At 34.3% G+C, this 72,089-nt stretch overlaps 2 protein-coding genes across 4 annotated transcripts in view; both read left to right on the top strand.

The window, feature by feature from the left end:
- The window catches only part of LOC126762184 (fatty acyl-CoA reductase wat), a 20,759-nt gene extending 6,378 nt beyond the window's left edge, over positions 1–14,381 (top strand). The window contains exons 6-11 of one of the 2 annotated variants that reach the window (XM_050478740.1): positions 466–622; positions 5,239–5,428; positions 8,473–8,616; positions 10,865–10,984; positions 13,344–13,604; positions 14,051–14,381. In XM_050478740.1, coding sequence (XP_050334697.1) covers positions 466–622; positions 5,239–5,428; positions 8,473–8,616; positions 10,865–10,984; positions 13,344–13,604; positions 14,051–14,162 — 984 coding nt within the window. In that variant the 3' untranslated portion in view covers positions 14,163–14,381. The remainder of the gene's footprint in view (positions 1–465; positions 623–5,238; positions 5,429–8,472; positions 8,617–10,864; positions 10,985–13,343; positions 13,605–14,050) is intronic. The other variant, XM_050478741.1, reaches the window with a different exon arrangement.
- Positions 14,382–23,563: 9,182 nt separating this feature from the next.
- LOC126762187 (lachesin) lies at positions 23,564–61,110 on the top strand. 2 transcript variants are annotated; one of them, XM_050478747.1, is made up of 12 exons: positions 23,564–24,304; positions 45,169–45,914; positions 47,677–47,783; positions 47,941–48,148; positions 48,501–48,662; positions 48,764–48,892; positions 49,745–49,835; positions 51,300–51,383; positions 52,156–52,265; positions 53,309–53,371; positions 53,511–53,774; positions 54,088–61,110. In XM_050478747.1, exons 2-12 carry the CDS (start codon positions 45,800–45,802, stop codon positions 54,168–54,170), a joined length of 1,416 nt encoding a protein of 471 aa, XP_050334704.1. In that variant the 5' UTR covers positions 23,564–24,304; positions 45,169–45,799; the 3' UTR covers positions 54,171–61,110. The 2 variants fall into 2 exon arrangements, with proteins under 2 accessions (XP_050334704.1, XP_050334703.1); XM_050478746.1 differs by having other exon boundaries at positions 45,055–45,914.
- The last annotated feature ends 10,979 nt before the right edge of the window (positions 61,111–72,089 follow it).

Here is a 72,089-nt window from a genome sequence, read left to right as displayed (position 1 = left end):
AAAATAGAAAACGAATAAAAATTCAATAAATTGGGGAATTGAATAATTTTAATTGAATTTGTGTAAATCGAATCACTTTTCATCACAAATTCTGCAAAACACTTGAATTCGAAAAAACATGATGAAAAAGTATGCGACACGTGACTAATTTTAATTGAAATATTTCAAGTGTTATTGGTATAACAGAGATTTGTAGTTTTGTATGAAGGAATACAGTTGTATTCTAACATTTCATAACTTTATTTTGTAACACTATTCACGTACTTCATTAAATGATATTTATGATTAATTTCGCGGGCACAACTAAGTATTAACTCTTTTTTTTAATATCTATGGCACAAAAATATATTAATGATTTAATTTCGAGCTTACTTACACTTAAAAGAATATTACATATTATTTTATTTAAAAATATTACTGCAGTTGAAAATATTTTAATTTTATTCTATGAAATATCTTCTATAGATCTTTCGCATCTTCGACGATGAGACGCTGGAAAAATTTCGTCATTGCCTGATCGGTGACATGCCCAACACATACACTATGACCAAAAAATGCGCTGAGAATTTAGTTAATCATCGAGCTTTTTATATGCCTGCGGGTATTTTTCGTCCACCCATCGGTGAGTTTAATGGCATAGCCATTCTAAAAGGGCTGGAAATTTGTATAAAATACGGTGATATTTAAACCGACACTTATTAAAATTAGTACGCTTCCGTTTGTTAGACTTTATGCTCTTCATTATTTATTCAGCCAATTTTCGTTTTGTGTCATAAATTGTGAATCATCCATTTGTGGCCGTACTTTCTTAACTACTTTATTTTGGTACCGAAAAAGTTAATCTAGTCCTGCCTCCAAACATCCTATTTGAGTATACTTCATTGATAAGAAGGGATAGTTGTTCCATAGTCGTTTAAGTCTTGTTCTTGTTCAAAATTCAACCTGGTATCTTCTGATGTCGTAAACCCAATTGCGTCTTTGGTGATATGCTCCTAGATGCTATTGTTGAACCATCTGATCAAATTTGACCCGGACTGATCTTTTTAATCTGCACGCGCAAGCCGAATAGTTAAAAAGAAATTTTCTTAGATTGGCATACATTTCTTTTTTAAATTGGATAAAAATTTCGGATTAAAAGTTGGCACGCTTGTATTGGCTCAGCAGCATATTTTGAATCCAGTTTATACGAGTATTAAAATAATATTTGTTTGTCAGTCGCGGCCGAATTTGGTCAAATGGCAACAGAGATATTGAGAGTATATAGGTATGTCGTAAAAAGGTATTAGGACCCTGTGGCTCAAATATATAAGATGTAGTATATTTCTTTCCTTCAACTAAGTCTTTGAGGCTATTTTGTTCTTTTCATTTAAGGGTGTTTTTTTTACCTGTCGGGTCCCAAACCTAGCCAGGAGCCCAGGGGAGGGTTTTCACTTTAGCTTCGCTACCCAAAGGATACTTGGTCTAAGACAGAAGAATATGTAAAAGAATCGTTTCTGTCCACTCCCAAGTGTATGGTGCTCAGAGAACTTTCCTCACTTTCGTGAACTTTAACACATGGTTTCATCCTCCAAAACAATTCGAGCTGCAGAATCTCTTACATGAGTACACAATTACTGGCTTATGCCGATGACATCGGTAATAACCGTGTCGTTAGTTCTACTTTCTCAAGGTGGGACAAAGCAGCGAAGCAAATGGGTCGGATAGTGAACGAGAGCAAGCCGAAATATCTCTTGTCATCGAAGAAACAGTGACTCTCACGTCGCTGTTGGCAGTCATAACTTCGAATTCGTAGATAATTTCGTCTGTCTTGAAACCAGCATTAACACCAAGAACAACGTCAGCCTCGAAATCCAACGAAGAATAACTCTTGCCAACAAGTGCTACTTCGGACTGGGTAGGCAATTGAGAAGTAAAGTCCTCTCTCGACGAACAATGACTAAATTCTACAAGTCACTCATCATTCTCGTCCTGCTATATGGTGCAGAGGTTTGGACGTTGACAACATCTGATGAGTCGGCTATGCTGGCTAGGTCATGTATTCAGAGTGTATGGAAACGCTTCAGTTCTAAAAGAATTCGGCGCAGTACTCGTCGGGAGAAGCAGAGGAAGAGGAAGAGCTCGACTTCGTTGGGAAGACCAGGTGGAGAATGACCTGGCTACACTTGGCATCTTCAATTAGTGTCAAACAGCGAAAAAGAAGAAAGATTGGGACGCTGTTGTTAACTCGGCTATAACCGCATAAGCGGTGTCTACGCCAATAAATAATAAGATTTAATAAGTCCCCAGTTCTTGTGTTATCATATTTTGGCTATATCTGCTTCGCTGTCTTGTATTTGGTCATGGATTTTGATCTGTTCTGAGCTATTTGTTCAAATTATGCACTGAGTTCCATCTGGATCGTTCCTAGTGGGCATGTTATTATTTCTGCCTCGCATTCGTCTAGATTAGTTGCTAAGTTGTCCACTCGTCTGCTTTTTTGTTGCCGAAAATACTTTTGTGACCGGGGACTCAAATTACTGATAACTAGAGTTGAACCGCCAGTGAGTTTAAAGCCTTCATGCATTTGTTGACTACGCTTTGGCGGCGAAAAGGCTAGTAATGCCACATTTTGGCCCCGTCGGTTTGTGGTAGATTGAGCAGTATCTCTCTCCACTACTAAAAATTAATTCAATTCATATCTAAAAGGTATTCTCACCTGAAAATATCCATTGAAATACAACATGGAGGTTATAGAATGCTTTGAACTGGTTCAACATATAGCTATGCCTTTGACTCTTCCTGTTCCAACCACCTACAACCTTCTTAATTATTATGGCATAGCAGAGAACATGCTACTTGCGGTATGAAACGTCTATGAGCAGTTGATGTAGAAGCATAGACTGCCCTTTGTATTCCAGCAAACTTTGAAAGATCTCTTCTTGATACAGTCGTCTTTCTAAAAACTTGTCGCTTTTGTATGCTTTTTAGCCATCAATACGAAAACAATATGATGAATATGTTGCATAGAACAGAATAACAGTAGAGCTCTAGGATATAGAATTGATAAAAATTTGAACATCTGTTATAGTTTTTAAACTGTGGCACAAATTTTAAAGAAAATATTTAATATTTAGCCCTCCTGACTGTGATCACAACAAATTCTTTGTTGCACTTAATAAACATACGAACCTAAAATCTTCTCGAAAAAGCTCTTGCATTTACACTTCAATGACAAAAATGTCCCAGAGGACACATTTGTTAGAGATACGAAATCGCAAAGTGCACAAATGCGCAAATGCAAAACTGCACAAAAGGCAAGCACAGTAGCTTGAGTACACGGATATTTGCCGCAATAAGGACAGAGTTTGGCTTTATCTGTAAATAGTTGTAGCTACACACCAAATCGACAAGGTAATGCACAACAAACTTCCTCAAACATAAACAGAGATAAACATATTCAAAGTTGCAACATTCCAAACAGACGAATAAAGCGCCAAATTTTGAGTACCGAGGAAGCTAAGTGAAGGCGGCAGAGGTGCAAAATGCAGTTTATAAATGTGTGCATTTGTAGTAACAAAAATCACTGATGCTTAAATAACGGAGCAGAGGGCAAGCGGTGCAGCCGAGAGCGTGCAATGACCGCCATTTTGCTGCTGCAGCCCGCCTCACATTGCCACAAGTTGCTTCCCCAGAGCGTTGTTAAACTATTTTATACTACTAAATGACAAAGAATATCAATAGATAAAGCAAGAAAATATTTGAATAGCAAAAAAGTAGAGAGTGGAAAGGAGAGAGCAAAGCTGTGGACTACGGAGAAAAAATAAACGATCAACTGAACTGTGCTTGAGCTGGCAAAGTCTGGTTTTGACTATCGCTATTGTTTACTACACTCTTGTTGTTAGCTGAAACTTTTTTAGAAAACGGAGACAAATATGTATGAACTCGCATATATGTTTGCATTAGGGTGTACGCTTCAAATGTTGAGTGTATTTTATAAAAGTTAAAACACTAGGGTCAGTTCAAGACATATATTAAAAGTAAAAGTGAGTAGAGTATTATTTACTTATCTTCCATGATTACAGTCGTATACTTCTAGAACTCTTATTTTGGAAGGCAACTGTTGAACAATTTACTACTATATCAGTTTTTTGTATTACGTATCGCCACTGATCTCAGTATTCTTCAAAAAGCAGGCAACATCCATGATTTTTTATTTTTGAATAAGGCTGTTCGAAGTATTTGGCATCATTGCTCAAAATTTTGGTGCAAGACTCATAATCACTCACTATATATGTATAATTGTACATGAATGTGTATAAATGCTGGCGCCAGTTTAGGTCTTTTCTATATTACCATATTTTTTTGTAACTACTAAACTTTTGTAGTCTTTCCACAAGAAGTACAAAATTTTCACATTCCTCGTCTCCTCTCTAAGTAGTAGAATACTAACTCTGTGAAATATCTCTGGATTATCCAAGATAAAAATAGAGATTACATTGAGTATAGGGCTTCAAACATAGAAGTATCATTCGCCCCTTGCTAACATATGGTGCGGTGATATGGTGGATCGCTTTTCGAAAAAAAAACCGGTTGGACCCCTGGAACAGGTGAAAGTTACATCAACAAAGGCTCAGGAGGTTATCCTCGACATCTGGCCAGTACATATGCAATGCTTACTGCTATCCGGTTCATGATTTAGGCTACTGGAGCCAGACTCGACGCCGAGATCCATGCAGAGATTGACCAAATCCACTGAGTTGCAGGATAAGGCTGAATTTGGTTACCACCCGAGAGCACAATAAACCTAATGAAGGCCTAAGTGCGGCCGCCTGAGTTCTGTCGTACCTGTGCCTCCCTTTTCCAACAAAGAATCAACAAAACTTTTCTAAGCTTGGTACTTACAAGAAATTTGAAAAATTACATGTTAGAACACTGCTCAGGACTCAAAGCCAAAAATAACACTCATCAGTAGTTCAAGATAAATTGATTTCTCAGACTCTTAAGAAACATGTAATATTCAAGAGCTTAAAAAACTGGGAAGCCAAAATAAGCTCACAACAACTTCTGTTATGAACAAATGGAGCACCCTTGCAATGCTTGCATGGACTCCATATATAAATATCACTTTAATTTTGAACACATACACGCACACACATACATACATACATACATACATACATACATACATACATACATATGTGTGATACATACAAGTATTTGCAAACTCTTAGCAACACATTAATTCTCATTTATTTTCAGTTATGTCAACCTACAAGGATCCATTTCCCGGCTGGACTGATAATTTGTATGGGCCATCAGGTTTGTGCACTTGGTCGGCGCGCGGTCTAGTGCGCTGCATCTACGGTCGGGCTAACTGCAAGGCCAATATGGTGCCGGCAGATTACTGTGTCAATGCAATGATTGCCAGTGCATGGGACATAGCCAGAAGGTGAGTGGAGTGGGCGCGAAGAGCCAAGTTTCTGCTAAAGAGTTCGGTGCTTGCGAGTTGAAGAGCAAATAGTGGATTGTGGGTAGTAGTATGCCACATACATATACACACCCACACACGTTTGCATATATGTATATTTTACATTCGTAAGCTGCTGTATGTGTATGTGCATGTGTGTGTGTGTGCCAACAAATTGGCTTCAGATTCTTGATTGCCTGTGTCGAAGTTTTGTAAGAAAATAAGAAAAAATAGCAGAAAAAGACCAACGAGTGAAATGAAGATACGATGTAGTTAAATAACAAAAACTCTGCAAAAACTGATAAGAAGTTTTAGTCAAAAGTGTTTGTGAACTAGTGGGCATTTTCCGTTGCATTAACTGTAAATAATAGTGTGAGCGCAACGTGGCTTACATGCACACATTTGAGACTCATTTGTATTCATTAGTTTATTAAAGTGTAATCTTTTGGGTAAACGTAGACGAAACAGAGACGGCTTTACTTTTGTATTAGAAAGACGGCTTTACTTCCATAGTAGAAAGCGTTGCTTTTACAGAGAGTTTGCTTTTATTTGGTTTAATTTTGAAAGTCGCCTTATGTTTGGTGGGTTCAATAAAAAAATGTTATTTTGCATTTAAATCAGAGAAATCTTAAAAGCGAGCTATGGTACAAAACAAAAACTTCCAATGGAAAATCTTAAGGGTGTTTTAATAGATATAATAGAAGAAGGGGTGTCTAAAGAAGGGTATTGCGCTCAAAGCGGTTTTCAATCTACTCTCTTAACAAATAATTTATTATTGGCATCATAAGACATAAAGTTCTGTATAGTAAGATATTCAACAAGCCTTCATAATTAAAATGTTCATTTGTAATATTAAAAATATGCTCTGAACGCTCCAGATTTCTATACTGAGCAAAAGTTTTTAAACTTCTTCGCCACTAAATTCAAACAGCATTTTCTAAGTGGAAGTTTAAGACACAAGAAACATCTCAAGAAATATGAAGAGACAATTGTGCGACTGAAAATACACAGGAGAACCCAAAAGTTGACAGCTGCAGCCGATTTATGTCTTAAATATTCCCAAGCTAGTAATTTCATTATCAAAAAAATCATGAAGAGACAGCTTCTAAGATTTCACTTTTTAAAGAGAGCGAGCGATGAAGAGATAGATAGAGAGCGCGAATCATCGGCAGAGGTAAAAACCAAACTCTTTTGGCACCCTCCTCCATTTTTTACGAAGAGCAGAATAACTAATAGTTTTTTAATTAATAATGGTATTGTGATCTCGACATCAACTTCTTTTTTATTGGCGTAGACAACGGTTATATACATATATATCTGATATCAACTAATCCTAATAATAATGCATAACTTGAAAAGTCTCAGAAGCAGCGATGTCGGATATTCACTATGTAGTATTTTATTTCAGCTAAGACTGGACTACTTACTAATTTTAGAAGAGAGATCAGAGATCGTTTAAATTCCCACATAAAAGAGAGAAGTTTATGCATAATGTCCCTTTGTTTCGAATCATTTTTGTCTTGTTTTATATCATACTATATATTTAAGCTTGAAATAAGTCTCCAATAAGGTATCTTCAAACTGCCCTTTATCCAGTTTCGATAGTAAGTATAATTTTGAAAAACCGGCGAATCGAACAAACAACTCGCTAAGATAATTAAAGATAGAATAGCAAACAATTACACAAATATATGTATTATAGATATTACGGAGGGTTAAAAAAAAAAAGGTTCGCATGGTACTCTGAAAAATAGGTACGTAGACACCTCTAAGAAAGTCTATCCAAGTATGAGCTTTTAATTGTAATGTGAAGGTCGTCCGCCTTACAATTTTTTTTATTATTAGCTAGAAAAAATTATAATCTCGTTCACAACTTCTTGAAAAAATATCTTGATTCATGGATTTTGTGGGAAATTTAATGGTTTACAAAATGTTTTCCTCTATGTTTTTGTAAACTTAACCGTTGAAGGGGTATTAAGTGGTTACATGTGTTGAGGAGTTTTAAAAAATAATTTTTTTTATTGACTTATTAAATTCTACAACACCTCTAGAATATTTTCCTTAATTTCCAAGTTGATCCGAGTAATAGTTTCGAAAATACAGCCATAAGAACTTATGCTCTCGAAGCTAGTTAGGCTAAGGGAGCTGTCTTTAACGGTTAAAATTTGATTATTTTTCGGCAAATTTTTTTATTATGAAAGGATTTTAAAACTCAAAGAAAAAAATAACTATAAATCCGTAAGTTCATGCCTTTGTAGTAAATTTCTGCTATTCAAAAATGTTCTCTTATTTCTTTTGAAAAACAACGTACCGTGTTGCGAATCGAACATGTCTTATGAGACTGTATCAGAATATACCGCGCTCTGGCGTTTGAGAGCGATATGTGATGATTTTCCTCTGTACTTCTCTTCCAAAAAGGTTAAACTTCGAAAATATGTCTCAAAATCTAGTTCTACTTACAACATATGAGGCTCATTTTGGCTCAATTTCCGAAAATCACTTTCTAATAAGATCTTTTAATCTGATATAAACTCGGCTAATCTTCCAGTAATCACTGAAAATTCAGTATTTTTTCTGTTTTAGGTTTTTAAGTTAAATACCATAAAGTCGCACCGTCTGCTTCACACGAATTCAGCTCAGTAGTAGGATGCTATTGCTGAGTTCATATACCATATACACTATACTATACCATATGCACAAAATAAGCTTGGATACCAGTTGCTTACGAACACATCTTCATGCATACATATGAACACAAACAAATTGTCTTGTGCGCGCTTACAGCATGTAACATGCAACAAATTAAGCTGCAACGTCTGCTATCAGTTAGTGAAATTTATTGCTACAACTGCCAAGTTGGTCCACACACACACCAATACACTAACCTTAACATATGCACACATTTACTTACGACAATTGGACATTTACCCTCGAGTAATTTCGCAACGCCATTGTCAGTGTTTAACCTTTGCAACATTTCTCTACTTTACTTCACTATTTACTCTATCTTCTCGTTGCTCGGACAGATTTTTATTGCGCAAAAGTGATACACAATCCAAGGAGGAATTACCTGTCTACAATTACATTTTCGATCGGAACAATTTAACATGGGGCCAATATATGCGCATGTCGCGTGAGGGATTTCACGAGCCATTTGACAAGGCATTGTGGTGAGTTTGATTGCACACAATAAGAAGCACACGAACCCAAAAGCAGTAAAAGAACAAAAACAAAAACAAAAACAGAAACAAAGTGTATGCATAGTTTGTAGTTGTAAATACAGTTATATATGTGTATGTGCATGTATGTGTGTGTAAGTAGTATTACTTGTGCATTGGCGGTGCATTTCTTGTTTGAGCAGTGACATGTTGGCCATCTCTGTATTAGTGGTAGCGCTTAACAACAGTTTCTTTTTCACTGTCCATTGTGAGCTGTCTGCCAAGTCAACTGCAAGTATGTAAGCCGGCAGGACAAATGGCGCTGATATTTTTCTGCTGAGAACTCTAATAGTGGTGTGAAGATTTCTGGTTGGAATAAAGCATTTTTGTTTTTCTACGTTTCGTTTAGCTGGGGGGAAAAGTGTTGATATTTAATGCTGGCGAGATGCTTTAGTGCAAATTATGTTTTTGTGCTAAAATTTCAGAAATAAAATTGCTATATAATTACGGGATGATAATAGTATATGAAATCTACACTTGAGAATAATATTAAATTTTTGAAATATTTATTCATAATGTTAATAACAAAAAATTACAAATTATTCGAGAAAAAATTGAAAAATTCTTACTTTTAACAAATAAAAATACACATTTGTTTTCTTTTTTTACATACAAAAATAAAATTTTTGAAGAATTAAATTTTTAGAAATTTTGAAAATTTTTAAAAATTAATATTTGTAAGTTTATGATTATATTCGGTTATGTTGCGAATTTTTCCTAAGAATCTGTCAATAAATATACGATATCGATCTGAAATTTTGCGTGTGCGCTTTTCTCTTTGAAGCTCAGTGTTAGGAATCGCAAAAATCGAACTACTATAGCATATAGCTGCCATACAAACTGACCGTTGGAAACAAGTTCTTGTATGGAAAATTTTTTTATTTGACAACACATCTTCATGAAACTTTGCGCAGAAAATTTTCCAAAGTATCTCTATTAACTCCGTATATATTATTCAGATCGAGCCATCATAGCATATAGCTGCCATACAAACTGACCCATCGAAATCATGTTTTTGTGTGGAAAAATTTTTTATTGGACAATAAATCTTTATGATATTTAACAAGAATTGTTTTCGGAAGTATCACTATTATCTCCGAATATATTGTTCAGATCGTATCACTATACCATATAGCTGCCTTATAAAATGACCGGTAAAAATTTCCATAAAAAAGTTTTTATGCCATTTTATGCTGTAAGAAATGCATTTTTGAAGGGTGTGATAACCTGTAAGAGATTATTCTACGCCAATTAAGAAGAAGAAGAAGATTATTCTACTAAAAAAATATCCACAAAATAAAATATGTTCAGTTCCGAACCCATTATGAACAGTTTTGACTTGAGGAGCAGTAAATAATATACACTGATTTTTTAAAATAAATGTAAATTTCACAGTTCTTAAAAATATCACTGCACTTAGCTTAGGTCATATTTAGTTAATACCAATACTATTCATATATTCAAGCACAAACTTTTAGTCACACACTCATATATGTATATATAGATGCAGACCTTACAATTCAGCGTTGAAATCCAAAACAATTTTTTACAAACACTTATTTATGCATTTCATTCCTAACACTCTTAAACAAAAGCCCATATTTAATACAATTTTAATACCTCAAATATTTTTCATGCATTCCCGTTTGGACGCTGCTGCATTTATGGCTTTGTTTAACTGCTGCTAAAAATAACCTAAATAACGGTATATGCATTTTATCTGCAATGCTGCTGTCGGTGAAAAAACACAACGAAAATCGCAAAAATGACTCAAAAACAATGCCGAAACAACGACACATTACAAATACAAATACTAAAACTAAAACAAAAACAAAAACAAAAACAAAAACAAAAACAAAAACAAAAACAAAAACAAAAACAAAAACAAAAACAAAAACAAAAACAATTCAACAAATACCACTTTTATGCGGTGGCCATGGCGTATGAGCAACATTTAACCCACACACCGCATTGCCATCTATCTTCTATGCACTTACCTATGCGACCACGCCAAAATTATATATATGTGGCTGTGTGCGCGTGTGTGTGTGTGTATGCACTTGTGTTTACAACGATTGTGCGGGTATTTCGGCCATTTAAATTGACTTGACCGCATTCGAACCGTTCAACTGGCATCCATATGGTCACTACGTGCAATGGCCGTACATTTGGCTTTGTTCAAATTTTATTGTTGTCACAGGTGTTTCTCTTACGTTATAATTCCATCAAAGCCACTACATTATGCCGTTGCATTTTTCCTACACAATATACCGGCTTATATTTTAGATTTCATTGCCTTGGTAACGGGACGAAAGCGCATGTAAGTATGAAGCCGGTGTGTGTGGAAGTGTGGTCTGAGGCCTGTTGTTTCTAATGTGTTTGCATTTACTTTTATTTATTTGTTTTTATGTTTGCGTAAAATTTGGGTTTATATTTATTATACTTCTTCATCTGTTTTCAAATATTTACTCATTTTGTGGTAGCAAATGTGAATATAATATTTTCCGATTTAGCTATTTTTGATAATGGTTAGTATTGCTTATTATGTAGACGTCTTATTGCATGTATATATGTATTTATAAGTTGATGGTTAAGTTCATAAATCTATGAAGCATTAACTTAATAGACAAAGAGCGGATTAATTTGCATACCAAATTTCATACATTAAGGACGAGAATATCAAATTTCATTATGTCATTTGTAAGGCAGAGTAGTTAAGTTGAAATATTACCAGATAATATTATCGGATAATTCCCAAATAGTTACCAGATAATTACCAGATAACATATCTGATAATTTCCAGATAATATTATCTAATCCACTGAAGGGTTCTCAACTGAGGAATCAAAAAAATCATGATATTCTCAACTTCTTTCTTGTATAAAATGTAGAAAATATTTTTGATATGCCGATAACAAACAAGTAATGCTAAATAATCATTCGAAGTTTAGTTTTCAAGTTAAGTCTAGTCCACAGGGTTCATATACCCCTTATTCCGTAATCGACTCTTTATAGAGAACAGTAGAGATCTAGCTGCTAACTCATACATCATTTGTTGCCTGAGGAATACCTTGATTGGTGCAGAGTAATGTACACGCTTTCATAATATTCTTTTGGGTGTTGGTTGATGGCAAGAAGTTTTGTTCAAACACTAGTGTGGCAAGCCTGTAACAAACTCATATACATTAACATTTAATGAGGGTCATGGATTAAGAAACAGAAATGCCTATTTATTTACTTATAAGTCTCTATATTAAAGTCTCAATGAAGGTAATCTGTCATAACTCTTAAAGTAATGCGATAGTTATCAGTGAACATCTGCTTAGCTATAGGCGATTGATTGCCTAAGATGGCAGCAGATCACACATATTCTTCAGTATTGAGTCACAAGCTAGGCAAGAACTCCGGTATTTAGATATGAACTTTCGAAAAAGCTCCAACTATTTCCGTTATTTTGCTTAGATGACTGAAGATGTGACAGAAATCTTGAGCTGATTCTATTCATGCTTTTTCAAGTAACTTATGCAAATGGCAGATAGAAAAAATTTCAATCGTACGCGATGAACCCCAAGTGCGCTCATATAACTATTGAGATTCGAATTTTGCCTCGTACGAGTTTCCCTGTCCAGAAGAACCTGGCGAATGCATAATATCTCGCCAGAGACCCAACTATCCAGTAGTGAACAGAGAAAAGACGGTGGAGCTCCTACCCGTTTCCATTCTTCAGCTTGTGAGACGGAAGTACCTGGTCCAGCGAGCTTTTCAGTCTTACAAGTACAGTTTCCTAAACTTCCGATATGGCCAGTTATCTAAACCCCTATAATTATGAAGTAAATAAAGTCGAGACATTCTTTAACTGGTCGCTCGTCACTTCTGTGTGAACGGCACTGCAATGGTCAGGAAGACTGATACCTTTTTCTATTATTTAAGAAGAAATGGGTATGAGAGCTTGTTGACCACACAGTTTTTTCCTCAGACTCGTATTCTAGGTAACCTGATTTATCTTAAATTGAAGTGTTATATTTAAGTAAAACCTATTTCGAAATCTTTGCATAAGTATAAGTATAAGTACAAGAATAAATATAAGTATAAGTATAAGTATAAGTATAAGTATAAGTATAAATATAAGTATAAGTATAAGTATAAGTATAAGTATAAGTATAAGTATAAGTATAAGTATAAGTATAAGTATAAGTATAAGTATAAGTATAAGTATAAGTATAAGTATAAGTATAAGTATAAGTATAAGTATAAGTATAAGTATAAGTATAAGTATAAGTATAAGTATAAGTATAAGTATATAAGTATAAGTATAAGTATAAGTATAAGTATAAGTATAAGTATAAGTATAAGTATAAGTATAAGTATAAGTATAAGTATAAGTATAAGTATAAGTATAAGTATAAGTATAAGTATAAGTATAAGAATAAGTATAAGTATATATTTATGTCCAGACAAATAAATCAGAAAGATCATTCATATTTGTAAGCGCAACACATAAAAATCGTTTCCCTCACAACCACTTAAAATTTCATAAATATGTACATATACCACACATAATCACATATTTCATATCTATAAGCATCGTAATTACTTTCAAACATTACAACTCAACTACTTCACATTCTATTGTCTCCGCGCGATTATTTACTGCTACCGCTGTGTGCGCTATTACTCAGCTATATAAAAGCTTATCGTAAAATCTCGCGTGTCATTTATATGATGTCTTGGTTTGGTCTGAAAGACTGGCGTTTCGCCCACAATAATATTGATGAATTGGATGCGATGCTTTGCAAGACACAAGAAAGGAATTTATTGCAATTCAATATGGCCACGATTAATTGGAGGGAATATTTTCGCTCATATCTAAGTGGTATACGGCGCTATTTCTTCAAGGATAATGATAATAAATTGCAGAAGCGGCGTGCATTTTATCGCAGGTACGACCAGCACTCTGACCATAATTTTGCTCCTTTTAGTGTAGGTGTGTTTGTGTGCATGAGTGTGTAAGCATATAAAAATGTATGATAGTAATGAACTGCGGTTTTGTTTGTGTGAGAAAGAGATTTTATTTTTCTTTATCTTAAGTAGTTTTTAATTACTTTATGAGCATTCCTACTCACATTGGCTTTTGATCCGAAGTAAAGCAAGATGTGGCAATGCAATAAATATTATTGTGGTATTTTATTTTAAATTTGAGTAATATTTTTTGAATTACTGGTATTTATGAACAGATTTTATAGTTTGTTGAGGAGTAGCTTCATGAAAAAAATTTGAAGCATTCGCTGATTAAACTTGCATAAATACCACACTTACTTAGTTTAAGCAGGAAAGTACTTGAAAATAATCTCATTTGTACTTATTACTCTTATTTCTCCTTTCATAGGCTACAAATCTTGCATCAGCTACTCAAAACTACGTTCGGACTTGCCCTAATTGCATGCCTTTTGAAGATGTACTTCAAAATTTTTAAGATTATACCGAAAATTGCATTTTAACTGGCGAGATGCTGAGTAGAATGTACTTTCACTTAAATTATAAGAAAGCACGAGCTGAGATATTAATTTCAATTTCATTTTATACTTTGAGTAATATGAGCGAAGTGAAAGTTTTGTAGTCAACAAGCATTAATTTCTTCAGTAGATCATAAGCAGATGAATGTGCGGTTATGTGTGAGACCAATGAAATAAATAAGAAGTTTTTAAAATGGAATTGAAGTTGAGAGTTTTATTTCTGGAGTAATCTAAAGAGACACCTACAAATTGATCGCCATTCAGTTGGGAGTGACCAGAAACCATTCTTTTACATATGGTCTACGAATTCCGGTCTTAAACAAAGTATTCTCTGGGTAGCCAAAAAGCCGCCGTTTGAAGGCGAGCTAAAGTGAGAAGGCGAAACACGCCTTCCCAGGCTTATGGTCTGGGCTTGGGACTTGCCACGTAAAAAGTGCCTCCAATAAAAAATGGGCAACAGTTTCGGACGAGAGACCTCCTTCTGATGACGACCATAGCAAACGGAATTTTTTGTCTATTAATTTTGAAGGTGCCGCTGACCAGCTGGTTGATGTGCTCGTAAGAGTAAAGGCCCAAGAAGTGCAATGGACGGAACAAGGTCTATAGTGGCCATATAAAGAAGCCCAAATTCGGTGTATGATTCGTGGTGGGAGAGGGACTCGGTCGCCTAATGCTGGCATTTACCCCGGTGGATGAACATCTAGCCACAATCCACATCAAAGCGAAGTTCTCCAGCATGTCGCTGATTTGCGCCCACGCCTCGAGGAAAGAGAAGGATGATGTTACCACAGATATCTTCTATGAGCGCTTGGAGCGCACCTATGAGAGCTGTCTCCGCACCAATGTCGAAATCGTGATTAGCGACTTTAACGGCAAAGAAGGTATATTTGGCATTAAAGTTGGTAAATTCAGCCTCCAAGATTAAACATTCCCAAATGGGTTGAGGCTGATCGACTTCGCCGGGACCCGAAATATGGTTATCTGGAGCACTAGATTTCAGCATAAGAAAATTCGTCAAGCCATCTGGCTGTTTCCAGATCGAAAAACCACCAACCAAATTGATCATGTTGTGATAGACGGAAGATACGTCTCCAGTGTTTTGAACGTGCGTACTCTCCGAGTTCCTATCATTGACTCGGACCACTATCTTATTGCTGTCAAGATGTGCACGCACCTCTCTGCACCAAAACACGCACGTCAGCAAACAGAAGGAAGATTCGATGTCGTGAAGCTGCAATCACAACAGACAGCGGAACGATTCTCGACCCGCCTTGCACTCATGTTCTCTGAGAGCAATGGCCAACTACTTGGTATAAGGGAACTGTGGGACGGTATTTCAAGTTCCTTACGTACAGCTGCAAAAGAAACCATTGATCTTCGAGGAAAGGTGAAATATCTACTGACATCAAACAAACAGCCGTCGCACTCGCGTTTTGGCTCCCACCTCACTGCTGACAAGCATAAATCTGAAGTCTCGACAGTTTCGTCTATCATGGAACGATGACAAAATCTGATGAGTTGACGTTACGAGTTTTCTAGAGAAAGAGGAAGACCTCCGTTGGAAAGATCAGGTGGGGAAGGACCTGTATACACTTGAAATTTCCATTTGGCTTCAAACAGAAAAAGCCGTGCCTACGCCAATAAAGAAGAAAAAAATCGAAAATGAGAGTAAAAATGTCCGAACACGTAGGATTTTTTGTGTTTAAGGCACGGTGTAGAAGTCAAACCACAACCTATCACTAAAATGATACAAGTAGCTGTACGTGATGGAACATTTTTGAAGTCAAATACGTAAACAGGAGATCTCAAATACCCCACAGATCTCTTAGCGCATCAGTCGCAAAATTGTTTTTCCAGATTTATTGATTAGTATTACAGGTACAAACAAAATCTTTCTATTTAAAAACTTTTTTGATTTTGCGAATAAGTATATTGATTCGTTATATTGAACCACCACTGTATTTATATTTATATTTAAATGTTTACTTGACTTAAGAAGGTCGTATGAGTAACATGAGTTCAAAAGTAAAGTATTTCCTAAAAATTCATTGTGTAGTTAAAGCGTTTATTAGTCAACTAATGGCATATGTATGTTTGTCATATGAGTAACATTTTGTTATCTGAAATATGGCCTAAATTTTTCCAAAAAAAAACCGTTATACTTATATTGGCATTTAGTTTGTCAATCTGGAGTATTTTACACATTGTTTCATTTAAGTTAACTTTAAAAAAGTTAAGTAGTGCAATAACCTTGAAGTAAGTGTGCAGTACATGACGTATGAGTAACATTTTTATAACGCTTCTTGCTGAAGATCCATTATACGTTATTTGGCTTCAATGAAATTGAAGTTTGTATAATTTTAAAGCTAAAAGCAAATCTGTACATTTATTTTCTCTTTTAAAAAGAGCACAATTAAAAAAGTGTTGTTGTATTAAAGAAATGAACATCTTTTACATAATAAGCTAATGAACAGCAGTCTTAAGAGGGTATTCTCATGTAATCACTTCGAAAAATCGATTTTTTTTTTATATTTTGACAGTAAAACCTATTGAAAACATGTTGGGAAAAATTCAGACCGAAATTCATAGTATTTGATAAGTTGCAGCTCATAGTCGCCGACGTGTCGTAAGCGACTGTCTACCAGGCGCCATGACAAGTCTGCAGCTCTTGAAACTTTAAACGCATTTTTCTCGAATCATCATTTCCTGAAACTGTCATGGTCCTAAAAAAAAAGTATTCAACTGATTGCTTTAAAATGTACATATGTTCTTCTACCCATTTATAGTTATCGTCCCTACCAGAATTGTTTATTTTCGAAAATATTTTCATTTTTTTTAAACGATTTTTAACGAAAAAAAAACAAGATTTTCGTGCCAATTTTGTGAAGTTCGACAGTTTTTTTTTTCAATGAAATTGATAATATTTGGTAGGGACGATAGCCGCTACTGAATAATAATCCATTCAATTTTATAATTTCAGACAACATGAACAGCCGTTATCACCATGACCAGTGAACTACTTTTTTTTTGTTGGGGACTAATTTGATTAAAAAAAATATATATTAAAAATGTTAAAAACGAAAAAAAAATTTTTTTTGTAGATTTCAAAATACAAATAAAAATATATTAAAAAATTAAAATGATTGAATTTTGTTGTCGCATAAAAAAAAATTTCCTAAAAAGTGGTAAAATGTATGCGTTCATATGAGAGTACCCCCATAAATAATTACGTAACACTTAGTAAATTTTAAAAGTAATCAAATTGAGTTTCATATGTAACAACGTTTCCTGCTGCATTTAGCAGAATTCACATTAATCACTTCCTACTTCACAAGTGATTTTTTACTCTTGCTGTACTGGAAGACTAAAGTAATTAATGGAATTTAAAGATATGGAAAAAGTCGTTTATGTTTATGAAAATCTTGAGTGCAATACGACAAAACCTTTCAGACTAATTATAAAGGTATATTTATATGTCTGATTAGAGTAAAGATTTTCTTGTGAAACTTTGCATCAAGTTGTTTTTGCGCTCTTTTGAATTTTTGTAGCAAAACTTTTATCAACTCTTACTTTTTTTTAGTTAAAAAATTGTATTTTAAAGTATATGCGTTGCGTTTGAGTTTTATCAAAATTTCTTTCAGTTTTGTGCTTATTGCATGCTATTCGGCTTAAGTGAAACTTGTAGTTGTAGTAGAATATCAAAATTGAATTTTTATAGTCTCAGACTTAACAAATATAGAAGCCTAATATTTTGATTATTATTTTAAAATTAATATTAGCCATTTTACGGCGCTAATCTACCGTTTCATCTACACATTATGCCATAATCAGTTTACTAAGTAGCATGCATTAATATTTTACAATGATTTTTCACTTCAAAATTAGGTCCACTCGCCACATTTGTTAGTGGTTTGCATTACAGAGAAAGTCACTAATTGTTTATAAATACCATTTCCGCTGAATAAAATGGCCAAAATTTAATTATGCAATTTACCGCATCAAATCAATACAAATGACAGGAAATTACTGTAAAAACAAGTTAAATTTTAACTGGTTTTTGTTATGGGTGCATTATGTTGTTATACAGGAGCGGATGCACTGCGATGGCGGGATTCACTCCATTCCCACAATTTTGTTAAAAGTGTAAATTTTTTAAATAAATTATAACAATGCGTTATTATTATTTTGTAAAAATTTATATTTTAGTAAGCTTTGCTTTCATTTTTTCATGCTAATTAAATATTTTATAATTTTATATACATTAAAAAAGGCTTAAAATGTGTTGAAAAAATATTAAAAATTTTAGAAAAAATTATTGTTAAAAAAAGTGTTTTGATTTCTATAAAGTCCTAATACTAAATTATAATAAATCGGTAATTAATATATCCTTGCTCACAGCGCCCCTGCTTTACTGCCATATACGAGAATTAAATGCGTGGCAATCGGCAAATAAATATATGCGCGTGAGTTTATATTTGCACAAAAAACTGGAAATTCACTCTATTTTATTTACAAATGCCATATTTCATTATCGCTCTTTTCACCGGCATTCATTAATTTTAAATAATAATAATAATGCATTTTGTGGTGGAGCAGGTTAACGCGTTGGCAAATTGGGCCAATAACTATAATTAATCATGGCATAGTTTGCGGCGTGCGAACGCGCACACATACACACGCACGAGCACACACCATAAATAACAACAAATAATGAATCGTACGTGCTTGGCAATTGTTCGCAATTCCAGCAATTAAGTGTTAGCAATTAAGCGGTAACTTAAACAAAAACACAATTTGTATGAATTCACTTTTTTTTTGCTGCCGCAGTTATTTATACAGTTATTTATTTACATATACTTATGCATTGCAAGAGATTGATAAATTCAACTTTCCTTAAACACACGAATCAATCGGCATTTTTGGTGTCTCACCCAGTTCCAGGAAGCCATTGGAGTTTAATATTAATTTGACTAGGTTTTTAAGCGTTTAAGGGGGGAGCCTGCTTTAGAAGCTTCAAAAAATCGATTTTTTTTGTGCATAATTCTCTTTAAAAATTATCTAAGAATATGTTCCCAAAGTTATAGACTGGAATTCGAAATATTTTCGAAGCTAGAAGGAAAATAGTGACCGAGCGTCTAGCAGATATATGAGCGATTGGGCAGAAAGCGAAAACTTTGACGCGCGATTTCTCGGTTTTCCTTTTTTACGATTTTTCTTAATTGGCGGGCAGGATAGAAAAAAGTCTAAAAGTCGTATGGAATTGGGGAAGAGCTTATTATCTTTGACATTAAATTATTTTCTATATAAACTAAAAAAAACTCAGAAAAGTCAAGTTTGAACATATTTTAAACGACGTAAAGTAATATTTTTTTGGTCAAAAACCAATATTTTTCAATTTTTAAAAAATTGTACACAGAATTTTAATTTTCTTTTTTGGAATTTTTTTAAGTTTAACTAGAAGATCAGTTATTAAAAAATATGAATCTCTTTGAATTTTTTGTTTCCGATAGAAATTGCGACCTGTATCCTGCCCGCCGTCCAACAATTGCGCATGCCAGATGCATCGGGCCATTGCTTCCCAAAGGCAGATTATCAAAGATTTCGCAACCAAAAAGTTTTCGGAGGATATTTAAACATATAGCTATAAGCCCTGGATATTTCGCTTTAATCAATTATTTCTTTCCCTCCCAAAAAAAAATTAGCAAAAAAGGTCGATTTTTTAAGGGGGTATTCTGGTCTAACATTTTGAAAAAATAGTTGTTGTTTTGCATATTTTGAAAGTTTAGACTTTGGAAGGATTTTTCAAAATTCGACTTATTTTCGGAGATATAGCCGATTTTGCGATGTGGCGTCCATGTTCACTAGAATTGTCTCCTAAACTTTAAACGCGTTTTTCTCGAAACTACTTTTTTTGAGGTGCTTGACATGATATCTTAAGTTCTACCGAACCGATTATTTTAAGATTTGGTATATATCTTCCTTATACAATGTTCTATCGTCTCTGCCTTGGATTACCAAAAATTTTGATTTGAAGTAGTTTTAAAAAATTCGAAAATGTCGACAAAATCGGGCCATAAAAAATATTGTTTTTCAAGTCGACGCCATTTTGTTATTTGTTTTTTTTGTTTTTGAAAATAGTCAACCCGATAACGACATCCTTACTATCCTTCGGCAGATGATAAATAAGAGCTTTGAAGAGGAACTGAACAAACTTGCCTTGAAATATTTTGGGAACATTGTCCAAAATTTTGAAGGAAACCATAGACCGGAAAATTACGAAGGCTGAATAATTGATCCTATAATGTAAAATAATGTTATAAAGCTTTAGGGTGTCGTTTGTCCTCAAAAATGCAAATGGTGGAGTTTTATCAGTATTTCTTAATGGCAAATTTGGTTGCTCTGTGCGACGAACCAGACATGAAGTATTTTCAGGACTTTCCTTGTTGTTGTAGAAGCGCTAACAAGGGAAATGGGTAGCAGCAATGCTAGGAAATTATTGTTGGAGACTCCAAAAATATCCTTGGAGAAGCCAAATTTTTCTTCAAAACTACTATTTTCAAATTGGCTGCAGTGATTACTTAGAAGTAAGTGATCCAATCACTATCAAATTTTCACTGCCTGTTCTGTAAAAACAATATTTTTCCGACCGTGAGTTATTGTAAAGACAATATCTTGAGGAGAGAATTTTTTTGAATTTTCTGTACCCTTATACCCTTAGAATTAATGTAGAAACCCACTTTAGCATTGGAAGGCTTCGAAAAAGGAACGCTCGGAGTGCACACCTCAAATTTCAAACGCGTTTTTCTCAAAACACACTTTTCTAAACTGGCGGACATGATTCCGGTAGAACTACTCAACCGATTTGCTTAATTTTTATTTTAAGTGTTCACAAAACGCCTAGTTATCGTCCCTATATGTTTTATAATTTATTGATAATGTTATGACAAAATTTATGTAAAAAAACTTTGGGAAAATTAAATAAAACGTTAGTTATTATTTTATTTATCAATATTTTTTCATGATTCCAGTAGAGACAACGGTTTTTGTGTTTCAGATGATCCAAACATGAGAAATCGTGTCCGCCCGTGAAAAAACGCATCTCATTCACCCAGCCATTTCTCCGACAAACGTCATCAAAAAATTTGTTTTAAAATTCCACGATATACCTCATGATATTTGAAAAAAATTCTATTGTCGAATAAAAATTTCTATGAAAAAAAATGTAAAAAAAAATGTCAAAAAAAAAACAGCCCAGATTATCCTACCGACCCCTTAAACATTAATTTAGAGAGTTATTATACTTGCAATTATATAGAACATAACCAGGCTATAAACATTACCTAAATTCCCAGTTCAGCATCATAGTGTGAGTTGGTAGAACACATTGTTTCCAACAAAGTTCATTAGTGGGATATCCAATAAAAAAAAAATAATTATAAATATTGCAATAACAAGCAAAGTAAGTACTGATGTGAGTATATTTTGGTTTTTAGGGGAGAACGCATATTATTGCAATGAGTTTTATCTAGTGATATTATCTAATTGAAAATGCTAAGATGAATAACACCTAAAAAAATATCATACCCTATTGGAAACCGTATTTGTGTTTCTATTAGTATTCGTATTTGTTTGATGCTTAAAGTAACTCATTTTACCGCTTTGAATATCCTACAAAGAGTTATCAGTTTCCTTTTCACGTGGCATCCATTGTTGACACTTGTCTTACCTAGAAACAGTGCATATGTACTTGTATATATGTATGTGCATGAAATTTGTTTATACCAAGTATGTATACATTACAAATTGTTTACCTGTGAGATCTGTTTTTGCTTATTGAACGCCAATGCCAGTGGCAAAGCACGTGCCGTTTAACTAAAAATGCATTTTCGATGTCGAAACAGTGCGCAGGCGCAAAAAGTGAAGAGCATAATTGAGTATTTGAGATGACTTCCATGCAAGAGAGAGAGCAGTTTGGTTGAGGTTTTTACGAGAGTTTAGCACCAATTTATGGCTATAATTTATCTTTAATAGTAAAGAAGAAACTTCGTGCGAGTGTTAGTTTTAAGGTAATGACTTAAAATTTATTCGGGCTATATATGAAATTACATTGAAGATTAGCGAAAGTTTTCTAGTTTGTTGCACAAAAAATAGAATATTTATATCTATAATATCAAGATAAATTGCCTAGCTTCTATGAATAATAAGCCGAATGATGCTTTAAGATCGCTGTGCACATTTAGGTGCTAACGATACAAAGACTGTAAAAGAGTATATACAAAATTTGTGAAAAGGAAAAAAATTTAAATCCACAAAGATGGTTTTTGAGATTAGGTGGAATAATAGTTGGGAAAATATGACCATGGTGACGCTTATAAATCTATTTGTACTGAAATGTTGTAAAACTGAAAGTGGGTACATTTGTAAAGAGTGGAATATTCTATCGGAAGAAATACAAGGACAGACGGCTAATTAGAATATATGATAATTAACCTGGTTGCAAGAGGAAGTAGGCGAAAGAAGTACCAACCTAGCACCACAAAAGCTGCATAGTAAAATTCAACTCCTTATCATTATCTCCTGACTTCGAAATTCTTTTTCGCACAAGCCCTTTGCTATAGACAGAAATGGAACAATAGCCAGTCAGAACCTTTACAGTGAAATTGATTTTGATAAGCGCAAGAAGCTCCTTAGGCAATCTAAGATCAGTATTATTGATAGCAGCCTACCTTCCTTGCAAGTACAGCAGTCTGACAGATTCAAGCTACTCCACTAATACTTAGAACCTTTATGAATCTTATTTATCTCTCTGTATTGATAAAATCGTTTACTCCTTAAATCAAAAATGCAAATAAAAACTAAGAAAAAGCAATAAAATTTCTACCGATTTATTCCTTGAACAGCAGCAAAACCTATGTGATCGTCTTAATTTAGATTTTACAACAAATACTTTACTATAATTTTTTCCTACCAAATTCCATACCAAAAATAGGACAACAGTACGAGCAAAACAATCCCAAACGCTCTTCAAGCCGAAAAGTGTTGAATAGAGCAATCAAAATGTCATTCTCGAAGACAGAAAGTAATAAATTGCATTATCGAAATGTGATTTTCGAAAAGAGATTTTCGAAAAGAGCAATTGCATATATTAACTACCGTTACAATGAAGTTCTCAGCGCTCACTGCTGCTCAGTAGTACTATACACCGAGTACTGCCGTGCACAGGAGCATATTCAATTTACTCCCATCTACGAAATGACGAAGTTTAAACTCTCACAACGAATTAAACCAATTGGAGCACGAGAACTACTCCTTGACGGCCTCGTGCCAGTAGCAACAGTCGCATTGGTGCACAACGTGTAAACGATGCTACAGCTTCGTGGCTCGGCAAAAGCCAAATTCAGTTCAAATTCAACTGGCGCCGGAAGTGGACGTGTAAGTTAACGAAGTGCTCAAGTGCTCAAGTGCCGTTGTATTACGGTATTACGGTGTTGCGGTGCGGTGCGTGACATTCCGTTGCTGATACGGGCTTTATTGCTATCGCGTACACGGATTTGAAAAGCGATGCGACGCGTCGGTTGTGTGTGTGCTTGTTGGTGTTTTTGCAATATCTAGCGCTACGTCCTGGCTATATGTGATAAAATTGTAAAAATTAAAACATAAAAGTCATATGAAATCGCATTAATGTGTTGCTGATGTGCAGCTGTGGCGAAAGTGCATAACGCTGCGACTGCAAAAGCCGAACGGCAATCAAATAAAGACGAGTTTACTGCTTCGAAATGCACAGCTGCCCCAGTAATGGTGGTGCTCGCCGAATAGCCAGCTTTTATGTGCGAGCAGCGCGTTGCAATGTGAAGCAGTAAAGTGCAGTTAGTCGGTCTAACGGTGCACTTAATTTTATGCACCAGCTGCCAACTCGCCAGCTCGCACGCTGCCGGCAGTGTAACGCTTTATGAGCAAAGAAGCAGTGAGTTTAGTGCGAAGGAAAATGAAAACCGCATAACTACGGTTATGGACCTGTGCCAACGGTGATGTTCGAAATGTTCTCACATGATGACACATAGAGACAACTATTTATATATACATACTTATGTATAGTATATGCTGCCGAAAAGTGAAAGCACTTACATGTAAGGGAAGCGCTGTAGCGTGTGTGTGCAAAAATAATGATAACTTATTGCCTGCAATTGAAGCAACATGCCTGGCATGTCACAACATTTGTTGTTCCCACTTTTGCTTTTCTTCTTTGTTTTTGTTGTTGTGTTGTGAAAAGTAGCTCATGTTTATTTAATTGCGACATAAATTACACTTAAATGCACACACCAGACCAACAAATGGCAACAAAGGTGGCAGCATAGGTGGCAAGCAGCCTATTGAGCCTTCGCATGTTGCCGTCAACCTTTTTTATATGTACAAGTATATACACCAACAATAACAACACCTCAGCTCTTAGCACTCAGATTCTCGTTCACTTTCTTCCTGTGGCCAACAGGAGTTTGTCATAAAAGGAAGCGAATACTCGCAGCATAATTTTAAATAAAAACCTCGATTGCGCCACAAGCGAACAAGCAACCAAGCAACTATCGCTTGCAGGTTGACACGACAAGCTGGCGGGAATAACAAAGACATAAAACAGGCAAACGTTAGGGTGAGGGGAAAAGGCAGGCAAACATAAATGTGGAATAACAGCAGCCGGCAGTAAATAACAACATTTCCTGGCAGCACAAAGAAAGAACAGAAAACGAAGATAAAGCAAAAAAAAAAAAAAAAAAAGATTTACAATTTGATGTTGCTTTTAAAGCAGGAAGTCATAGCAAGCAACGCAAAAACATGTGAAATAAGAACACTTATCAGGTTATGCTTGTACAGCAAATATTTATGTATGAGAAGTAGTAGATATACGGATATGTAGGTGTGTGTTTCAAAGTCGCATAAGTCATTAGTATGTAAGTTAATTTCATTTAGGCTCAGAGCAGATAAGCAATTCAAAGAGAAGTCTTAATACTGATAATATTGCTTAGAATTGCTTATAGAGATTAGAAATAGATGCTAAGTGACCAAGCTGTCAATTTTTTAGTAAATCATATTTTGTAACCAACTTCCTCAGAAGTCATATCTCTAAAGGAGTTACACATATTCTCTGAAAAAAAAAATATTTTTTGAATATGATGATATTTTTTGAAAATTTTTTTTTATTGTTTGAAATTTTTTTTCTAGTTTTTTATAATGATCAACCGCTGCGAAAAAATTTATATATAGTATGCTTGAAGTTGTTGAGTATAACTGCTGAGTGAAAAATGTGTAAACTTTTGAACTGATATCCGTTTTTAACAGGCTTTGCGGTGTGATAAGTGGATAACGGTTCACCTGTAAACCAAAAAAACAACATTTACTTTAGAAAATTTGTTTAGAAAACTGCTGATGCTTTTACTTGAAAGTTCGATTTTTGAAGTTATCTGAATTCAATTTTTCATACAAAAAAACTTATATTTTAAAAATTTTAAATTTTTTCAACGAAAACGAGCATATACTTATATAATCCCTTAACTGTGATAATTTTTTTTGAATATCTAAAATGGTTGTACTCGTCAACAATTTTCAAAAAAATCTAAATTTATTTTTTGGCTTCAAGTATACTTACTTCAGGGTTCCAGAGTCATTATACAATTAGTAGAACAGTGAAAGAATGACTTCTGTGTGCAATTTAGTGTAGTATTTTTGTTGTTGTAGTAGCAGAAAACAGGCCTGTAGTAATTTGACGGAATGTTGCCGAGTTAACAGTCCTTAGCCAGTTGAAAAATCCGGTCCGTTCCGGTTAAGGGGTTACATGGGTTTCTTCGGGTAAAAAAGAGCCTTTTTTCAACAATTTTTTTCTAATAGAGTTTATTAAAATTTTTTATTGTTACAAACTTACACTAATAAAAACGAAATTCTGAAATTTTTGGAAATAAATATTTTATTCTCACACAATGCGATAACATTTCCGGTGACCCTTCGAAAACAAGATGCGCCCGCCTTGGCAGAAAAACCAAAAAGAGAAAAAAAAAATACGTGGTTTAGTTAAAACCTTAACTTACAACTTGGAAGAAGGAAAAAAATACTGAAAATTTGATTTTTGACAGACATTTTTACAAAATATGAAAATTCTGCGACATTTGTTTTTTCAAAATGTTGTAATCGAAAAAAAATCCTTCATCCAAGTCTCTAAGAATTGTATCCCAAAGATCTGTGTAAAATTTTATGAAGATCGGTTGAGTAGTCTTCGAGAAATCTTGCCAAACGTTTTCGAAATCACAGTTTCACGAGAAAAACGCATTAAAGCCCGCCCACTTAGCCTAGCTAGACTCAAGAAGTGTTATAGAATTTAATTAGACAATAAAAAAAATCGATGTTTTGAAACCCCTAAGCCCATGTAATCACTGAAGTTGACTCGACTATCGTATTAACACGGCCAATTATAGTATCCAAGCTTTTTTTCGGTCAGCCTCAGCACGCAAAAATTTCTAACGCGGTTTCCTCGAAACCGCAGTTTTTAAGTCAAGTGATGATAGTACTGAGAGAATGCAGCAGCTATCCACTTGAAAGTTTATAAAAAAATGTAATGCGCTTTTTTTAAGAAAATAAGAATTTAGAACTTAAACTAATTTGTTAAAAACGGTTTATGAAACTGATGTCATAAATATATTTTTTATAGGACAAAGAAGACCTTATAGAGATACTTAATAGTAAAAATGGGGCCAGCTCACTACTAGGGTGTTTCTCAGAGAGTACACCGTGAATAATCAGTGAAATAGTGCTTGTATTATGTGCATTGCTGTACACTACATAGATGTTTGTGAGAATAGTAGTTTTTCATGTCGGTACAAAATTTACTTTAAATATGATAGAGAACGGAAAGAAATGGCTGGGCATAACGATCGCAATCATGCTAATCATATTTGCATAAGTTTTGAATATAAGTTAAATGGGTGGAAGATAAACGAACCACAACACCACCTGTTGAGTAAAACTTCCATCAGTCGAGAAAAATCGGCTGAATGCATTATATTAGTTTAGTAATTGAAAATAATCCGACTACATTGGCTTATTTACATTGTGACTTAAAAGAAATCTTCAATTATTCATCAATATTCACTTTTTCGCTTTCAAAGTAATCCCCACCAGATGTAATATACTTATGCCAACAATTTTTCCAGTTCTCGAAACACTTTTATAAGTACTTTTTGGGAAGGCCTTCAACTCATTCAGCGAATTTTGTTTTATCTCTTTCATCGACGTTCCATTCCGATGATTGTAGACTTATATGTATGCCAAACTTATAAACCCATGTCTTGAAAAAGATTCTCGGGACGAGTCGGGCAAGAACGCGTTTCATACCCAAAATATCCAGCAAAACTATTCGAACGGTATCGCGAGAGATATCGAGCCCTCTTGCCATCTCTCTTCATCCTTCACTTTTTTAATTTTTTTATCTGGATCACCTTTTCCAACACTCGCAACGATTTCGCACACGATTGGGTAGAAATACAGAAGACAAATTCTTTGCGCGAAATTTTTATTCACTGATGAAAGCACAATGCGCTACTGTGGTGTACCGACTTAAGCAGCTGCTGTAAAGAAACTGGTTGACAGCTCGCCCTCATATTAGCATAGTAATTAAAGACAGTCTTACTGACTTAGGAATTCACATTCTTTTGAAATATCCTCTTCTTCGTCACAATGTATACTATATAGGATCTCTGAAGTTGCTTTTTGGATATAAATTACTTCGTGGAGGACTCCTCTGCAACGTATATTAAGGTATAATATTAGTTGAAGAATAGATATTTCTGTCAAATCAGCTGTTAAAGCAGACATGAAAGTAAGTTATTTCAGTGTCAGCACAACGTTGCAACGTTTGATTTATCATCTAAATATTAATGTCTAGGTGTGAAATGGTACGTTCAAACGAACTGGCGGTGTCCAAAGTAAACTAGTCCAAAGTAAACTACATAGTTTGTCATTGGACCAGCTTAGGCGGTACAAAGTTAAACCAGCATACGCCTCGTCATGGCAAAGTTTTATCATTTCGGCTGAAAAATGTTATGTAAAATGGGATCACGTGACGGTCCCCGTAAGACGCAATCTCGATGGTAAACAGTGCATGGAATTCTGTTTAAACACTCCATGACAATACTTTTTAATATTTAGAGGTTTCATTAAAAAAATAAAAAACACACTTTAATTGTGATAATCTAAAAGTTCAATGTTTAAAAAAGTCCATAAAATATGCTGTTTTTTCAATAAAAGGCTTTTGGTTTATCGCTTTGAAAAATATGTACATACAGTTAAAACGCGAGATAAACAAATAAATATTTACAATAAACATTTCAGAACATAATCCTTGAATACGTGAAATGAAAACAGTGGAATTATTGTTTTTGCTGCGTCGTGTGTGTCGATTAACCTCGTTTATATTAATAACAATACATCCGTTAACCGAATGTGGATATAAATATTACATGTGTTTAACATTTCACACAACATAATCAAATAATAAACGTCTATTAAAATTTATCTAAAACGCACTCACACACACATGCACACTCTTTTAATTACCCTTTGTCACGCATATTCGCAACATTAAACACACATCCACATACGCACACAGAGGCACTAATGGAGGTATGTATGTTAAGTGTTGCACATGAATATGCAAAGCAACGCTTGGCGGTAATGTGGCACTGATTTGAAATTCATGCAAAAACACCATTAGTGGTGAATGTAGAAACGGGCCTAAAGCGCTTTATGTAAACACATGTGGACTTGTGTAACCTCGTTTAGTCGTCGGAACACTATTTTAAATGGATGGTAGCGCCACGTTGGGTGTTAAATTGCTTTGTTATACAGATTTGTTAATTCGCTAACAAAAAACAGAAGATACCTCCGAACCTCAAAATATAAACCTAAAAACAAGCCGTTATGAGTTTGATGGTTCTGCAAATTAAGAGGGTGAAGCGTGGCAGAAGGGCTTAGAGATACCGATCTTATGCTGTGTGGGTCTCGGAAAATTATTGCTATTAGCCAACTGAGGTTAGTTTTGGTTAAGATGTTGATTCTAAGAGAGATCTAACTTGAACAGCTTAGAACGCCGGTCGGTTGGATAACCAGAAACTGCTATATTTATACATATAAAAGATCATAAGACCCTTACAAATAGAAATGGGTATGTATCTTCAGACAGCCAAAGTCCGTTTCGGCTATGTCTTCTGATCGACCGACGTTTCATCGCCTTACAAATTAACCAACTTAATAAATTTAGAAAAATTAATTTTGAAAGCATGAATCCGAAGATGATTGTGGCAAATTGTAGGAGAAAAGAGTCGTTAAAAAATTGTTGTAGAGCACCGTGCTCCTCAGAGAACCCTTTCGAGAGAAATAGTCTCTGATCTTTCCCTCTCCCGTTAACTGCGCTTCGGGAACTGAAAGAAATTATTCGTATAATATTGTTAATGCACAGCACCCTATAGCGAATAACCTGACGGTTGCTAAAGCAGTTCTCGAGCTTCTTTTATTGGTTCTGTAGTATTCATCGTGGTTGAGATGTTGTTTCCAACAATAATTTGAAAGAAGAGTAGTAAATTTATGAAGCTACTGAGGTCTTTTCCTAGATGCGGCAGTTTCCTAGTTAATACTTGATATTTGGAAAACTTATTTCATTTAAACTAGATATGATATTGTCTATCTGTCATAATGTCTAGCGGCTAGAAACAATATTGTTATAATAAGCCTTTCAGTCTTTACACAAATACTTAGAAGAAGAAGAATATATCAAGATATCTATTATCGTTCCTTATAGAATACTGCAATATGTGCTAAAATATATAAACACACTACCCATGCGATGAAAAATATGTAATTTTTCTGAGTAAAATTATCACTATTTTCAGGAGAATAAGTTCAGATGAAAATTTTAATTGTGGGTAACTTTATTGTAAATTAAATTATGCAATTATAAGAATGTCCAGTATTGAGCACTTTGGAAAATGTAGAAAATAACTCGTTTACAGTCGTTTTGCGACTGTGATGTTTGAAGCTGCTTCAAGCTAACTTTGTGTTGCTAAAACCGAAAATGATAGTAAAAATTTCGTTACACGCAGAACGTTTTGTGTTGTAGTCAAGGGAATCAAGAGTCAAACCACCACCACGCTGTACGTAATGAAACATTTTTGAATTCAAATTTGTGATCAGATAACTCGAATACCACACAGGCCTCGTAGCATATCAGTCGAAAATTTTGTTTTTTCAGATTTGTTGAGTAGTGTAACTTTTATAAAGTTTTTTTTTTATAATAAATCAGACTTGCTTGGCGGAAAAGCACAAAAGAATGAAAGAGAGCCAAAGGTAATGCTTCACTATTTGAGTTATTGTTATTATGAAATAAAGTTTTAGTATTGGATTTTATTTAATACAGAATTTAAGGTAAAGTACACTTACTATCGACAGTTACACAAAATTATTAATATACTCGTATGTATGTATTTTTTGTCACTTAGTTTTAAATGAAAATATTTCTACCTGAAATTGAAAATTTGCTTAAGCCTCAGTTTCAGCTACTACCTTTTCGTTGTTGCTAAATTTGTGTCCAGTGAGCATTCTCTTGAGGTCTGAGAACAGAAAATGGTCCCTGAGGGTCAGATCTAGAGAATACGTTAGATGCGGAAGCAACTCGAAGCAGAGTTCATGAAAATTTGACATCCTTTTCATTGATGAAATATGTGAATCTGTAGAATATCCCGATAAAATAGCACTTTTTGTTTCTTCAAATGGGGTATTTTTCGCGATTCCGTTCTTCAACCGCTCCAATAATGCAAAACAATAGTCGCTGTTAATGGTTTCTTTTTGATGATAGTCCATGTATATTATACCACGGTCATCCCAAAATATTGACGCCTTAACCTTGCCTTTGGTTTTATTACAATCGAAAAGCTTCAAACACTCCTCAGAATCATCAATACCTTGTAGGTTTGAGTGGATTGTGAACTCGTGCGGCTCCCACTTTACACAGAGCTTTCGCATACCCAAAAATTCATTTGCAATATATTCAGTGCTTTCCTTCGATATTTTTAGAGTTTTAGTTTTCTCAAAAAACTTTGCTTTAATGACTCCGAAATTATTTTGTGGGCAGTTTTAATGTTTTCTTTGGTTTATGTTTGAGAGGTCTAGCCTTCATCGTCCCCGTTGGCCATTTAGCCTCGTTCGAACTTAGCAAACCACTTTTCAATGGTTGCTTTCTTTGGCTTAGAGTTCAAGGAATGTTAATCAATCCAGTCCTAAACTTTAGCAGTATTTTTTCGAGTAATGTTGGTCACCGACTTTGAACACACTATTTTGAGAAAAATACGTTTAAAGTTTGGAATGAACTTCCAAGCGCTCTAAAACATCTTATCAAATTTGCGTGTGACTTCGAAAATATTAACTGGAACGATATGAAATTTTCTAATTATATGCAAGTACATTAAGAAAAAAACATCAAATTGATGTTTTGAAAATATGTATATAATCCCTCAATATTAATGATACCATCTATGTCTCAGCTTACGAGCTTTTCAACCCACCTGTTATTTTTCATATCTTTAATAAATGAACCGCTTAAATAGATGAGTTTAAGAACCAAAAATAATCAGTAATATTAATTAAATTTGAATTTGAAATATTTTATTTGGTGATTTAATAGTTAGCCTAGGTTAGGATATATGGCTCAATTTACAGTTGGAGCTTATTGCATTTGAATTCTTATGTTCAGTTTTTCTGGTCTTAAAAAGTCGTCTAGGATTCATTAAAAATCTGCTTGGTTGTTATATTATTTTTATATTATGGAAGTCTAAAGGTGTGAAACCAGAGGTGTTTTAACCTTCATCTCTCAATGCGGGGTAGTCTGGAAGCAGTATTCAGTTGCTTTTACTTCATTTTATCCCTAAGAGCTATTACAACCGCCATCGCATTAGAATTTTAACACAATACCGCCTGGACACCAATAGGTCAATGGCCAGTCAGAACCCGCCAGCAGCTGTACACTCTTATAAATAATTGTACCTGCTCGATTAAGTTCTGCAGCTCGAATTACTTTATCCAGCAAGCAAGTTGAAGAAGTCGTACGATAGAGAGTCGCCTGGTCTGAAACCTCGTTTGGTATCGAACGGCTCGGAGAGGTCCTTCCCGATCCTGACGGAGTATTTGGTGTTGCTCAACGTCAGTTTACACAAACGTATTAGTTTTGCGAGGATAACAAATTCAGACAACGCGGCATAAAGGCAGCTCCTTTTCGTTCTGTCGAAAGCAGCTTTAAAATGGGCAGGGCACCCCTAATTTTCAATCGTTGAGCATGCTTTCATCCGACCATGTTTTACAGAGAAGCTGATGCATGTTCCTTATCAGTTCTTCGCCGCCGTGTTTGAATAGCTCGGCCGGCAATCCTTCGGCCCCCGCTGCTTTGTTGTTCTTCAGACGGGTAATTGCTATTCGAACTTCTTCATGGTCAGGCAATGAAACGTCTGCTTCATCGTCATCGATTGATGTGGAGGTAGGCAGTCTGTTTTCTCTCCGCTGCGACACGGCACTTCTCGTCGTACCAGCTGTTTGTTTGCGTTTTCCGGAAACCAATAGTTTTGGTTGCAGCTGTTAAGGAGTTTGAAACGCAGGAGTGCAAGTCGAGTCGAAAATCGTTCGGCCGTCTGTTGTGATTGCAGCTTCTCGACGTCGAACCTTCCTCGTGTTTGTTGACGTGCGTTTTTTGCTGCACAGAGGCGGGTGCGAATCTTGGCTACAACAAGGTAGTGGTCCGAGCCGATGTTAAGACCTCGGAGCGCACGAACATCTAAAACACTGGAGACGTGTCTTCCGTCTATCACAACATGATCGATCTGGTTGGTGGTTTTTCGATCCGGAGACAGCCAGGTAGCTTGATGAATTTTCTTATGCTGGAATCTAGTACTACAGGTAACCATATTTCGGGCCCCGACGAAGTCGATCAGCCTCGATCCATTTGGGGATGTTTCGTCGTGGAGGCTGAATTTCCGACCGTAGTGCCAAAGATCCTTCTTTGCCCAACCTGACGTTAAAGTCGCCAAGCACGATTTGATATCGTGGCGGGGGCAGCTCTCATAGGTGCGCTCCAAGCGCTCATAGAAGGCATCTTTGGTCACATCGTCCTTCTCTTCCGTCGGGGCGTGGACGCAAATCAGCGATATTTTGAAGAACTTCGCTTTGATGCGGATTGTGGCTTGACGTTCATCCATCGGGGTTAATGTCAGTACTCGGCGATGGCGTCTCTCTCCCACCCCGAATCTCACTCCAAATTTGCGGTCCTTTAGGAAGGTAGGAAATGCCATAAGGACCTACTCCTTATTCTGTCCATCGCATTTCTTGGACGGCGGTTATGTCAGCCTTCTCTCGGACATCAATCAGCTCCCGTCCCGGCACAATTCAGGGACCGGACATTCCAGGCATGCAGTCCTTATTTCGTTTGCCATGGTCGTCATCAAAAGGGGGGTCTCTCATTCGAGGCTGTCGATAATTTTTTATTGCTATTGTTTTTTACGTGGCGGGTCCCAAACCCAGCGCACAACCCTAGGGTAGGGATGGTTCGCCTTCTCACTTTAGCTCGCCTTCAAACGGATGTTCTTTGGCTACCCAGAGGATACTTGGTCAAAGACCGGAAGTCGTGAGCTGCTTGAGCCATATGTAAAAGAATCGTTTCTGGCCACTCCCAAGTGAATGGCGATCAGAGAACTTTCCTCACTTGGGTGAACTTCTACACATGACTTTATTCTCCATGTTTATCATGCAAAATAAATATGCATTGATTGATGAGTGAGTTAAATTGTCTAGAAAAACAAAAAATACAAATTTAACATGAAAAAATCAAAACTGCTCCTTTTACAACAATTAAAAGCTTCACCGCAAATTACCGGTTAGATTGTACTTTCGATAATAACTGCAATGCATTTGCATATTCAAACACACACACACACAAACAAACACAAACACGAACGAGTGTGTGTAGAACAGTATAAACATTAGGTGAAGAGCTAAATTGCAGGTAAATATGGAAGAAGAAAAAAGCAAATTAAGCAAACAAAAAATGAAAGTAAAACAAAATGGAAACCACAAAACCAACAGCACAGAACAAACAACAACAGCAACAACACAGCCACTGTAATGACGGGTAAAAACAACAATTAGTGCATTTTACGATGCAGGCGCAATAAAATGAGGACAATAAGGGCAAATAAGGGCCGCACACAGCTAACCTGCACATTTATGACAACAACACTAACACACGCACACACAACACATAAATACCTATGTGGCGATGTAAATCACGCTATTGCATACAAACAAGCTTTTCAACACGTGCACTCATACATACACATTTCTGTATATTTCTGTGTAAACATATGAGGTTTGTGTGCGTTTGCAAGGAAAATGACTGGAGTGAAGGCAACACAAAAGAAATGCAAATATGCACAACAATTCATAACAGCAGTAGCAACAGCAAGCGCCAACAACAGCAAGGGCACCTATATACACAAAAACACATACATTGCGTACAATTAAACATATTTACACACCTGCCTGCATATTTGCATATGTAAGGGAGCGCTGGCGACGACATGCTTTGTGTGCAACAGCTGCGAGCGTTTTGTGGCAAATGTACCGTTCATCCTTAAAATTCATTGTTGTTGCTCTTATTGCCGTTAGCTGTTGACTATGTGCCGTTATGTTGTTGACAGCACCACAACCACAAGCCGTAGCAACAAGCATGCGAAAGCAGTCTGAGGCGATAAGTGCCGGCAAAGCGGTGAAGAAGGAAGCGAGCAATCGGAAAAAAATATGAAAAATATGTCTCATAAGAGGTGATGCATGTTGCATACATTATGTTGTTGACTTTTGCACATTGACGGATTTCGCACAGTGCGTTGGTGTCGGTAAATATGCGGGCAAAATATAGGAATAATAATGCGAAGTGGTGAAAAAAGGAAAATAAGTTATGTCACCCGGAGACTCTCTAAAGTTTTTAAGGGGGTATTCAGGTCTAGAAGCATGAATTTCAGGTAATTTTTACAGTGTCGTAAAAAAAGGCAATTAATATTTTTACAATCCATTTTTTTATTAGTTATTTGTTAATTTTAGAAGAGTACAGAAAAAATTAAAAACTAAAAACAGTAAAAAATTTAAAAATTATGAGCTGATGTCTCTAAAAATTTTCACGTGACCATACCCATGAAATGTTATCTGAAACCAGAAAAAAAATATTATTAATCTAAAATAATGTCGCAATGGCCGGAACTACGGAAAAGTGGGAAAATGTTTTTTTCATAAAATGGCGACTGCCTGAAAAAAGTTACTTTGGATCACTTTTTCTGACAATTTCGAATTTTTTAAAAATAATAAAAACAAAAATTTGGGGATGGGGCTAGTTCCAACCATAGACAAGCCTATAAAGAAGACTCTATAAAAATTTCAAGTAAATCGGTCCAGTAGAACCTGAGAAATCGTGGGTATCGTTCCAAAACAGTCAATTTTGAGAAAAACTCGTTTAAAGTTTCGCGTAAAGTCTTTTGTTCGGCCGAACCAGTTTGGATGCCGGGTCAGAAAAATGCCTATATCTCCGAAAATAATTTGAATTTTGAAAAATCCTCTTGTGCACATATTCGTGAATAGTTAAACTTTGAATATATAAAAAAACATTGATTTTTTTTTAATTTCTAGACCAGAATACCCCCTTAAGAGGCTTTGTAGCTGAATACACAAAAAAAATTTTACTTCGAAGCGACTGAATATTGAATTTGCTACAAAAAAAATTACATTGTAAAAGAAAAAAATATTAGCAACATTTGTACACTGAAGAGCATATATTAGGTTAACCACGATGTTTGCAACACCGAAAAGGAAACGTCGGGGACCCTATAAATTAGATAGTGTGTAGTCGAAAAAGTCTTTTTGTTAAACAAATATATTCCAATTTGGTTGACCACTTTTTGCTATTTTTCCTCTAGAGACATTATTCCATTAGTGTAAAACGAAATTTCGAAATTTCCGGAACGGAAGTGAGCGAACCATTGTTGCGCTACACGAACTGATACAGCATCGTCTCCATAAACGTCACTTAGTGGCTGGCTGGCGTGGCATTCTTCCCTTTTTATACAAAAATTTCAAAATATGGCGAATTTCTTCATTATTTTCACTCATTTTTGAACGGCTGTACTGTTTTTCAACTACTCCGAATTTAATTCTTTTTGCTTAAATGAAGCTTAAAATCTCACCTTTCCAACACTGTATGGTTTAACACAATATGGTTGGTAGTACTGGAGATATACGACTGCAACGACATTTATTGACAAAATACGAAAATACTTTTTCCACTACCCAATATATAACTGATCAGCGTGAATAGTGAGTATATTTAGCACTGTCCATCTATCCGTCTGTATATATGTAACCAAGTCCCTCAGTTCATGTGACAACGATAATTTTATACCATTTTATCATGCAAGAAATGCACATATGAAGGGTATTATGGCTTTTGTGCAGTAGAAGATATCATAATCAGCATTACTCTTCGCCTTCATCTATTTATTTATGTGGTAGTCGAATTTTAAAACAAACTGCCAAGACTACATAAACTTCACTGCCGTGACAACAATCTTTTGTTTCAGTTGTTCAGTGTCTAATTTTATCCCCTCTCTCTCTCTGTGTTTGCATGTATTTACATCCTATTTAACTTCAACAACCACTGTGCAAACGAAATGCTCAAAAATGCTGCGCCCAGGAAATATATGCATGAGCTAGGCATATTATGACAGCTGAAGTGATTGTGAGTGCTTGCTTGTGCTCGCAGCGCAAAAGTCAAAGTCAACAGCCGTACTTAACCGACTTGTTGCTGCTTTTACTTACAAGTCGAGTACCGCTAGTCACACACTAGTATATACATAAATTACCATCTATGTTTTTGTGTGTGTGCTATTTAACAGAGGTGTGTACATATGTTGGCAGCAATTTGCATACTTAGCTATACTTATGTGCTCGTGGCATACTTGTAGGCGCTTAAAGCTTGTTTTAAATACACGCAAATTATTGCGCTTTTCGTCGCTGCTGTAGACATAATAATTAACCATAAGTGTCACATAATTTTGTTGGTATTATTGAGTTGTTACGTCGGCAGCGGCACTTACTCACTGTCACAGGCTTTAGCTGTTAATTGGTGGTTCGTGTTTTGGGACCTTCTTCTAGTACGATTTGTATTTGACAAATATTGCTTATACTCGGTTTTGACGACAAATTTATGTTTAAACTTCCAAGAAGTGTGGTAATTATATTGGCTGAGAATTATGATTTAAATATGGCAATAAATAGGAGAAGGTTTAACGCCTGATGACTTTGTTACGTATTTTCCTTAATTCTCTGATATTTTTAAAGCTGAGCAAAGTGTTCCGATGGGAAATATATCCAAAGAAAAACTTCAAAGTTCGTGGTTCACGTATGATAATACGTACCTAACTCTAAAGCGCCTTCACATAATAAAAATCGTGTTAAATCATTTGCTCAGATGTGGGGTAACTGTTTCAAGACACTTGAAGTGAAAGTTATTTTATAAGGTACAAGTCTTTGTGACTCTACCGGAGTGTAAATGAGTTAAAAGCATTGAATATCTGAAGAAAATGCTATGAGCGACACTCGAATTTTAACATTTAGCTGATAGGTGGGAATACTTTCTATGATTGTACCATATTCAAGGTGACAATCGGCCTTGAACTGATAAGCACATCCCTTGAAAGGACAGAAAATGCTCTTGAGCCTCCGATCTGTAGTTGGGATATTCCAGGTACTTAAATTGTAATTTTGCAAAGATAGTACCTTGAAGAAGAAAGTGTTGAGTGGACTTAATTTGGGCCAGAAGTTACTTGCGCAGCGGACGCCAAACTATCGAAATGCTACTAATAAATGTTGTAGCTTTGTCTGATGTTTCGACCGTGAAATGTGAATCACCGCAATATCGCAACCATCTTTATATGTGTTATCGGTGCGAAAATGAGCTTCAAACAAAGAGACAATATTCAATTTTGTTTGGTAAAACTTTTACCGAAACCTTTCAATTGATGAAACAAGTTTATGGCGATGATTACCTATCCCGCAACAGAATGAACGAGTGGTTTCAACGTTTTCAAAGTGGTCGTGAGCACATAAATGACGATCAACATGTGGGCAAATCAAAATCCGTGATCACCGGAAATTCCATCGAAACTGTGCGTGAATTCATCAAAAATCAGCCGAAATCATCACTGAAATTCATGGGAATGAAATTGAACATCCCCAAAAAATCGATTTATCGCATTCTGACCGAAAATTTGGTCTTACGAAAGGTGGGTGCACGGTTTGTTTCGCACAAATTGACTGTCGATCAAAGCTTGCTCAGAATCCAACATTCGAAGGACATCATTATAGTGGTTTATTTCACCAAAAATGACTCTTTAACCATTAACCACTCCCCGTATTCATCTGATATGGCACCGTGCGACTTCTTCCTTTTCGGAAAAATGCATTTGTTCCTGAAAGGAAAACGTTGTGCAGACGTAGAGGCCATTCAAAAGGCTTGCACCGGCATACTGGCGGCCATACCGGCCAACGAGCTAAAACTTTCGTTCGACATGCTTTTGGACCGTGCACAAAGCTGTATTGAATCAGATGGAGACTGTTTGGAATAAAATAAATTTATTTTGCTGATAAAACCATTTGTTATGTTTTTTTTAAGGTCCTGTTTACTTTGGAACGCCCCTTGTAAACTATTTTGCGCTATATTTTGATCACCAAGGCCTTCTGCAACATTTTGAAAGTGTGCACATTTTTGTTCCTTTAGCAAAAATCGAAAAATTCACTATTTGTTGTTTAAAAATGAGTAGGAAAGATTAGGTTAGGTAAATAGGCTGATTGAAGTAAGATAGCGATCCCAGATCCAACTTGGACTTCTGAACACGGCTGTCCGTTGTTATGCGCAGAACTCCTAAAAATGGATCACAAAAAAAAAAGGTTGTACAATATGGAAATAAAAACCTAAAAACTTGATTTTTAATTTTTCTCATAAATTGCTAGACAACAACGTTTTTCTATAGAACCAGTGGTTTTCCGGAAAACGAGATGAAACACTTTAACTCTTAAATATTAAACCATATTCTTTCCCCTCCTTTTCCCGACCTTAGATCGACACTAAATTGTTTTTATACTCTTGCAACCAGTTGATACAGAGTATTAGAGTTTTGTTCACCTAACGGTTGTATGTATCTCCTAAAACTAAGCGAGATACCAGGTTGTTCAATAATTTATGATTCAAAATACACTTTATTATTCATTATAATCTTCCTGAACATTAATACACTTGCTCCAAAGATCCTCCAAAAAGCGGATCCCATCCCTGAAGTGAGAATCCGAAAGGTCTGCAAAATACGCTTCAACAGCCGTTATGATCTCTTCATTTGATGACAAACGCTTGCCACGCATACATTTTTTGAGCTCTGGAAACAAATGGAAGCCACTGGAGGCCAAATCTGGTGAATACGGTGGATGCTCCAACAATTCGAACTTTAATTCATGGACTTTAGCCATTGTCAAAATGCTCTTGTGTCATGGCGGATTGTCCTGATGCAAGAAAGATTTTTTTCTTCTGCAAACTGGATCTTTTTTTTCACAAATTTTTTCCTTCAACTGGTTTATAAGGTTGCAATAATAATCAGAATTAATTCTTTTACCAATTTTTAAGTAATCCACAAACAAAATTTCTCTCGCATCCCAAAAAATTAATGCCATAACCTTCTTGACCGATTTCCGGACACGAACTCATTTCGAAGCCGAAAAACCAGATTCACACCACTCTTTAGTCACTTGATTTGATTCAGGATCATGGTGATAGACCCAAGTCTCATCCATAATGATGAATCGATGCACAAAATTCACTTTAACAATTTTAAAACGCTCCAAATGTTGCTGAGAAAGTCGCATTCGAATGTGTTTTTGCTCCATTATTAGCGAATGCGGCATCCATTGTGCACACAGCTTTCTAAAACCCTAAATTTCACTTAAAATATGGCTCACACTGCCTAATGAGATATGTAGAACCGCTACTAAATCTCTCTCTGTCTATCGACGATCTTTCAAAACTATATCCTGTATTTTGGCTATGATTTCTGGTGTTGGACGTTCGCAAAACACATTCGTTACAGAAATTGAATTTTCGTAATGATGTTGAAGGATTGGTAAAAGTTGTTCAGGCGTAAGACTTTCCATGATAAAATGCTAAAAACTACTGAAAATATTATCAAAAGTACCTTTCCTTTGACGTAAAACTATTTAAATAACATTTTCTTAAATTGTTAAAAGTTTTTTACATTGCACAAATGTCGCATCTCTCTCTTCTCTAATACTTTTTACTCGTCGGATATGTAAATATTTCAAATGTCAGTCCAAAATATTTTCTTAATACGTGTGGCTTAGTGTCTTATGAGTGAATCAAATCCAACACTTGGTAATTGAAATTCTTCGCCTGTGTTTGCATAATGTTGTCTGCATAGCAGACATGCTCGCATCCGAAACGAAATCCTCGCATATCTTAACATATTTACACAAGCCTACAACTGCTTAACTGTACTCGTACATTCTATATTCACATGTGCTTGACTCTGCGCACGTTTGCATAAATTCCTGAAGACAAAACATTTTAAAGCCGGGCACATATTGTCTGTTAACCTTTTTCCCACAGACGACGACCTAAAATTCCATAATCTGTATCCCTTTTTAAACTCACGTGTCCTACATGAGCTGGGTTGACAATTCGTTGCCGCAAATACACACACTGCCAATATTAGGTGCATTTATTTGCGTGCTTGGATGTATACATAGTCACAGTGAGCTTATGTTTGCGGTCAGCGCTCTCGTATGCAGGCAAAGCACACCCTCGTAAATTCTTGTTTACTATTAAGCATTATTTTCGGTTCTATGTTATCTCAATTTCGTGGTTCACTTTGTCACAAATCGATTTTGTTGTTGCAATCGTTTGTCATTGATAAACTGTGAAGGATTTCCAATTCTGCTTTATTGATACAAATATCTAGTTAGTGCTTCTTCTTCTTGATTGTTTGCTTGTTTTCCTATGCACATGGAGCTTTCAATGTATCGTTATTTTACTGGCAAAAACAGGACACATGCCTTTTGTTTTTTGTCGGTATTTTGTGGCACAGTGTATAGTTCATGCATGATTTATTTAAAGTTATCAATTGATAACAAAAATATACTTCCATCTATTCAACGTTACCTATACTTAGCAGAGGTTCATCATTATTATTTCGGCATGGAAGTTTGTATTGAGACTCTCTCCAAGACAACCTTTAGCTCAAAGCTAGCCGATAAATATTGTGAAGCTCTAATCTAAAGTTGCCAATACAACCACAGATAAATCTGAAGTACTACTGTGGCTAAAAAATAGTAAAAGTTTTTTAACTAAATTTCTCGTGGAAATCCATTCGTCGAAATATTTCTAAGTTAGTATGACGTAGTTGAGTGAAAACCGTTTTGAAAGATCATTTAGACCTAAGAAAAGTGAAAGCACGATTGGTTCCAAAATCACTCAATATTTTTGAAAAACAGCTTCGCGTTAACGTCTGTGAAAAAATGCTTTCCGACTACCAGAACGTCATGAAACGTATTATTACTGGCGATGAGTCGTGGATATATGCTTATGACTCGGAAACAGATAATCATTAGGACGAATATAGAGGCTAAATTTGAGCCCAAGCCGAAAAAATTACGTCAAAGCAGGTCAAAAATTAAGGATATATTGACAGTTTTCTTCTATTATCGAAGTGTTATGCACTCCGAATTCCTCCCGAACAATGTCTTACTATTTTTTGCTCATAGTAGGTCTGATCGGGTAATATTTTATTATTATTCTCCTTTAAAGTACACAGGATAGATTCATTTATGATATAACACACCTGTCAAATGCCCACCACGGCTTTCCATACACGTACGCACTGGTTTGTCGAAATTTTCCATTACTGCTCTGTATAAATGTGGTTGAATTTCATAGATTTAACGTTGAGTCTCCTTCTTTAAAGCACGCGTTGTTGTGGGCTTGTTGCAATAGACCTGTGATTTGAAATAATCTAATGGTGTTAGGTCACACGATCTAAGAGGCCAATTCTGATCACTATAACCAGAGAGTGACGACCTCGAAAAGTCTCCTGCAGTAATTGAATTGTTTCGCAGACTGTATGACAAGTGGCACGGTACTGTTGGAAATACAAGTATATGTATATTGGCCGCATCAATAGCATCCAATTTCAGCAAAAAGCACTGAGTTTTTATGTCATATCGAAATTCTCAAGAAAAGTATGGCCCAATTATTTGGCCAGCCCAAAATCCACACCAAACGGTGACACGTTGTGGGTTCTCTGAACCCCAAAAGCGCCAATTCTTTTCCACGACGCTGAATTGAGGTTTCTGGATTGTCACCTACGCTATCAGGCACAGCTTCGAAACTGTCTTTTGAACGTCTTGTTTTTGGACGACCATTGTCTATGGCGTCTGCAACGGATTCTGTCTCCCGGAAATTTGTAATTAATCGCATCACAGCTTTCATTATTTTTGAAATATTGTTCAATAATGAAGACGCGTTGTTCTTTCGCGTTCTTTTTCCATTTTTATTAAGGCTAAATTATCAGCTGTATATTTGTTTTCTTTTTTGCATTATTAGCACTTTTCTTTATACCATATGGCGTTAAAACACCCTTTGTTATATCCAACAGACGTTCATCAAAGGACCATCATCAATCATATAGAGTAAAGTCACCTGAAAGTTATGAGTTTGTTGTATGGGGGCTAGGTTAAGTTTGCGCCTAATTGCAATCGTTCTAGGCACAAATATTCAGTATTATCAGTAAAATATGATTTCGTATTTTCATTGCGATAAGTTACATGTTGCCCGATATATGCGGTATAAAGTCTCCTGGATGTTCGAAAATCATTCTGCTTGGTATATGAGAGCTGAGGGAAGTACTGACATGATTCAACCCATTTCCTACTCACAGATATACAATTTTCAAGAAAATATTATCCCTGAAAGTCAACTATAGGTACTTTCAAATATTCGGTACCTAGGCGCTTGAACAGTTTTTGTTGGATTTCCACAATTTATGCTCATATGGTGGCATTTTGTAAAGGTATCATTCGTGCAAAGTCTTATCCCGTTATAATAATTGCTTCTTGTAGACTGGGAAGGAAGTAGTCAGATGGAATTTAAAATTGTGTTCACCCATTTTTGCTTTGTAACATAATAATGTTAAGAGAATGTTACGTATCGAATATGGTTGAAATCTGTCGAGCAGCTGCAGAGATATGTAATTTTACCTAACAGTGTGCAGTGCCACACCCGTCGTCCAATTTTAAAATCGGCTCGTCCTCCTGATCATTTATATATATAAATATATATCATTTAGTTTTAGGTGATAGGTACAAACTATAGGTGAACAAAGCTATTATGCTCTGTAACAACAAGTTGATTGGAAATAAAAACTAGTTTTGATAATAATTACTGCCTCTTCGTTTTAATAATTTAGTTTACAAACGATACTTAGTAGAAAATGAAGGTTTAAAATAACTTTGGTGCGTTCATTTTATGACCAACAAAGCGAATGAGAGCTATTTTATTTAATCCATACCCATACCATCAATGATCTCCCTTTGAAGTTTCTAGAAGGCCAATTTTCTAGCGCCAGTTTATTCAGTATTTTTGAATACCTTCGGTATCGTTCATATTAAAATTCTTTTCGTTACCGGAAGGGGCAGACGTCACGTCCTAAAGAATCTGTTTTCATCGAATCGTAAATAAGCGGTCAACAAAATGAACACTTTTATAAAATATTTGATTTTAGAGACCAAAATCGTTCCTTCTTTCGTTCTTTTTTTGGTCGAATTAACAAACTGTTTTAGATGTCCAGAAATCTATTTTATGTGAAATTATTATTTATAAGTAATTGCTGTAAATAACCTTAGAAAATCGTTAATTATAATGTTTATAGTCATTTATTCCGAGTGCTTTTTTGTCCCAATGCGCTCAGTGCTCTGTGAGCTTTCTCATACTATTAGAGTACATCGAAACAGGTAGCACTTTGCTGGGAATCTAATTTTTCTCTCATAATTTCTTTTTTCTAAAAAGTAAGATGAGGACAAAAATATATATTAAAGACAAACTAAATGAGGTATGCAGAATTTGGTATTGTTTGACTAACTCTACTTAGAGTCAATACTTCAACTGAATAATTTAGCTAGATTTTTTGTTTCAATATTAATGTAAAATTATTTGAATACGTTTTCCAGGCATATCGTTTCAGTATTTTTACTGTAATTTTCACTTTTACAAAGTATATAAGCCAATATGTAACATCAGAATAATGTACCACATAACATATGAAGTAAGAAAATTAGAGAAAAACTCTAAAACATTTTTATTAACAAGAACCTTACCAGCATGAGCTACTTTGTTAAACAAACCATTTTTATTTCTGTATCGCGATATTTTCACCTTAAATAATTAAGGCGTTTTTAAAACTCAGCTTTTTGGCAAAATTTAAATTAATTTAATAAAGCACCAAGGCAGAACGATATATTGATTTAGTTAAAAGTTTTGGCCTGAATTTTTTTAGGTTTAAGTTTTTTAATTAACCGAAATAACTAACCAAAATAGCTCGCTCAGCAAATATTTTTGTGAAATTTTCCAGCCTGGTATATTTTTAGCCAAATAAACGTGGAAAAATTTTGCTGATGGAAAATCTGTTTTTTCATTTATTTGTAGCACGTAAAAAATAACAAACATAAATAATTATAAATAACTAAATACTGAATGAGCAAAATATAGCAAAAAGTTTGAAGCAGCAAATATCGCTAACCAACAAAAAATTTATTTCAGCTGAAATGGTGATGTGCTAGAGATGCGCACAAATATGCAAATTAGTGAAAAAATGCACAAAATAATTTCGAAATAATTAAAAATCGTAAATATATCATGTTACAAATGGAAAATGAAAGCCGAAAATGCCGTGAAGTTTTTTGCAACGAAGTTATGCTGTGGTGGCAATAAAAAGCGGAATGCATTCAAGTGTAATTTATAAAAAGAATTAGATTAATGGTGTGATGTGCGAAAAAATGTGAATTTTTTCAGATCAGATAGATATCAAATTCCAAACCACTCATTATGAGTTATTTCGAAAAAACACCAAGCTAAATTATTTTAATGACCGTTAGTTAACCGTAACGGAATGTAATGAAATAAAAAAAATATGAGTTTGAAAAAATATGCTCATTACATACAGATATCAACCACTTCCAACACATATCAAAACGACATAATCAGCAGCAAGCGACCTAACACAACAAGCCCGTTATACCAGTAAACATATCAACTTGTAACCGGGTCGCGTGCTCAAGTAACAAAAAATTTAACAAAATTAGAAAAAAATAATAACTTCCTAGCCCAAAATTAGTTGGCTTGTATTGCATCTGGAGCGAGCGAGAGCAGTCAACGACGCCCAGCTGTTAAAATGTTCATAATTACGGTCATTAAGTTGCTGCTAATTGCGCTGAACCTCTTTCCCAGCCGCTGGACAAACCGGAAAGTGATGTTCCTCATCTATCTAACAAATCTGGTGACACATGGTGAGTAGTGCGAAATTTCAAATCAATTTTTTTCTACTGTGATTTTCCTTGTTTTTCATTTTACTTTGCCTGCAATGCAAAATGGTTGGCATTCTTTTGTATTGGCGCGCTAATTGCTTGAGTGATTAAGTTTTTCAATTTTTTTTGATACTTTGGCGGAATATTATTAAAATTGACGCAATTGCAATGTTGTTGTAGTTTTAAATCAGTTTAATTAATTTGTGATGAATACAGCAAAGAAATGAAACGAAACTGTCTCTATAAGAGGCATTTTTTGAGTAATTGTACCATAATATATTATATCTTCTAGAAGCATCAATCATTAAATTTTATTTTGAAAAAAAAATCTTAAAAATTTGTTTCCTAACTTCATTTTATTTTTTTTTTTTGTAATTTATTGTAGTTTTTTTAAAGACTTCCTTTTATATTTTTTCATAAAAAATTTACTTTAAACGTTATCTTACTAAAATATTTCATCATCTATTAAAAGTATTATTAAACACACTAAGTAATGAAAGTAATGTAAAAAAAAGCAAAGTGAGGTTAGTCAAGTTTTTTATTGCAGTAGATATTGTATGGATTAGTTTTTATATGTACTTTAATCGTTTATATACATTATAAGAGTGAAAATTTCACCAAAATACTAAAAAACCTTTTCATTGGACAGCTATGAACATAAAAGTGAAAGCCAAAAAATAAAAATAAATTTTGGCGAAAGCTTCTTTGAAAGCTTTTGTAAAGCCAAAAGTGAAAGTTTTGCAAAAGCTCTTGTTAAAGCTTTTTGTTAAAGCCAGACATAAAAAAGATTTTTCAAATCATTTAAAGCATTTTGACGATGAATAAATTAAAAATAATAGTCTTCTGAAAGCTTGTTGGAAAGCTTTTTTGGAACTTGCAAAACAAAATGTTCGAAAATTCCTTGAAAGGCTTTTCATGGAAGCCCAAAAATAGAAACAAGTTTTTTCTTATGCTTCTATAAAGGCTAAACATGAAATAAAAGTCTTCTGAAAGTTAGTGTGAAAGCTTTTTGTGGTAGTTGGAGGAAAAATGATTTTACGAAAACTTCTTGGAAGATAAAAAAAGGTTCTTACTTATGTTCCTTTATAGGCTAAATTGAAAATAAAAGTCTTCTGAAAGTTTGTAGGAAATATTTTTGTGGAAGTTGAAGAAAAATTTGGTTTTCGAAAACTCCTTGGAAAGCTTTTTCTGGAAGCCAAAAAAAAAAATTGAATGCTTACGTATGCGTAAAAGCTAAAAAACTAAAAGCCTTGCTAAAGCTTCTGTAAAAACGTTTTGTGGAAGTTGGAGAAAATTATTTTCGATAGCTCCTGTGAAAGCTTTTTATAAAAGTTGGAAACAATTGTATGTCGAAAGCTTATTTGAAAACTTTTTATGGAAGCTATAATAAAAATAGTTTGTTGAGTCTGAATTTGAGTAGTCACCGCACTAACACCATAAAACATATAATTTTTTCCGGAAGAAGAATCTGATTATATATATACATATGTACTTCTTAAAATATATTACTATTTTCGTAATTAGTATTTAAAATAACACAAAGTAAATAAAAATACATTAAAAATACTGCAGATGTTTTATAAAATACTTAAAATATTACTCATAGCACATGGTGTCCTAGAAATTTACCTAAGCAAACTTTACTTGTTCATTTACTAACTTATACAATTGAACACATATATATTTTACCAAACTAATATAAAAGCATATACTGAAAATATTTGACAAATTAAATTTCCCCTAGTGATGATGGATGAGCCACGTTTCGCGCAGCCGATACCGAATGTAACAGTTGCTGTTGGCCGAGACGCCAATTTGCCATGCGTTGTTGAGCACTTGGGTGGCTATAAGGTCAGTTGAAATTTATTTAAATATATTATAATATAAATTAGCTTATTTCTAAATTAAGTTTGCGGCTTTTCAGCCGACCATGTCCTTTTACATTCTCTTTGTAATTTCTAATTATTCCTAATATTTCTAATTTTCTATTTCTTATATAAATTTTTAGGTCGCCTGGATACACATCGATCGCCAAATGATACTTACAATACACAAACACGTCATCTCACGCATACCACGCTATACTATTACCTATGATAATGCCAACACATGGCTGTTGCATGTGAATCAGGCGCATCAAGATGATCGTGGCTATTATATGTGCCAAGTAAATACGAATCCTATGATAAGCCAAGTGGGTTACTTGCAGGTTGTGGGTAGGTGCCACTAATTTTATATAAATATTACTATTAATTTTTATATTGTAATAAAACTCTCATTGTGTGAGATCAAAAATTTAATAATAATGATCACGAGTATTATTTAATAAAATTATACGTTTTACCAGCTGAGATTGTATTGCTCATACCAAATGGTGTACCGCAGACTTATTATCACTTGGCTGGTTCTTTATGCTACTAATGTTAATTATTTAAATTTAATAATATTTATATATTAATACATTAACATAATTTCATATTTGCTCATTTTAAATTATGGAATATCTTTTTTCTTTTATTTTAAATAATATAATAATTTTGTTTATGCATATTTTCTTCCTTTCTTCAGTACCACCGAATATCTTAGACATCGAAAGCACGCCCTCATCTGTGGCTGTGCGTGAAAATCAAAACATCAATATGACTTGCCGTGCTGATGGCTTTCCAACACCGAAAATAATTTGGCGTCGCGAAGATGGCGAGGAAATTGCCGTCGAAAAGAAGAAGAAAGGTGAGTTTCATACGGCTGAAGCAACTATGTTTTGCAATATATAAAAGCTTTATAAAAATAATTTTTGTACTTTACTCTTCTATCACTCTACATTTTCTTAGTTTTGGTCTACGATGGCGAGGTGCTGCCACTGACAAAAGTTAGTCGCAATGAAATGGGCGCTTATTTATGCATTGCCACCAATGGTGTACCGCCCTCGGTGTCTAAAAGGATTATACTGGATGTTGAATGTTAGTATAAAATCTATTTATTATTGAATATAAATAAAATAAATTTATAAAACTGAATTATGTCTAGAGTATCCTATATATATACATCTGTATACATAATTAGACCTACCAGTTCTATTTAAAAATATATATTTAATTAGTTTAAACTATTAGCATGTTTATACTAGGGTGTCCGTTTATTCCCAAGTTGATTAATTTTCACCATAAAATCATTTCTATAAAAGTTATACACAGTTAAATTATACATCAAATTACCTGAGCATGCATACAACTGATTTGTGCTCTCTGTGTTGCTCATACGACGTGGTGTATCACATACATACAGTACTTTTCCTGTATAACTGCGTATAACTTTTAGAGGAACATTTTTATGAAACAAAAATATGCAGACTGATTTTGGAGAGCAGAAAATTTTGTTTTAGAAAAGCACTTTTTAAAAGTTGTAGATTTTTTTGTTCTGGAAAAAATATATATTCTAAAAAATCAAAGGATACCATATAAATATATGGAAAAAGTAAGACGATATAAGCACGATATAAATTTAGCATAAAGCACTTGCTTGCAAAAACTGTAATTTAAGGAGGCGCTTGCAAAAACTGGAAAATAACGGACACCTGGTGCCACTGGTTACGAAAAGGGAGCTAATAAACTAGTTTTCTGGGAAAAGCTGTTAAAAATAAAAACTCGTTTCGTCAGTTTCTCGTTATCTCATTAATTTTTTGACACCTAAGCCCCCTTTTCGTAGACCAGGTCACATATATTAAATAACATACCTAACCATTTATATATGAAAAACGCACTATTTTATCAAGTTTTATTTGCTTCTCATTTCCATTCCCTCTTCTATTGAAGTTTCTCCAATGATTTGGGTACCAAATCAATTGGTTGGCGCGCCAGCTGGCACCGATGTTACAATTGACTGTCATACGGAGGCACATCCTAAGTGAGTTTATGAATTAAATAAATAATGAGCAGAACTTAGTAAGGAACTGAATATTGTCTAAATGATAATTAAATCTGTTATGGGTATATTAGCTGACAATATTTTATTGCTTAATATTACTTTATATATCATTATATTTATAGATGAGCTAGGAAAACTGTTGTAATTTAATAAGCAGCTTATGATTTATTAACAATATTTGTAAACTTTCCAAGCTCGGAGTTCAAAATAGCTGCCAAAATGATATTTCTAATATGCTTATATATTTTCTTAACAAGATAAAAATACATAATTAGAATGGTTTGTCAGTGATTGTAAAAAATTCGGTATAAACAATAAAACATATCGAAATCCTCTATAAAAGGCTGGTGAAGAAAATTGCTTGCTTAATCATGTTTAGTCAATTACTAGGGTTTTAAAAACCACCAATCGCTGTGATTCGTTTTTGTGAAATCAACAATATAATATTTTTTTTAGGAACGACATAACCATGTATTATGATTCCAAGACTCTCTTCTTCTCCATGTTTTAACCACTCCATAGTTTTACTTAAAATGACTTCAGTCATTTCAGCAGTTCGCTGCGTGTATTTTATCCCGGAAATCATTAAAGTAAACTACTTTGATTTTCTATTCCTGTTGTGGTGAAGGAACATACCTTTAAAATTAATAAAATATACTTTTAAACAAATACTTTAAATATTTTTTGAGCTATAGCCTTCTAAAATCGAAAAAATATTAAGATGCATGGGTTTCCTCGGTATAAAAGAGTCTTTAAAAAAAAAATGTTTCTCATATAAAGATGAAATATTTTATTCGAATTTTTTATTGTTACAAACATAAACTATTAGCAAAGAAATTCTGAATTTTTGGAAAAAAAAGTGTTTTAAAATGGGCCATTGTGACGCGTTGGCGGGATAACTCCTTACAGGATCATCTAAAGTGAAAAAATGTTTTAGTTAAAAATGATCTCTAGTTAAGGAAAAAACTAAAAAAAAAAAAAACTAAAAGTTAGTTAAAAATTATCTCTACAAAAAAATTAAAATTTCGCGACAGTTGTTTTAATAGTTGTAATCAAATCCTTTATCCAAGTCTTTAAGAAAACCTGTGTAAAATTTCATGAAGATCGGTTGAGTAGTTCGCGAGAAATCTTGCCAACCGACTTCAAAAACACAATTTCTTGAAAAAAGTTTGAAGACGGCGCACTTAGCCTAGCTGGCCTCGAGCGGGCAAGTTCACAAGGCTGTATATCCGAAACTCCGAAACTATTATTCGGATCAATTTGAAAATTTAGGATACAATTTTAGAGGTGTTGTAGAATTTAATACGACTTACTGTCTTATTGAATTCAATAACTTCAATAACTCCTTAAGTTGTACTTAATTTACCACTGAAAAATATATAGATTCTAGGTACATATAAAATACATATATATTATATACAAGTATTTTATGTTTCTTAACAGAGCAATAATTTATTGGGTATATAACTCAGTCATGGTGCTGCCAAGTAAAAAGTATAAAACGGACTACACGGAGAATTCCTACCGGTAAGTGCAGCGCCTTCAAATAATATTATAGAATATTTTTTTTCAGAAATTATTATTAGAAATTATAAAAACGGTCTTCTGTCAGTTTAACTTATTTGTTTTATATATAAATTTTATTTTGCGAGATAGCTTCTTCTCTCAATAATGGCTTAGTTTGTGGAAGCTATCCCTATCTACATATTTCTTTAAATTCTGTTTGAAGACTCATAACTTGTCATAAGGCATTGTACAATCATGAAATCATAAATTTTTACATTTGTTTTAAAAATTTGTGGTGAATTACACACAAAAAAAGTCTCACCGCAATATTTTCGGTTAGTTATAACTTATAACTTTTTGAGATTATATGAAACCTCTCCATACATGTTTATATTTTCGATTTGCAAAAATATTCTGCCTGTTTTAAATAAAGTCATATAGATTTGCCATTTTAAATATTTGAAATGTTTATTTCAAGTATTCATGTTTCGTAAAAACGTTTTAAATTATAGCATATTGATATTTTAGTTAGTTACTTTGACTTCTTTTAGCTACATAGAATATTTTATACAAATTTTTTTTTTTTTCTATTATTCATTTTCATTTTTTCAACAATCTTTTCGTAAGAGAAATTTTTATTTTCATTTGTAAACAATGCTTTTTACCACAACCATTCTTCTCCGCAACCCTAAACTATTTATTATTATTGCTTTATTCTGTTTACCGTTACGCTTACATACACTCCTGCAACATGCAACAAATACGGGACAACATAACAATAACTGCAACACAGCGCTCACATGAAGCTGACAATAAGAAATTTACAATATGGTGACTTTGGCAACTATCGATGCATATCTAAGAACTCGCTCGGCGAAACGGAAGGATCCATACGTGTTTACGGTAAGTAAAATGAAATGAAACGAATGCACATTTATTTACATACAAAATGAGAAGTAACAGTTGCAAGTGCACAGTATCATAGAGGGAGACAAAGCAATTGTTGGAAGTTTTATAAGAGAGCAATTCTGTTGGGCTTGTGTTGGTAGCAATAAAATTTTCTGTCTGAGATAGCAGAACATTTATACATATTGTAGAAAAATGGTAGTGATTGAAAACCTTTTGATATGGTACCAGAACGTGGTGGGGTTACGAGAGCTTGTTATTAATGTAATTTATAAGAAAGAAGATTTATAGCTCTCGAAATGATAGCCTTGGTAACGTGACATTAAGTTAATCTCCTGTTGGCTAACCTTGTTCGGTGATCTGCTAGCGTTATAAGACTGCCTTTGTAGAAAAAACTGATGCAAAATATGAATCAGTAGGTAGTTTTATTCTGTTCGGTCTGTATGTATGTGAACCAGTACTTATTTTACGAGATACCGATCTAAAATTTGGAACACATCATTTCCGCTACTAAAGAATATAGCTGTCATACAAATAGACCGCTCAAAATATAAAAGTTCTAAGATCTTGCACAGTAAGCTTTTTTATTTGGCAACATATCATTAAGAAATTTGTCATAAGCTATTGACCAAGGCAATGCTACAATCTCTGGGTCCCCTCGGAAAAAAGATCGCCCGCGTTGGCAGGATAACTCCTTACTGGATTATCTAAAGTGAAAAAATACGTGTTTTAGTTAAAACCTTAGCTTAGAATTTGGACCAAGGCAAAACAAAGGTAAAATTGGATTTTTGGCAGACAGCGTTACAAAAAATATGAATATTTTAGTGTAAATTTCGCCACATTTTTTTTCCTCAAATATTTGTGATGGAAAAAAATCTATTAAGAAACTATTACTAAGATGAACTTGAGCTTTAGGACAACATTCTAGAGACAATAAAAACCCCGACTTTTTGAAATCCGTAAATGAAATACTCTAATATAGTATTAAAAATATAAATTTTCGAATACTATTAATTCACATTTTCTGTTAATTATTACAGAAATTCCACTGCCATCGACGCCCTCAAAGCAAGTCACACATACCACAATTGAAACGAGGGAAAGTGAGTATAACTGTATTGAATATTTTTTACAAGAAAAATATGAACATGCCTAATGAAAAAAAAAAACATTTTATTTTAGTCAAAAGTCGTACACAACAATATATTTTTTTGTAATTTATTATGTTATCAACGCTTTCAGACAACATCATACCCACACGCAATGACTCCATAAATGCTATACAAAAGGATATATCCTTGATGAAAGCGGATTTGCTGGGTAGTGGCGCATCCTCGGCTTCCTCCTCGCATTCCGCCACCGCATCTATTACGGGAGGAAATGGAAATAGTCTGTCGGCGCTGGGCGGCTCCGGTATAAATGCCGTCGATCGCAAGGGCACGTTGGCTATTGGCAAAAGTATGTACTATACGGAGCAGCCACCCAAGCAGTTAGATGGCTCAGCGGGTGAGTAGTTGACGAGAAAAATTTGTTTAAGTAAAATATTTTTCCTTTCAAAAGTTAAGAATATTTTGTTGTAAATAAAACAAAAAATCTATGAATCCTGACATACATTTTTTCAAAAAATAAAAAAAAGTATATAAAGAATTTAATTTATATTCTCACTGAAGTTTTGAATACTAATAAAAATTTATTACAAACATCTCATAAACACAATTTTATATTGCTTATAATTATTTTTATGTTTTCATAAAAACTAACTCTTTAACTAACTTGTTAAATTTTTTCGTATTTTCCATTTGTCTTTCGAACTTTCCAGCTGGCGCCTTACACAAATCACCAAGCATTTTCTATTTGTGTAGATTTGCGTTAATATTCTTATTATTAAGAAATCAATCATAAAATTTATGGTCTTATGGCCATTTAAATAATTAACAAAATATAACGAATGAAAATATGAAAACTTAGATATAAAATAATTGTAAAATATGACATATTAAAGAATTGCTATTAATTTAGAAATTAAAAAAAAAATCAAGAGTTGGCTATGATATAATTTAATTAAACACGTTAAAATTATATAATTATATTTTTGTGACCACAGTTTGTGCTATTTGAGCAGAGTACAGAGAAAATTATATTGAGCTATTATGTAAAGAGTTGCATTTTCAATACTCTGAAAATATAGCTTTCTGCGTTTTTAATACGCTACATTACTTTGATGATTTGATTGATTCATGAAATTAAAACTCGAAAATATTATACAGTTCTACAAAAAAATTATACTTTCCATTCGCCCTGGGTATCTTGACCAATAACGCATATTTTGCTTATTGACGAAGCTTTTCAGCCAGAAATGAGCCAGAAATCCGGATCATTTTCAAGTTGTTGCTTAGCCCAATTCACAAACATACGGCGATTCATGGTGGTCATTCATTCATGGTGATCATGCGGTTTCAGTTCTTGCATCTATTTGATCTTGTAAGGATGTAGGTCAAGGTCCCAACGCTTGAGAACAACGTGCGAGAGATTTGGGTTTTCCTCAATTGATGCGCTATCGACAGCAATATTCTCGACACAACGGACATTTCTTTGCCTCACTGGCACAGGAACATTTTGTACTGTACCAGTGGATTCAAAATTTTTGCTCAGCTAACAGGACGATTATGACGACCATAAATTGGACGTAGCGCTCTTAAAGTTGAGGCGACTGACTCCGAATTTCGGAGAAACTACTAAAGAGAAATGTCAGAAGAAGATCGGTCTATTTTTGTAGTGTTGTTTTGGAAAACCCCATTATTTTTTCTAAACTTTTCTATACACTCAAGTATTTAAAGCGTGACCAAGTAAAGGATGATATATTAAATTTTCAAAGTGGAAGGTCATTGTTTCAAGTGCATTGGTAAAAAATATCCGAAGCTTCGTATGTAAAAGCTGAAAGTTGAAATATTTGAATAACGAAAGGTAAAGATATGATCAAGGTTATGAATGTTCTGACAATTGAAACTTAGAGAATTCTGGTTAAATTTTCGGGTAATTTTGGGAAATTATAGTAAAGAAGTGAGAGAGTGTTTCCAACAGGAACTAAAAGTGATGGAAGAAAGGTATTAAGGTTGATGAGATCATTATACGATGCAAAAATATAGCTCATCTTTAAAATACACCTGAACCTTAAAAGGAGATTTTCAACACAATGAGGTAAAGACTTGAAAAAAGAGGGACAATTTTACAAAACGATTCACAGTTTCATGATTTGTACGCCCAAATTTGTGCATCCAGAATCGATGTTACATCTAGGGCAACTAAACCACTGTATAACAGTGTTATTTGTTCTACCAATTTTTTCTTCAATTTTACAATAATTCACTTATCGCATAATGTGCAAACAGGACGAAGAGCCATTAAGAATTTGTCTTTAAAATTTCACTCAAAGGTAATTATAAAATTAAAGTATTTACCATTTTGTAAATATTTTTTTTTTAATTAAGTCAAATACATGACCAATCTTAGTTTAAAAACTTGGAAAAAAAAATTTGAGCGCAGATTTCAAATACTAGATAAAAATATATGGGCCGCAAGAAAATGTATAACTTCACTGAAAATATAATAATATTTTGGTAAAATCAGATATTAATAAATTCCCAAAAAAGTCTGACTAAACCGTTTCAAATGTTCATTAATATCGTTCAACGAGTTCTGCTCTCTGATGATTTTCGCTTTACTCAACTCACTCACAACAAATAGTCACAAGGCGTGGCAAAAACTAATTTGCTCAGTATTTGAAAATGTTAAGCGAAATTATAATCATAAGCCGCTTAATTTCATAAAGTTTTTTTGGAATACATATATTTATCAAGTTAATAAGATATTCTGTATATAGACTTTGAAAAAGCATACATGTTACTAGCATATACCATATAGTAAATATAAGTATGTTTGTATGTAAGCAAAGCTTATCAGTTAAATTTATCGCATACGCCTAAGTATTTATAAATAAACTATATGTATGTATGGGTGTAATATATTATATAAGTTATAAAATATAGCGCATATACATTGATAAGCATATACTTTACATAAGCATTTATGAATACATACTTACATAAATGTTTGATTCCAACAGAAAAGTCAATAACGGAATCGCAAGCTTTGTTTTTGGCAGCGCGGGTACTTATATAAGTAAGACTGTTAGATATGTATATAGTTATATAAAATATATAAATTTTTTGTTGTTGTAAAATGCTTAAATGATTTTTATATATTTTATATAAAAAAGCGTGTTAAGAAATAATTTTCACTTCATATTTTTGAATAAAGCGCAAAGGCTTTGTCGCTTAATAATTAATTTTAATTTTGTTTACTCAAAAACAATTATGCAATAACAAAAATTATTTATTTTTCCACCATAGTGACAACTTCCCTATATAATATTCAGGGCATAAGGGGTATGGATTCGGTAATGTTTAAGGGCAGTGCTAAAGAAATTATCGCAATTTTTTGATTGCGTATACATTCGAAAATACTTACTGAATGATATTTCGGATTTTTCAGTATTCAAAAAAAATTCAAATCAATAAACAATTTAAATTTGTGGCAACTTCTCAAAACTTCCCTTTTCAATGCGGTCACCTTTTTTTCAAATTCTTACTAATCGCTTGGCTTGTTGTTGTTGTCTGAAGCGACATCTTCCGCGAGTTTGTTTGAATGATTTGGATATTTTGTTTATGAAATGCGTGTTTGCTCGACTCTTCCCGATTTTTTCAAAAAGTATACCGTAAATAGGTCTCTTTGGGCATGCTTGATCCTGTAAATTCCGATCCCACATTCATTGAGAGCATTATAACTGCCGATGAGACATGGGTTTATGAGTATGACATGCAAACAAGTCAACAATCAACGGAATGATGGGAAAAACGTGCTGAAACCAACAAAATCACTCCAGAGCTGCTCGAGATGCGTGGTTTGGTGCATCACGAATTTGTTCCGCGGAGACAGGCGGTCAAGAAGGAGTTCTATTTGGCCGTACTGAGGTGTTTGCGTGAGAACATCCGGCCAAAACGGCTGGATTGTGAAAGAAAAATTCATGGATTTTACACGATGATAATGCACCATCGCATTGAGCTATGATTGTGAGCGAATTTAAAGCGAAAATAGCATTGAATACCATCGATCAACCATCGTATTCATCAGATTTGGCTTCGTATAATTTTTACCTGTTCCGCAAAACTGAAATATCCTCTCCGTGGAACGTGTTTTCTGTCGAACGAAGAGATAAAACAAAATTGGCCCATAAAGTGCTTATGAAAAGTGTGGAAGTGGAAAAAAATCGTTGGCATAAATGTATTACGTCTGGTGGGGCGGCACTATAAATATTGATGAATAATTAAATATTTGTCAAAGTCAAAGTCAAAGTATGCGTGATTTTCTTTAAGTGGTTTTTTAATACTCGCTGTTTGAGGTTATGTATAACACTTGCAGTTATTCGTATAACGATTTTTAATGCAAAACTTATTTAAAGTGAATTATTCAATTCGCGACAATGCCAAAAATCCTGCTCTGCATACAAGCATATTCTTAATTATTAATTAATTTCCTGACAAAACAAGTCATTGGATTATCATCAGGCTTATTACTGCCGCAGCCCCTCTGAGAGCAGCTCTTAGTACCAATGATTGCTCTCACCGAACAGAGAATATGCTATCGAGTATGTGCTATCTTTCGGCTGCATTCCAGCAGTCTCCCTTTATTGCTGTTTAATTCTAACAGCTCAGCTGCTTAAATTACGTTTTTATTTATTTTAATCTTAATCCAAAGCATACTTGACACCTTAAACCGATATGTAAATAGTTTTAGCGATAATGTATGTAAATAATTATAAGGCTAAGATAAATAAATTAAACTAAATTCGCAACGCTGCAATCATCAATAATATACAATAAAGCATTTCTAGCAATTAGCAGGTGTACAATAAATTAAATGGTGCATTTCAAGAAGCAAAAAATGTAAAAAAAAGTTTCGTGAATATATTAGCGAGGGAAAAACTAATAAATAAAATAATTGATAAAAGCAAAAATAACGGAAGATTAATTAAACAAATTGCGGATAATGAGTTATGTGTATGCAAATGTTATTTAAGCGATAAATCAGATATGCAATGTAGATAAAAGCACAAACATAAAAAACAATAGCAAAATGTGACATGCTTATAAATACATACAAGCAGAAAAACAAATATTAAAAATAATAAAATTAGCTGTTTAAATGTAAAAAAACGGCAGCATGAATACAGCAGCGCGTTATTGTGCAGAAACCAGCTTCAATGGCGCGCAGTGGTTATTGGAATCTAATTATGTACTTACATATGTATGATTATGGAAACATGCATGAGAGTGTATGCGAACATGAGAGTTGTGTTTTATGCATTTAACAATAATAATTATTGATGTACCATAATCAGATTGATTTTTTGTTGATTTTTTACTTTGAGTTAATAGTAAAAAATAGTAAATTATTTAATATATTACTAATAATTTTTTTTTAGTTCTTTTACCAAATATTTATCGTAAATTGAATATATATAGTAAGCGCTTAACTTAAAGTTAGCAAAATTTAGACGAATTTCAGTTTATTTCCGTAAAAATTGTATATAATTACTTTCCAAAAAAATATAATGCAGAGGTATATAGTAACGTACATATATATACATAATACAAAACAATGTATCATCAAAATTGAGTTTTTTATTGCTTACGATTCAACTAAATCATATTACATACATATATGTTATATAAAATTTTCAGCTTCGACCCAATATGTTCAGTTCAGCATCACTTTTACAGCATGTTAACTTCCAACTCTTTGCTGGCTTATTCGAAGTGGAAATCATACTGAGGCGTCATATTACATGACCCAAGTGCCAGCAAAGTGTTGAATGCAAAGACACTGAGACCAACGATATTAACGCAGCTGAATAACATTCTGGAATTCTTAGCCAGTAGCACTCACTAATTAACGAAACGGATTTTTATACCCTGACAGGCTATACTGACACAAAATTTGTAACACCTAGTAGGAACCGTCGGGAATCCTTTGTAATAAAAAAATAATATAATCAATTTAGTCAAGTTCGTCTGTACACCAGTATATGAGCAAATGAGTTCTTCAGTTTTCGAGATATCGGCCTGAAATTTTGGAAACGTCTTCCTCTCGCCAAGAAATTGCTCCTTTGTCGAAAATTCCACTATCGTACTACTATAGTATGCATATACATAAATAGCATACCAACTGACCGATCAAATTTAAGTCTTTGTTTGGAAAACTACAGCATACCCTTCAGTGCTATAACAAATGTACCTAGGAAGGGTATTATAAGCTCGATTCAGCCGGGGTTAACACTTTTTCATGTAACTGTAAACAATAAATCCTTTAAAGGCTCTGCTGAAAAAAATAGTCTTGTAGATTTCCGACACGGAACACGAGTTTTGAAAGTAAGTATCAACGATTTTGAAGCCAGACGAAAAACTCCTGTAGTTGATTTCAACAATTTGCAAAATACACTGAATCTACCACAAATTTGCTTAAATGTTTTCTGATTTTTTCTGCTATTTATTAAAAGTATGAGATCGGAGGTATTTTCGCCTTGTTCTAGCAAATGTGAGACTTTCGAGGAGGAAGTGTTACGAGGATTCTATCACGTCTTCTTTCAAACAGCTGATGCTAATCCATTAGAACTCCTAGAACTATTGAAAGGTGGTCGTTTCGGCGTGGAAGAGTTCCATAGACCTCTTACGATCTACCTGTGGCCAGAAGGACTTTGCGATTGCACAGCTGCTGATGGTTGATCAACGCTTGCTAAGCTGGTCTGAGGCCCATCAGTCCACTGGTGAACTACAATGCTGTTCCTATTTCACAGTTCATCAGATTGAGCTATCTGTTCTAACAATCTCATCAGCCTTACACTTTACTGCAATGCCGCTGTGACCAGACATCCAAGGCAAACTAATCATAAAATAAAAAGCATATCACCTAACTAACGCATATTAAAATTATTGGGATTCTTCAACTGGGGCATTTTACTTTAAGCGCGTGAAATGTGAGTGCATAACTGCTTTGCGCTTTTTGAAGTGACTGTTATATCATTCTTATTAACACGGTTTATTATTTAGTTACTCATTTTGAATTGTCAAATAATCTGCACGAATCTCGTATAGATTCTGAGAGTCTTAATGACTACGAAGCTATTTACCTCACGCTTGTTTTTCATAATTCTGGGAACCTTCAATTTTTCAGAAGACGTTTCAGTTCAACAGCGTTTCCTTTGCTCGTTTTATTCAATATGCATAGCATTTTTCGATAAGTCTGGAAAATCTAGTTTGCCAGAAAACACTTCCTAAACTTATAATACAGAACGGTCGAAATACCAAAAGTCAGCATAAAGAGAATCTACACCTCCAGTGAGTGCATTACCTCCACTTCAAAATGTCTGAAAACAATTACTCGAACTTAAGGCCAAAAAAGTAAAGTGTGATTTTTTTTTATTCCTGAGCGCTTATGAGGCATTTCATTATAATTTTTTAGCTTTGATAGAAAATGTTGTTTTCTTTGGCACAGAGTTCGTGCAAATAAGTTCAAAGTAAACTTTGCATGAATGCTATTGACTTCAATTTTTTGGAAATCATCAATTGTTTGCACTTAATGCGTTGTTAATAACTGCATTTTATTTATATTAAACAACAAAAATGTATTTATAAATAATGTGTGGCAATAAAAACCTACCAAGTTATGTAATTCTACGCGAAAAAAACTTTGAATAATAAAAAATTATTTGTATTTGAGGTAATTTAAAAAAAATTCTTGAAATAAAAAAACATATTTTACATCGTTAAAAATAGATATTAAAATTTTTTTGTGGAAAGTAACATAACGCAATATAAAAAGAGAAACTTTTTTGAAGGGTATATTTTTTTGTTTAAATACAAAATAAAAAAATAATACCAATTACTGCGAGGTTTTCTTAAGTTCCTACGTTGCAACAATGGAATTGTTGGCAGTTAAATTCTGATACACAACATTCATCAGCCATAATTTTTTATTAATTCATTTGTTTCTGTTTAAAATATACAAGTATCAGACGAGTTATAAAAAGCAAAAGCAAATGTAAAACTAGTAATTGTAAAAATCATCATAAACGAACTGAAAACTATGTAAACTGTTACAAAATCAAAGTATATCATAATAAGAATTAAACTTAAGTATATGCATATGTTTATGTAACCAAACTATATTCGCGTGCTTCAGCCGAGCAGAGTTACTTAATTAAACTAGTGATTTATATGCGTACATACATGTATAGTATAATGAATATATTATAAATATGTAAACTGGATAATAAGATTGAAATAAAAATAAACTTAAACTTAGATTAAATACGTTAAATTGAAGAGAAAAAAATTAATAAAATTAAACCACTGTAAATGAAGGCTAATAAAAATGATTAAGAAATGAAATGAAAAATGTTGATGTTTTTTACATATATACATATATATATATATATGACCTGGTCTACGAAAAGGGAGCTAACGTGCGAAAACTAGTTTTCTGGGAAACAGCTGTTAAAAATAAACAACTCGTTTCGTCGGTTTCTCTTTATCTCATTAATTGTTTGACACCTAGGCCCCCTTTCCGTACACCAGGTCACACATACATATATATATTTTAATAACTTGCTGGTAAGTAACAGTTTGATATTAGTAAAAGTCGATACTTAAATTATTTCTTTTGTGAGTTTATAAAACTGCAAGCCACGCACTCCCACCAGCAGTTGGTAAGTTCCATTTTAGTATTGTAACAGGTGATCCAAATATACGTCCTTTTTCCGAAGCCTGTTTTTGATAGCTCACGAGTGAGGCGTGTCAAGCTGTTATGTTATTTTTTTTAGTACTGTATGCTATTTCATCATGGAAAGACTTACGTCTGAACAACGTTTAAAAATCGTTCAACTTTATTGGGAGAATTCTGGTTTTGTATAGAATGTGTTTCGCGCGCTTAGCTCAACTTATGGCCAACATAATCGGCCTACTAAGCGAACTATTCGCAACACTATCACCCCTCTTGAGATTAAGCATTCATTCTTTTTCTTTCTTATTAGTGTAGACATCACTTACGCGGTAATAGCCGAGTTTATAACAGAAAGCCAGTCTTTCAGAAAATAATTATTTGGCGCCAATTGGAGATTCCAAGCGAAGCCAGGTCCTTCTCCGCCTGGTCTTTCCAACGAAGTTGAGGTCTTCCTCTTCCTTTGCTTTCCCCGGCGGTTACTGCGTCGAATACTCTCAGAGCTGGAGTGTTTTCTCCCTTCCAAGGCATGAGCATAGTGTAACCACTGTCCCTTAATTCGCTGAACTATGTCAATGTCTTCGTATGACTCATCTAGTTCATAGTTCCATCGACTGCGGTATTTGACGTTGGCAATGCGCAAAAGACCATAAATCTTCCGCGCTTCTGCACCATATAGCTGGACGGGGATGATGAGTGACTTATAGAGTTTGGTCTTTATTCGTCGAGAGAGGACTTTACTTCTCAATTGCCTACTACCGAAGTAGCACCTTTTGGCAAGAGTTGTTCTGCATTGGATTTCGAGGCTGACAATGTTGGTGGTGTTTACGCTGGTTCCAAGATAGACGAAATAATCTACGACTTTGAAGTTATAAGTGTCAACATTGACGCCGGAGACAAGTCGCAAGTACGACGACTATTTGTTTGATGATAGGAGATATTTCGTCCGCATCTCCTTTTCGTGCAACTTCGTAAACAACGAAGAGAAGGTGTCATTCGCAGCAGCTCGGACTGACGTTATAAAGGGATGTCTTGATCTTAACTTGGAAACGTACAAAATATAGCTTGCATAAGAACTGTAGCCGCTCGTCCTTCCTAAGCGACATTGCTTCGCTCTATGCGCTCTTGAAAAGTTCCAAGAAGATTCGATGTTTTCGAGCCAAATTTTGTTCAGCGATGATGTCCATTTCTGGTATGTAGCACACAATTGCATAATTGCCCCAGTTCAGATCAAGACCACCCTAAAGGTTTTCAAGAGCAGTCATTTCATACAGAAAAAATAACGGTTTGGTGTGATTTGGAATCATCGGTCCATATTTATTAAAAAATGTTGGCGATGAGAACGTAACCGTTAATGGCGATCTACAATTTGATGCCTGAAATTGAAGCTCTAGATTTCGGCGACATTTTGTTTCAACAAGACGGCGCTACTTCCAACACATCGCATCATTCAATGGATCTATTGAGAGAACAATTCGTTGTGAAAATATTTTCACGATTTGTCCGGTCGATTGGCCACCAAGAACGTGTGATATCATACCGTTAGACATTTTCCTGTGGGGATATGTTGAATATAAAGTCCAAGTGGACAATCCCGCTTTTAGTTTCATTCTTATAATCTATAAAACCTATAACTCCGTCACTTGTAAAATTCTTCTGTGTTAATTATTTTAATTAAATAATTCCTAAAGATGGTTTTTGAAGATGTATGTATAGAGTTTTTATTTCGATTTCAACTCTTCTTTCTTTTTATAAATTTGAAATTACATGCGATCCAAATTTTTTAAAAAGTTTTTGCTTGGCTTTCTGAATATAGTGCACCTCTCATATTAAAAATAAAAATTAAATACGAAAAATTTCAAAATAAGAATCTGCAAATATTTCAACGGTTCAAATAGCAGAAGAAGACTTTTGAAGTGCTTTACTAAATTCGTGCATATGTACATATCTACCAAAATTATAAATAAATTCCATTCGATTTAAGTCCACATCTCAGCCGACTCTACGGCTATATAAATAACTTCAAGAAGTGCACTCAAAGTAAAATTTTCGTAAAGTGCAAGGCAATTGTAGGCAAAGGTGATGTAAAGATGAACAAATAAATGACCATTCAAGTACAAGGAAAAAGAGCAAAACAACGAAAAAAGTGTGAAGTAAACTAAAACCAATCAATTTGAACAGCGGCCTTTGGTGAGCGCATCTAAAAGGCTCTGCCACGTGCTGTATAAATATTTAAGCATATACACACATATACACTGTATTCATATTATATGCGCGAGAAGGTTTGGATATTTGGAGTACGAACGCGCAAACAAATATGGATATGCATGTGCATTAGAGCGGGTCGATTTACAGGGAGCCAAAAAAAAAAAACGAAATAAACGCGTATGCGGGAAATTCTAAATGAAAATGATTCCACGGATCCTTCTGAACAACTTTGTCTAAGAGACTACGGGTCTAAAACTTGTTTCGAACCAACGATTTTGAAGGATAAGTTGTTCAGAATAGACCGCGGAACATTTCCCGCATATGCAATTTTATAGTAAAACCGCGACCCGATCTAATGTAAATATATGTGCACATGGCAGCCAGGTGAATGTTTGCAGAAATATGTGCATGTATGCGCGCGTGTGTGCGTTTGTTTGCAGTGAACTTCCGCTGGCACGAGTTTACATAAATTGTTGCATTTCACATGCATCCTGTGGCAATGAACTGAATATTTTATGAACCTAAACACTCCAATGTTGCAGCACAATATTTATTCAATCCACATTTTGCAGTTTTTTCTTTTGATGTTGGCACTTAAATTTTGGTTTGCCTTATTTAAAGTGGTGAAGAGGTGGTACAGTTCTTTTTATACCCTGAACAGGGTATATTAAGTTTGTCACGATGTTTGTAACACCCAGAAAGAAGCGTCGGAGACCCTATAAAGTATATGTATATATAAATGATCAGTATGTTGAGCTGAGTCGATTTAACCATGTATATATACGAACTAGTCCCTCAGTTTTTAAGATATCCTTTTGAAATTTTGCACACGTCATTTTCTTTTCAAGAAGCTGCTCATTTATCGGAACAGCCGATATCGGACCACTATAACATATAGCTGCCATATAAACTGAACGATCGGAATCAAGTCTTGTATGGAAAACTTTCACATTTGACAATGTATTTTCACCAAATTTGGTATAGATTATTTTCTAAGGCAACAATGCAATCTCCGAAGAAATTGTTCAGATCGGTTAACTATATCATAAAGCTACCATACAAACTGAACGATCGAAATCAAGTTCTTGTATGGAAAACTTTCACATTTGACAATGTATCTTCACCAAATTTGGTATAGATTATTTTCTAAGGCAACAATGTAATCTCCGAAAAAATTGTTCAGATCGGATTACTATAGCATATAGCTTCCATACAAACTGAACACATAGTTACTAAAAGAAATGCACCTGTGAAGGGTATTTTAGCTTCGGTGCAGCCGAAGTTAACGTTTTTTCTTGTTTTCAAAATGCTTTACTATAGTTACCTTTTAGGTGCTCGTTTTTGGATAGATTTCAGAGAGATTTGGAATTTTTCACATATTTTTAAATAAATTTAACATGTATGTATAAATTTTCCATAAACTAGAAACTCCAAGATTCACAGAGTTGTAGGAGAAGGCGCGTTCCTTTGTGAACTCTGAAATATATTAAGTATACTGAAAGTTTGCCTTTTCGAAATTAATTTTAATCGGAATATTCTTAATAGACTGCCTGGTACTGGTTATTGTATCTGATAATATCGAGTGCTTTGAGAACAGTATAAAATATCTACAAACTCCACTTAGAGCAATCCTTATTATTGCATATTTATCACTGCTTCACTTTAGAGTTCTTTTAAGTACTTTTAAAACTCTTGAAATATTGGGAATAATAGTCTATTCTATTCAGCATCAAAATTTTCGAAAATCGTGCACTTTAAATGCTCTTGGTAATTGAGTTCGGAAAAACTTTTACATTCCCTTTTATTGAATAAATTGGTTTTTAGTTTATTTGTTTAGCAGAAATCAGTAGATTTTTAAATTTTTCGGTATAAGGTCAATCAGCAAGATAGAAAACGGAATATTGGGTGCATCGTCCTGGGCAAAAGTAAAAGTCGCGAGCAATGAAATTTACTAGGATCGTCACCGTATAACTCGATGGTGAAAATAAAAATACTATGGGAATATATATACATATGTAATGATATAACTCATTTACGATATCGGATTATTCAATTTTAATAAAAAGTTTTAATTTGATTTTATTGAGATATTTCACCATTCCATATGGTTGGTTTGTTGAAAAGGGAGACGCAAGAGCGCCAGACCGCAAGTTGCTGCATTTTTGCCATAATTCTGCTACCGGATGGTAACCAAATTAACTCTTATCCACACTTTCAGTGAATTTGGTGAAATAAATAATTTTTTCCACTTCACCGTCCATTGTCTCTTAAGTTGGAATATTGGAAACCGTGGGATATATCCCGTCTCATACGGCTAAAGTCTGCACATAAGGAAAATAATGTACTAGCGTCTGATCAGCCTCCGCGCATTCGCTACACACCACCGAATTATATTTTTGAAGGTGTAATCTTAAGGCGATGTCTTGCGATGACCCCTACAGTGTTACTAAGTTTCCTTTATAGTAACTTATTGGTCTGTCTACCATCAACACTAACCCAATGAAAATTTGAGGCATTCTCTATGTTGCTAGTGTACCAAGATCTGAGTGTTCTGCTAGGGTCCATTGCTTCGCAAAACCCTTGAAGAAGCTAAATGGTCTGGATTAGCTTAGGAGAATTGTATTCCCAGCTGCTGCGAGCGGACCAATTCGTCTGTCGTTTCGTTTCGTTTCCTTCTATTTCTATATGACTAGGTATATATATTAACCGAGTTACATACTGAGAGCGTACTTATTGCCTGCTTACAAAACCTAACGCGACTTAGTATTGGCGCTATAAAAAGTCTTAATTACCGCTTGGTTATTCACCAGAAGGTTTTAAAGTTGGTTTTTAGAGCGGAAGCATTATTAGCGTTATATATAGTTATGGTGTTAAAGTGTAGGTGGGACCAGAGCCACTATTCCACGATCACTTGCTTCTGGAACGCAAAGACTGTTTGGTTAGGCCTGTGTTAGAATGTGGCTCGTGGCTGGGTGGTATGGAATCCCTGTTGCTAAAGCCGTTCTGACGAATTAGACAAGTTAAGTTATTTTAAAACAAAAAAGGTTATTACATTTAGCCTTAGTGTAATTTATACATTTTCAAAAGTTTCAGCGCTAGTCTTAATAGTAATTGTAGATCTTAGCTCTTGAATATTTTTTCAGCTGAGCAGGTTTATGTCTCGGCGTTTAAAAATTTCTCTTGGTATTTATGACTTGGGTGATTCCGTGGGTATGCCGATTGCATCCCTCCGTTCGTCGGTTGAGCGGGTGGAAATTAATAGGATTATTGTTATTAATATCTGGTTGCCTAACTGAGTAAAAAAGTTAAAAGGCCTGACTGTGGTCTCATTTGCAATTAAGAGAGTCGAACGGACTGCCTTTCAAAAAATGAAAAATTTGCCAAGTATCAAATTGAAACATTTTCCTCAAAAACAAGCTTTTAAAAAGTGACAAGCTTCACGTGTTTGAGTAGCAGCTTATATTTTTTCACACACTTTTTATTTTATTTTTTGTTTTGAATACTATATAGTCTTTCGTGTACTCAAATAACATTGGCTGCATACTCTCCAAATAAGCGCAAAATATTACCACAATTTGGCATGAATGCAAACAAAGAAAACTTTTAAATGCAAAATATCTATTTTTTGCCGGCATGTTTCCATTTAAGCCATCAACTGTCGCGCGAATCGGTGCACAGCGGGCGAACTGCGGCAGCAAAATTTTTGTATCAATTTAGCAGAGTTTTGAACTCCTGTCAGGCAGACAATCAGCAGTGTGAGTGTGTGTGGCTGTGTGTGTTCAAACGCAAAATATTTGCGGATTAAAAAAGCGATTAAAAATAAAAATGCATAAATAAATAAATAAATGTTAAGCACATTAAGCGGGCGTTTTATATGCAAATATCACAGCGCACAACTTGGACACACACAAGCATGGTCACGTGTATAACCAAGTTGTGGCGGCTGGTGATTCTCAATGCCTGATACCGCTATTTTGCTCTGTAATTTTTATCATTGTAGCAATTTTGTATTTGTAATGGTTTAAAATTGAATGTTTTTGTTGTGTATGTATGAGTTAGGCTTTTAAGTAAGCAAAGCAATCCGTGCGGCAAACTGACAAAACACACAAACGTTTGTAATAAATAACATGAAAAAGCATTAGGCTGATGAGAGATGCGTTTTAATAAATTAATTTGCTGAAATCAACAGTTAAATATTTTATTTAAACAAAACATTCAATTTTATGCTTTAAATGCAAATATTAATTGCCTTTAGCTGACTGGTGCTGCTGAAGGCGTGGGAAGTGAAATTTAAGTAATAAATTTTACAATTATTCGCTGGCATTTTTTCCGTATGAGGGCACGTGACTTTTTTAACACACTATTGCGATAAAAATGGCAATCGATTCGGGAGAATATGCAGTAAGAGAATCTCTCTTGTTTTTCTACGCATATCTATAGCGACTGCTACATAAGAGTTTACATAAGTTTAAAAAAATACAAGCGTATGCTTTATATGTGCTTACATATGCCCAGCAATGAAACGTCGGACTTGCCAAAAAACACCCGCTCATAGTCAGCATTTCGTAGAATTAAACTATTGAATGGATGGAGCCGTGTGAGGAAAGTTCTCTGATTGCCATTCACTTGGGAGTGGCCTGAGAGTATTCTTTTACATATGGCTCAAACAGCTTACGAATTCCGGTCTTAAATTAAGTATCCTCTGAGTAGCCAAAAAAACATCCGTATAAAGGCAAGCTAAAGTGAGAAAGGGAAACATCCCCTCCGCAGAGTTGTGCGCTGGGTTTAAGACCCGACACGTAAATCGAGTGGAGAACAGCTAAACTTAAAAAAAATGAAAGGTTGTCACATCAAAATAGCATATTTATGTTTGTTAGATAGTCATTCTTAAATAAAGTTAAGCGGGTTCTAAATAAATTGAAATTGAAAATGAGACTATTTTCGAAAAGGTAAATCAAAATAAACTGCAGTGCTGTAACTGTTTTAAACTTTAACAGATAATTTGAAAATCTTTATATTAGGTATTTAGAGGCTATGTGAAGTATTGTCCAATTTTTTTATCTTTTTTATTTTTTTAATGAAAATGCAATTTTATGTTGAGGAAATGGTTACACATGAATGATTCGAAGTATTATCCATCGCTAGGCTAGTCACAACTTTTGCCCATGTTTCTGGCACAGCTCGAATACCATTACGGTAAAACTGTTCATCTTGTGATGCTATCCCAGAATCAAGACATTTTTCAATGTCGTCTTGTGAGTGAAACTGCTGCAGAGCCAACCAAGCGTAATCGAAAGGAACATATAATAATCGTACGGTTTAATATCTGGGCAATATGGCGGTTGGGGTAGGACTTCTCATTTAAGTGTTTCCAGGTAGGTTGTTACGGGTTTGACAATGTGAGACCGTGCGTTCTCATGCAGCAGAATTGCGTTTTCGTGCCTCTTAACTTAGATAACAAGAAACCAAAGTTCCTGGTTTCTAAATCATTCCCAGCGCATATAGTTGCTTTTAAATGGCTTGGAGGGCAACTTGTAATGTTAAAATAAAATTCTTCTTTCCTTCGAAAGTTTTTCACCTTCCTTCATTCGGACGGTCTTTAATATAGAAATCTTCGTCTTTAAAGCTACGAAACTAAGCAAAGCACGTGGTTTCATTTGGAATAGGATGTCTGTAAGCTGTTTGGAGTTCCTGATGCGCTTCTGCCGCCGATTCCTTTGACTGAAAGAAAAAAATCAACACTTCCATCCAATGACGATAATTTGCCAAAAAATTTGATGTATTCACACCACCAAAACTATATGACACATAAACAAAGCCACTAATGTGGAAACGCACTTTCTTTTTCACATGCCTAGGCTAAGTTTATCACGTTTGAATCAGTCGATCACAACTAACTGTTGGAGCCATCTATTGACGAACAGCGGGAACTTCGTTGCGAACCTAATAGCATGAGTTTCCGCTTCTGCCTGAGTTTCACCAAGGTAACTGATTTATTGTCTCATTTTTATAGCGTAAAATAAACCGAAACTTTAAAAATCCTTTTATTAAGTATTCAGTGGCTATTTGAACCAATGATTTGATTTTACGCATTTTTAGCATCAGAACATATTATTATATGGAAACGAGGTTCTCTAGCTTTCATTGTTGTATTTCGCAGATTGACCAAAAGTCAGCTTTAGCCACTTAAATCCATTTATTATGTAACATACCTAGGGGCATGAAAAATTATGATCAGACTTCGACAATTTTTAGACCTTGCTATCTCGCGTCTTTCTAGTCATTATTTGTGACAAGTTTCAGTTGGAAATCTTCGTTAGTGCTTAATTTATATTGTGCAAAATCAAATAAGCTGATGAAATTTGTTATAGTGTTATGTGGGATGTAACTATGGTTGTAGTCCGATTTCACACATTTACACACTTTCTTATATGTCAGGATAGTTTTATGGAGGGATTTTTATTGAAATTGGTAGATGTATTCCCGTGATATATGATAAATACAACTAGAGTCATCATCATTTATAATATTTTTAACCCAAATGTTGTTGTTGTTGTTGTTGTTGTTGTAGCGGCATAATTCTGCCGAGTTGACAGCCCTTGACCGAATAAAAATCCGGGTCCGTTCCGGTTACGTACACCCGACTGTCATGGGAACGGTATATATAACCTTATATCTTGTAGTTTTAGGTATTGCAAACAACCTTTAGGTGCACAAACCTATTTTACTCTGTTGCATTATATTGTCAGAGCACAAAAATACTTTTTGCTTGCATTGCAAATAGACTAGTTATAAACTAACTACTTTAAATAACGCAAATGGGTATCTATATATATGCGGGGTTTTTACATTTTTGTGCACATAAAAAGTCGAAAAGATTTCCGATAATTACTTTTAATGTTCGACAAAAAATTGTGATCAAATACCAAACGAAAAAAAACAAAAATAATTATATTAAAAAAGTGTTCACTACTCAAATTTATATTGAAACTGATATGAATAATCGCGTAGAGATATAAATATTCATTTAGTGTATTTAATTCGTACTTTTTTTTTAGAAAATGTAAGCATTTTTAATATCTATTTACGTTGTTATATTTACATAAGTATTATTATTAAACAAAACAATTTGCATTGAATTTAATTACTTAAATGGAAAAATTAAGCTTATTCACTTATCAATAAAGTCTTTACTAAAATAATAAAATATTTAAAAAATTTCAAAAGAGATACCAATACTTAACGAATATTTTTTTCTGAATTTGCTGATTTTTGTTAATAAGTATTTGCACTTTAAAAGTGTAATTAAAACCTGCTTTTCGGCTATCTTTTCCAACAAAGCTTCGATTCGTCATCGAGTTATTAGATTCATCAGAGTGTATGTTGAACCACTAATACTAAGTTTCCAGCTGTGTTAAATATTTTCGGTTCATCATTTCCCTGCTCGATATATTTGTGCGCTGCTCTCTTGTTAGAAAAATTATTCGTAAAATCAACAACAAAGCTATAGATTATAATTCGCAAAAAGGAATATGCGATTATCTGATTTAAATAATAAAAATTTCCATTAAATATAAAACCGAAAATCAATTGCGTCAGAAGAAATCTTAGCGCATGGTTAGTATAGGTTGTTCGATTCGCTTCTTGGCAACGCTAGGCGAATCGAAGACAATATTAAGAATTCAGTAACGTCGAGTGAACAAGCTTGCATTGATATAATATTACTTGGGATATTTAAAACCATTGTTATGCAAAACGAGAGGCAGTTTTTACTAAAAA

Source organism: Bactrocera neohumeralis, chromosome 6 (assembly GCF_024586455.1).
Source record: "Bactrocera neohumeralis isolate Rockhampton chromosome 6, APGP_CSIRO_Bneo_wtdbg2-racon-allhic-juicebox.fasta_v2, whole genome shotgun sequence".
NCBI lineage: Eukaryota > Metazoa > Arthropoda > Insecta > Diptera > Tephritidae > Bactrocera > Bactrocera neohumeralis.
Note: the sequence above shows the minus strand (reverse complement) of the source record. Positions and strands in the feature narration are given on the sequence as shown.

Excerpts from the sequence above, each read along its gene's own strand:
- LOC126762187 (XM_050478747.1), top strand. The coding sequence starts at position 45,800 with ATGTTCATAATTACGGTCATTAAGTTGCTGCTAATTGCGCTGAACCTC. Across the intron at positions 48,663-48,763 it reads CGTCGAAAAGAAGAAGAAAG|TTTTGGTCTACGATGGCGAG; the intron begins GTGAGTTTCATA and ends ACATTTTCTTAG. Across the intron at positions 51,384-52,155 it reads TACACGGAGAATTCCTACCG|CGCTCACATGAAGCTGACAA; the intron begins GTAAGTGCAGCG and ends ACTGCAACACAG.